This window comes from Emys orbicularis, chromosome 12 (genome assembly GCF_028017835.1).
Source record: "Emys orbicularis isolate rEmyOrb1 chromosome 12, rEmyOrb1.hap1, whole genome shotgun sequence".
Lineage (NCBI taxonomy): Eukaryota > Metazoa > Chordata > Testudines > Emydidae > Emys > Emys orbicularis.
This window is the reverse complement of record NC_088694.1, coordinates 220,926-291,938: the sequence shown is the minus strand read 5'-3', so window position 1 is coordinate 291,938 and position 71,013 is coordinate 220,926. Positions and strand designations below refer to the sequence as shown.

Sequence of the window (71,013 nt, the reverse complement as noted above, 5' to 3'; positions counted from 1 at the left end):
TAATTGAAACCAGGCTGTTTAATACAGGTGCCAATTACCATCCCCTAATGTGGGCAGCTCCGATAAATAAAGCAATCAGCAAGCTCTGCTGGGGGGAGCTGTGCGATGAGCACCCCTGAGGGGAGGACACGGTGACAGCAGCAGAGCTAATCACATCGGTGCTGCAGCAACTGCCCCAGCAGTCTGCAGCTCTGCCAGCCCGAGGGCTCTGACCCTACGGGGCATGGGGCAGTGACAGCACCGCCAGCTCTCTGTACTGACAGTCAGGCGAGTCTGGCCCCACTGCAAGGCGCAGACTGGCCAGCATCTCCCACGTTCCCATCAGTTACATGCACCCCAGCACAGCTCACCCTGCCCCCTCTGCTCCTCCAGCAGCCCCAGGGGCTCTCACTGCCCCTGCCACACCTGCTGTGGGGGTGGGGAGCGACTGACCCCTATCATAGAATCATAGAATATTAGGGTTGGAAGAGACTTCAGGAGGTCATCTAGGCCCTCCCCCTGCTCAAAGCAGGACCAACAGCAACTAAATCATCATGTCAAGCTGGGCCTTAAAAACCTCTAAGGATGGAGATTCCACCACCTCCCTAGGAAACCCATTCCAGTGCTTCACCACCCTCAGGGCCGGCTCTAGCATTTTTGCCGCCCCAAGCAGCAAAAAAAAAAAAAAAAGCTGTGATCGCGATCGGCGGCAGCTCTACCGCCACTTCATTCTACGGCGGCAATTCGGTGGCAGGTCCTTCGCTCCGAGAGGGAGTGACGGCCCCGCCGCCGAATTGCCGCCGAACGGCTGAACGTGCCGCCCCCCTCTTCATTGGCTGCCCCAGGCACCTGCTTGCTACGCTGGTGCCTGGAGCCGGCCCTGACCACCCTCCTAGTGAAATAACGTTTCCTAATATCCAACCTAGACCTCCCCTGCAACTTGAGACCATTGCTCCTTGTTCTGTCATCTGCCACCACTGAGAACAGCCGAGCTCCATCCTCTTTGGAACCCCCCTTCAGGTAGTTGAATGCTGCTATCAAATCCCCCCCCCCCCACTCTTCTCTTCTGCAGACTAAATAACCCCAGTTCCCTCAGCCTCTCCTCATAAGTCATGTGCCCCAGCCCCCTAATCATTTTCGTTGCCCTCCGCTGGACTCTCTCCAATTTGTCCACATCCTTTCTGTAGTGGGGGGTCCAAAACTGGACACAATACTCCAGGTGTGGCCTCACCAGTGCTGAGTAGAGGGGAATAATCACTTCCCTCGATCTGCTGGCAATGCTCCTACTAATGCAGCCCAATATGCCGTTGGCCTTCTTGGCAACAAGGGCACACTGCTGACTCATATCCAGCTTCTCATCCACTGTAATCCCCAGGTCCTTTTCTGCAGAACTGCTGCTTAGCCAGTCAGTCCCCAGCCTGTAGCGGTGCATGGGATTCTTCCTTCCTAAGTGCAATACGCTGCACTTGTCCTTGTTGAACCTCATCAGATTTCTTTTGGCCCAATCCTCCAATTTGTCTAGGTCACTCTGGGCCCTATCCCTACCCTCCAGTGTATCTACCTCTCCCCCCAGCTTAGTGTCATCTGTGAACTTGCTGAGGGTGCAGTTCATCCCATCATCCAGATCATTAATAAAGATGTTGAAAATCGGCCCCAGGACTGACCCCTGGGGCACTCCGCTTGACTGCTAGACATGGAGCCATTGATCACTGCCCATTGAGCCCGATAATCTAGCCAGCTTTCTGTTCACCGTATAGTCCATTCATCCAATCCATACTTCTTTAACTTGCTGGCAAGAATACTGTGGGAGACCGTATCAAAAGCTTTGCTAAAGTCAAGATATATCACGTCCACTGCTTTCCCCATTTCCACAAAGCCAGTTACCTCATCATAGAAGGCAATCAGGTTGGTCAGGCATGACTTGCCCTTGTTGAATCCATGTTGACTGTTCCTGATCACCTTCCTCTCCTCCAAGTGCTTCAAAATGGTTTCCTTGAGGACCTGCTCCATGATTTTGCCGGGGACTGAAGTGAGGCTGACCAGTCTGTAGTTCCCCGGGTTCTCTTTCTTCCCTTTTTTAAAGATGGGCGCTATATTTGCCTTTTTCCAATCGTCCGGGACCTCCCCTGATCGCCACGAATTTTCAAAGATAATGGCCCATGGCTCTGCAATCACATCAGCCAACTCCCTCAGCACCCTCAGATGCACTGCATCCGTCCCCATGGACTTGTGCATGTCCACCTTTTCTACATAGTCTTAACCTGTTCTTTCACCACGGAGGGCTGCTCACCTCCTCCCCATGCTGTACTGCCCAGTGCAGTAGTCTGGGAGCTGACCTTGTTCAAGAAGACTGAGGCAAAAAAAGCATTGAGGACTTCAGCTTTTTCCACATCCTCTGTCACTAGGTTGCTTCCCCCATTCAGTAAGGGTCTCACTCACAGGGGAGGGGGGAGCAGACCAACCCACAGCTCACAGGGGAGGGGGAGCAGACTGACCCACTGGCCACAGGAGGGGAGTGGGGAGCAGACCGACCCACAGCTCACAGGAGAGGCGGGAGCAGACCAACCCACGGCTCACAGGAAGGGAGGGGGAGCAGGGAGCAGACTGACCCACTGCTCACAAGGAGGGGGAGCTGCCTTGAGCTGGTGGACTCGTTCTGATCCTTACCCCCCATTCTCTACCGCAAAACCTCCTCTCAGTTTCTTGGGGGAAAGTTGCCTGGCTCCTGCAGCAGCTCTGATTGGCTGCTCTTCCGCAGGAGGCAGGGCCGTGGAGAAGCAGTCAATCAGAGTGGGTTCCCCATGGCCATGTGTCAATGGGCGGTGCTGGGCCAATGTGAGTGGGCAGAGGTGGTGGCGGCGCTCTTCATAGCACCTGCCCAGTGGCCACTGCCAGGACGAGCCGGGGCTGGACGTTAAAGCCAGGAACATTCCAGTTAGGACACGGCCCAGACTGTTCACGGTGCGGGCGAGCAGCCCTGGACCAAACTTCCCAGGGCCCTGGCCTGGGGGATTCTCCATCTCATCACCAAGGCTGGGGCCATTCTGGGGATGCTCTAGTCACACACGAGTTATTGGGCTGACATGAGGTAATGGTGAAAATTAAGGGCCCGTGTTATATGGGAGGCCAGAGCAGATGATCTAAGGTGAATTTATGAAACCTCAATGCAGCAGGGTCATGCTTGGGGAGCCCGAGTACTGGCTCACTGGCAGCTGCAATGCCCCCACATCTGCACTGTTCCCTGCCTGAAGGCAGGGGGCAACACCGAGAGCATCCCTCCTTCCCCCATCAGGCTGCAGGTGGATAACTGCATCCCGGGCCACGCTCGCTGGAGCTGCCTCTGCAGAGGCAGATGGGGAGCAGTGCTGCAGCTGTTGATCGAATTGTGATGGGAGAAATGAGGCTGCAGAATGTGCTCGGTGACAGCTGGAGGCTGCAGCACTGCAGAGGAGCTGGGAGAGGACTCCAGCCTGTGCAGGGCTGGGACAGAGGCACAGAGAGGGGCTTGTGGGAGAGAGACAGGAACCAGGGGGAAAGGAGCAGAGCTCTGGTAAAGGGGAAGAGGATGGGGGATTGGGGTCAGAGAGTTAAAAAGGAGCAGAGGAGGAAATTAACCCAGTCTGGAGTTTGTTGGCTGCAGATCACGAGGTCTGGGGGGCTGTGCTGGGGCCTAGTGGGCTGACCTCCCTAGAGGAAGTCACCTGTGAGGAGGGTCCTAGGAGGCCACCAGGCATGTTGGGGGACCCTTGAGTGTCCATGGCCACAGGGAGGGTGGGGCCACCATGTCCCAGGCACAGCCCAGGAGTAGTCCCTGCTTGGAGTGCTGACAAATGCAGAGCCATTCATGCCTGTCCCTGCCCATCAGCTTCCCTCCCTCTCCCACGATGGGCTCAAACAAGCCCTGCTCATCACACGTTAGCCACCCTTTGGTGCATGGTTTGGGAAGGCCTCTGCTCGGCTGGCCTCCCCGCGCTCAGCTTCAAGCCATTAGGCTATACCAACGGCAGTGCTGAGGAAAGCCTGAGCTGGCTGGGTGTGAAAGGAGCCTGCAGGATGTGGTGCCCAAGCCAACAAGGTCCAGGGAGCCAGTGTCCCCCAGCCCTGCCTCCGAGCAAAATGGTGCCGGCTCCAAGCCGGTGAGGAGAGCGCCACCTGAAGGCCTTCAGCACCCTCAGCAAAGTAGCAGCAGCAGAGGGATGGGGGACCTACAAAGGAGACCCAGGGGATAGTACTAGGCACCTCACAGTCCAGCCTCCCACATGGGGAGCAGAGAGGAGTGCACACCCCATTACTATGGCAGCACAGTCTCCTGCCTTTGGGGAGGGACCTGCGGTGAGAGGGCTGCAGGACCAGCAGTGTCACTAGCACAAGCCTGAGCCCTAGAGAGCAGGCTCTTAGCACATTAACTGTCTCCCATTAGGTTAGGGCAATTATGGGGCTTGGCCGCTTCCGCCTTCCTGTGATTAATGATTGCATGGTCCATATAGCTCCTTTTCACCCGGCGAGCAGCTGGCAACGGCCTCTGCTCCTGGCAGAGTGACAGCAGGAGCCTGAGGTCTGTGAGGCTGTACAGGAGCAAGAGGGGCTTGGCAGCAACCCCCTATACTCCAGGCTGCTCCCCCAGAGGTGATGAGCTGGTGGCTATTCCTGGCCCTGACTCAGGCTCCTGGTGCTGCAGCTCCCCTCACTGTCCTGTCTAGTTAGATTGCCAGCTTCTGGGGGCAGAGCTATGGGGCTATGCAGCACCTAGCACAGTGGGGCCTCCGGGCCTGTCTGCAACACAAATAAATAACAATTCTCCTCGGAGTCCCAGAGATGCAGCTCAGCTCCCTGTTGCATCCCCACCCAGCCCTTCAGGGTGTGCCTGCCCCCTTGGCTATCTCAGAGCCTGCAAGGAGTCCCTGGATCAGCTCCCTGGGGTCCCCAGGGACATGCTAGTTTAGGCCACACCAGGACTTAGAGCAGGGTTAGGATGTCTGAGCCCATTCTGGGGACTCTACCACAGGGGACGGGGAGGGAAGGAGAAGAAACTACAGCCAGCAGGCACCAGTGGAGACACGGCCTGGTGGGACAGCTAGGTAGTCTCAAACACAGCGCTGGGGACTTTGCTGTTACCAAGTACCACGGCAGGGCCAGGGCTTGGAACAGAGGTGGGAGAAGCTGCATATCCATCCCCACATCCCCCGAACACTGGCCCAGGAGCTGAGGAGACTTTTCACTGCCTGACAAATGAAGCACAGGCCTTCTGCAGCTGGGCACCACGCACTGCTTCCCGCTCCAGAGCCTGGCTCAGCTGCCCATGATCTGATGCTCCCTCCTGCTTTTCCAGGCCTTCGCAGTGGGACTCAGGGGTTCTGTGTCACAGTGGTGGGGAAGCTCGCTGCTTGGGTGGAGCAGAATGGTTCACACTGGAGTCCCTTGCTGCGGTGGTTGCTAGTCAAAGTGGTGTCTGTGCAGAGGGCCCACTGCAGCCTCCCACAAGGGGCTGGCCATGTTGGTATTTCAACAGTAATCTCAGAATTTGTTGTTCAAATACAGGGGCTTCCCAAAGGGCCCAGAAGCTGGAAACATGTAAACACCCCTCCCTGCCCCAGGCCAGTGCACGGCTTGCGGAAGGAGCACAATGCCTTTGAGATTCATTCAGCATCGTTTCCACTGGTTAATTAGTTCTAAAAGCCATCAGTAATAAATCACAGTCAGCACCTTCCTCTGCATTGTTCCCAGAGAGACAGGGCGGGGGAGGCCTGTGTCAGTGCCCACGTGGATCTCTGGTGCTGCATGGGTGTGTGGGGGCACCTGTGTGTGTGTGTGTGTGGGATGGGTACCTATCTGTGTGTGGGAGGGGGAGGTGCTTTTGGTGTGCATGAGTGTGTGTGGGGGGGGAATGGGTACCTAACTCTGTGTGCGGGTGCCTATTGGTGTGTGTGTATGTGTATTATATATATGCACGCAGGCATACAGGTTGCCATGGTGCTGGCCCAGGTGGGAGCAGCTGTGCTACATCCAGGGAGGGGACAGGCCTATGCCCAGGCTGATAGCTGCTCTCCTCCCAACAGCCCCAGTCCCTGAGAGGGCTGAGCGTCAACCCAGGCCCACGCTGCAGGGGAGGTACCTGCTGCCCCAGCTTGCGATGCTGCAGTGACACTAATGTGGGGATTCCAGGCCCCCTTTCAGAACCGCCTACTCCAGCATTAGCATCACTAGGGTTAAATGCCAAACCTCCCACTAGTCTCCAAACAACAGCCCGTCCCGTAGGCTGGACAGGGGTGAGGGTAGAACGGGCATAGCCACGTGCCCAACATCCTGCCAGAGTCATGACGAGAGAGGGCAGCTGGGCCCCCATACTCATCACCCCATATACTAAGGGTCTGGCTCTGCCCTGCCTCGCGCTTGCTGCGCCTCCTGGATGCAGAGCCCTGGGGGAGGAGATAAGAGGCCTCCCTTAGGTCTTCCGGTGCTGGGCTGTCATGGGAGCAGGTGTGGCCCCTGGCATAAACTAGAGCCCAAAGGTACAGCAGCCTCCCAAGGGCAACCAGCACGGAGCACTGCAGAAACACCAAGCCCTCGCTGCAGCCTGCCCGGTGCTTGCAGGTGAGGAAAAGCAGGGACTGCATCAGGGGAGCATCCCCCCCAACAGCTGCTGAGCCTTCCCGAGAGGAAACCTCACCTGGACAAAGTGTCCCATTCAGCTCTGCTAGGTGCAAAGTGGCCACAAAGCAGCCACAAGGCTCCCTGGGACATGCCCCTGGGCACGAGGTCTCCTTACCAGCCACAGAACTTAACCCATGCTGCCAGACCCGTGGCCTCCCACCTGATTCTTGGCACCTGCATCGATGTGGGGTAGATTCTCTCTATGGGCCCAATTCTGCACTCACTTATGTCAACGTGAGTCCAGAGTAGTTCCACTGAGGTGAACAGGACTTGCAGCCCCTTTGCATCAGGGCTGCAAACAGCTGCACCCTGCAGTGGTGCCACAGGCCGTAAGGAGATAAGCAGGGCTAGTGTCCCTTCTCACTGCTACCCCCAAACTGATGCGCTGGGGAAGCCCTTCTGTGCTTTTCCCCCCCATTTCTTCTCCCCTCAGCACCCATCTCCTTTGCCCCTCGGCCACATCCACCCCTGGCATCACACCACAGGTCAGCCCCCTCCTCACATCACTTGGCTGCTGTCATTTTAAGTTTGTGCTTTTTTTAATCTCTCCGTCTTGTTCTCATTTTATTACACTCACAGTTTCCTTCGGTCTTTCTTCCTCTTTGATCTGTTTGTCCCCATTGCCATGTGCTTGTCTCTTTTCCTGCTTCCGACAGTCCCAATGCTTATGGCTTCAGGGGGCTTTTCTTCTTTTCATTAAATTTTAGTGCTTATAAATGTGAGATGGATGGTGTGAGCTAGACATGCAATGCCAGTGTCTTCCATTCAGCCCTGCCTGTGTACCTCCACCCCGAGCCACAGCCCTCCCACCCCAGTCCAGTCCAGTCCTGGGCTGGGCTCCCCACACAATGCTCTGCCAGTGCTCCTGTCTTTCCCTGCGGCACCCTCTGCTATGCCAGGCACAGCTCTCCACCTGCGCTGTGGGTGCACCTCGGTTCCCACCCACAAGCTCCTGCTCGCCTCCTCCTAAGCATTAAATGGCATGGCAGAGGGTGGTAATTTGGAGCTGTGGATGTACAAGGCCCAACAAACTCATTTCACTTTTGGATCTAACCCAGGAATTGATCCTGGGGGCCAGAAGTGACCTGGTTGTGAATTAACTTGCTGACACACTGACTTCCCACCTCTCATTCATCCCGCCACTCCACTGCTGTCAGGCTACTTTGGCGAAGTGCTGCTGACAATAGGCGAGGGGGACCGGTTATGCACAGAGGTCATTGAGCCCAAGCTCATTTACAGAGGTGGCAGCAGGGAGGGACCCGTGGCACTTGCCCTCCCCAGGATTCTTCTGCTCCCCTACGCTGGATTAGAAGGTGCTGAGCAGTGAGGCAGCAGCAACTGTGTGTTGCCAGCAGACCATGCCAGGGTCTGTGTGTGGGATTCCCAGCACCACAGAGGCACAGACAGGGCCACTTGGGTAAAAACACCACGGTCCAATTAACCGCAGCAAGAGGGATTGCAGGAATGAGCATCCACACTGCTTTGAAGAGAGTCTACAGAGGAATGAGACACATGGCTATTCCAGGCCATGTGCTCCTGCAGCTTGTGTGCGCATGCACGTGTGAGCTGCAATATCCATGTTGAGTCTTGCCACTTCTCCGGCAATTATGGCAATTCTTCCTTCTGGGCATTCACTGTGCTGAGAGTCCATAAGGGTGCGGACATTCCAGGTGGCTACATTCATTCTCTCTCGTTTCTGCTGTGGAGCCGAGTGATCCCACTGGATGCGGCCATCCAGACTGTAAGAGTGTGAGACAGCCTATGTTTGGGGGCACTTTTTCTAGCTCCCTCCCCATTTGGGGTGAACAGAGGGGACCCTAAAAAGGCCTGCTCAGTCACAGGCGCTGCTGCCGAAATTCACTTCTGTCTCATCCAAGCACGAGATGGCTGTTCCACGGCTGCCGCCTGCGTGCAGATTTGTGATAAAGACTCCCAGAGATCACTGCTCCTGTCTTCCCCGCCACTCATCTGTTGCCACAGGGTTTTGTGCGGGTGTGAGCTCTTTGGCAGAGGCCAGCGCATGAAATCTTTTAATGTGAGGAAACCAGTGCGCAGGCGGTGACTACACGAGACTTGACAGGAGGAAAACCCTGACCCAGTGGCAAGGAGATCCAAGACAACCAGGGGCCTCCCTCCTGCTGCAGCCCTCATCCGCCTTCCCAGCTGCAGAGTATTGACATTGCAGCTCTTAGTGAGACCCGCCTGGCTGATGAGAGTCAATTAAAAAGAGGGTGGAGGTGGAGGCTTTCGGACAGGAAAGCCACTGAAGAGAGACGCCATCACAGGATTGGCTTTGCCATCAAAAATAAGATCGCCAGTCAGCTTTTGGAGCTTCCCATGGGGATCAACGAGCGTCTCATGACTCTTCGGCTCAAGCTCAGCAACAACTAATAAGCCACGGTCATCAGCGCATATGTCCCAACCCTTGATGATGAGGAAGACAACAAGGAGCAGTTTTATAGCGCTCTCAATGCTGTCCTCACAGCCACACCTAAGGCAGACAAACTCATCCTCCTGGGAGATTTCAATGTGAGAGTCGGATGGGACTCCCAACTCTGGAGTGGCACAATAGGTAAAGAAGGGGTGGGAAATGTAACCCCAATGGTATTCTCCTCCTCAGCAAATGTGTGGAGCATGACCTGCTCATCACAAATACCATCTTTAGGCATAGTAAATTTAAGACCACCTGGAAACATCCTCAGTCCAAACACTGGCACCTCCTTAACTAAGTTATAGTCAGAGCTCGAGATTATGCCGATGTCTGTATAACATGAGCCATGAGAGGTACCAATCACTGTTACATAGACCATCGATTAGTAAGATCAGTCATGTACCTGCAGCTTGCTCCACCACACCGCAAACACCCAAAGACTAAGCAAAAGTGGTGCAATGTCAAAGCACTTCAGGACCAAGCCAGCTGTGAGATGTTCCAGCAACACTTGTCTGAGAAACTCTCTAACTTGTCTGATAACATCAACATTCAAGAGCACTGGGATCAACTTAAAAATACCATTCACAATGCACGTGCTGAAACGATAGGATATTCCACTCATCGGAACCAAGACTGGTTTGACAAAAACAATGAGAAAATCCTAGTATTAATTCAACAGAAAAAACTGCATTCTGTAACTGGCAAAAATGATTCCTCTAACCAATGAAAACATGAGGCTTATCACCTGCTCAATGCCAAAGTCCAAAGGAGGCTACGTGACATCAAAAATAAGTGGTGGCAAGAGAAGGCCTGTGAGATCCAGGGTTTCATAGACCAGGATGACATGAGAAGCTTCTTTCAAGCAACAAAAGCTCCAGAGGCCCAACCCCTCCCCTTTACGTTCCCAGGATGGCTTCACCCTCCTCAAGGACAATGCAGCCATTAAACAACGCTGGAAGAAGCACTTTGAGAGCCTACTAAATCACGAATCCATGGTCTCTGAAGACACCATCGAGTCCATTCCACAACTCTCAGCAATGGAACACCTTGCTGATTCCCCCATCTTCTGAGGAAATCCGGCATGCCATCACCCAGACGAAAAATCACTAGGCACCAGGTCCAGACAGCATCCCAGCTGAGGTTTTTAAAGCTCATGGAACAATGCTCCAGCACAAACTTTGCCAACTCCTCAACAAAATCTGGACCTATGAAGAAATTCCACCTGACGTTAAGAACACCAACATTATTACAGTGTTCAAGAAAGGGGACAAATCTTTGTGCAGGAACTACAGAGGAATTGCCCTTCTCTCCATTGCAGCAAGATCCTTGCCCAGGTCCTACTAAACTGTCTTCTCCCCCTTGCCAAGGAACTCCTCCCCAAATCACAATGTGGCTTCTGGCCATCTTGGACAGCTCACTTTGAGGAGAACAGATGTGCTCATGAGACAGAGAAGCGACAAAGGAGGAAAGAAAGGGCACAACAGACCAGTCAACAACTATGTCTCCTCCAAGATTACACCTGTCACTTCTGTGGGAAAATCTGCAGAGCACGAATTGAGCTCCTCAGCCACTTAAAAACCCACCAATGAACCCCCTTGGCAGACATCCTCCCTGCTTCAAGGGATAGCCGGATGCACAGGTGAGACACAGAGACCACAGTGAGCCAGCACCTGTGCACAACACTGCCCTCTGCTGGGTGGAGTCAGACCTGTCATGTAGTTAACAGCCCTGCCCTCTAATGGCTGCCTGAAGTAAGGATGCTAAGCACAGACAGTGGCCAGCTCTGGATGCTTGGAAAAGTCACTGCACAGGAAGCGTTCACTTGGGCTATGCTACAGCTGAGAACTTCAGGGCCTCCCTTCATTTTCAGAGGTTTGCCCTAGAAAGTCGCTGACTCTTTTCCATTTCCCACCCACCAGGCCCTGCCCCGACACTGAGCAGAAATCCTTCCCCGGCATTCACTGCCTGCTCTCTGATGGAGGCTGCACGGTCAAGACCTCAGTGCTGGGGTCTGGAGCACCCAGCTGTGGGGGGCCACAGAGCAGCCATTCCCCTGCACCCATGGATGGAGTAGACTGTAGGTCAGGAGGCGGACTGACACTCATGCACTGAGCACTTGGTGGGTCTGGACCAGGAAAGGAGAAAGTCTCTGGCATCGGAGACGTCCCGACTGGAAGCAAATACTCAGCCTGAGGCGTATGCACTGGGCTCCATAACTGCAGCAGGACACATGAGTCAGTGTGGGGTGCACCCCTTAGCCACCCCAACCTGGCCCTGGGCATGGCACAAACCACTCCCCCTTGGGGTGGAGATAGCAGTAAGCTGGCTCACACGCTGCTTACCAGGCTAGGCCAGCACCACTGGCTAAACATTCTGCCTGAGTTGCCTCTTCCAGGGCTACGGCTGTGGCTGTGCTGTGGCTGAGGGATCCGGGCATGAGGACACATGTGACATGGAATGTCTGGGGGGCCCTTGTTACAGCTGCAGCGAGGGGACAGATGCAGTGGCAGGCGTGTCAGCTGCTGGCAGGCAGTGCAGTGGACAATGCGCTCTCCCCTAGCAGGGTCACTCTGAGGCAGGTGACAAGGACAGGAGCCAGTGCCCTTCTGCTTCAGCCCCGGGGCATGAATGCCCAGAAACTCACCAGCCCCATAGTCTGAGCTGAGTGTGGCACAGTGACCCCACCAGGCACCATGATTCAGAGTCACTCAGATCAGCTGGGACCTTGCTCAACTGGCACCAAGGGAGAGCATGCTCCCTTGGCCCTGAGCAGCTGAATTGCCCCCTGCCCACAGAGAAACCTCTTGCCCAAGGAAGAGGAACAGCTCCCCATCCTATAGAACAAGGGTCAGGGGAATAGGCCCCAGGTAAGATCTCCCCTCAGAACCCAGTAGGCCCCTCACCTCCTGGAGTAGGGACAGTCACCCCTCAGCACCCGTCAGGTGCCAAGAACCCTGGAGGGAAATCACCTGTCAGCATCCAATGAGAACCCAGCATCCAGGTGAGATCTCTCCTCAGCACCCAGTGGGGGCCCAGCAAATCTCCCCACCCCACCGAGCAGGGGCCCAGTGCCCCATGATGACTGGCACCCCCTGGCCAGGGGACACTGAGTGACTGCACTCCAGTGAGGTTACTTTCCTTTACAGAAAACAACAACAAAAAGAGCTGATTCAGCAATGTTAATTTATGTCCCAGGCCAGAGGTAGCATGAAGCAATTAGTGATATAATGGTGATGTCGCACTAAAAATTATTTATCGTGTCACTGAGCTCACGGCTGGGTTTAAATTAGACACTGGTGGGATTTAAACATCCTTCAGGAGCGCCATCCCTGCCCCCACACTGCCTCGCATCTGGCTCAGCTCAGCATTGGCCTCCCCACAAACCAGGAGCAGCAACCAAAGCCCCTACTCACTGCCAGGGGCAAAGTGTGCCCCCCCATTGCCACTTTCCCTAGAGCACCCCCTGTTGGACGGGCCTGGAACTAGAGTATCCGGGAGCACCCCCCTCACCGAGCCTGGCCTGCTCCCTTCAGCACACCCCCACCATCCCCTGCTGGGAGACACTGGGCTGGACTAGCCAGAAGTACCACCCCTCCCACTCCAGCCAGGGCTCTTGCCCCCTCCCTAGGAGAACCCAGGACTGGAGAAGCTGAGAGCTTTCCCCCACAGACAGCACTTCTGCCCTGATCCCTACAGCACACCCTGCCAAGAGAATCACAGGAGCCTTGCAGATGTGGTGAGCCAGGAGTGAGAGGCAATGGAGGCCCCTTTCCTAGAGGCTGAGCCATGGGGCAGGGCAGGAGAGAAATGCTCACTACAAACAAATTACACAGCGCTTACTATTAAGTGGCATGGGGAGGCACACATCCCAAAGGCCCCACAGAGCCACAAAAGGGGCAGCAGCTCTCAGTGAGGCAGCACCACCCACTGAGGAGCATTGCATGGGGCAGCTTTAATTTCAATCATGCATCCATTTCTAGTCCTTCTCGGCTCCATTTCCCTGCTTTCTCTCTCTTGTGCTCTCAGTTGCCCAGAGCCATTGGCATTCCTGTTAAGGAGCATTAATATCACTTTATAATTAGAAACAGGAGGAGTAAGTAGCCCCCCAGCACCAGGAGAGAGATGAAATCAATAACATGAGAGCAAGGACAGAGGGGGCACGGCCTGGACTCCCCCACCTCCCCCTGTTCCTGACCTGCCTGGTCACCCCATGCAGCCCAGCCCCTGGCTACACTTCTGTGCTGAACACCCACCACTGACTGAGCCCACACTCACAACCCCCACTGCCACCCCAACTCAGCACCAGGGAATGCCTGTTTGAAATATCCAGGAGGGCAGTGGGGCATGATCTGGCTAAGCCCCCACAGTGAAGGGGTGGAGGTGTCAGCCTTTACGTATGTCCCAAATGACACATGCACTAGTGTCTGCATTACGGAGACATGTACCCTCTGGTTCGTTCTTTGAGCAGCTCCCATGGCTGGTGGGAGGCTTCCTGAGTAGGAGACCCTCGCCTTACAGGAGATATTGTGTCAATAATCATTCCACTCAGCACCAACCCTGGCTAATTAACATTAGCACAAGATTTGACAGACATGTGTAATGGTGTCTCTGCCAATGCCCATGGGGCAGGGAGCCCAGCAGAGAGCGGCAGGAGTAGCCGAGAGTCAGGCCTGGGAAAGAGACAGCCAGAGACACTAGTACCCGCAAGCCAGAGCAGGGTAGGCCTGGAGAGACCCAGAGACACCGGTTCTCAGGGGTAGGGCGAGGCAGGGCCTGTGTGGGGCAGACACACACTGTGCTCCCTCGCTCAGAGTTTGGGCTCTCAGAGGATGCTTTGCAAGGAAGGCAAGGATAAACTGACAACCAGCAGGAATGTCTCACTTTTCTCCTGGATTTCCCAGGCAACACCAAGCACTCAACAGCAGTTCAGCATGTGAAAATTCCCTCCCTTTGGTCAGTTTTAACGGGAGGAAGATATCAGAGTTAAGCAGAGAGCTCCTTACAGCCCACTATTTGGTAACCTGGGTCAGACACCTGTAGAAATGACATTTACATCCAGCATTACACCGTGGCTAAATCCAGCGTAGCCATTCTGGAGTTTGCAGCTCCCATTGTGGGAGACTCATTTCTGCAGCTAATTTGTTGGCGTATAGCTTCCCCTGTGCTCACAGCTGTGAAAGCGGATCCCAGCCCTGGTGCTCCTGCATACGGCTGGGAGAGCAGATACCCGCCTAGTGGCCTGACACGTGCTGAAGACAGAGGATAGTTTGGCACATACAATTCTGGAACTTTCAACTACTCTGCAGGGTGAACTCCATTGTACTAGACTTCTCCCTTTCTACAGTGTCTGTGCTCACAAAGGTGACACCCTTTTCTCCCCAGCACTTCTGCAGGGCAGTACATGCAGGCCCTCTCATCTCATAGGGCTCCGCTCTCTCCTGATTCAGGTCTACAGTGGTAGGACCTGTGCTTATCATACAACTTCCAGGGTGCTGCTACTCACTCTGAAGGTGACAGCCCAGAGCCTCAGCAAGTGACTGAGCACAATGTAAAGACAGGTGACCTGGGAACATGATTTTGTTACAGCCCCCAAAACCGCACTAGGGACCTCATGTCACGGTTCCAGAGTTTACTGCACCTCTGAGCCCTTCTTTGGCCTCTCTGAATGCACCTACACAGGTGACAGGCCTCTTGCCATCTTGTGATTCTCCCGCTTTCAGACCAGGACTTAGGGTACAGAACCCTGTGGATCAACCATGCTCACTCCAGCAGGCCAGTTGGGTTCTGTACCTGTGTTTCTTCCCTTTGGGAGTCTGTGGCTACCCGTGAATATAGACCCAAAACAGCCACCTTAAACCAAAGTATTATTGATCTTAACAGTAGGAACAAAGAACATCATAAAAGAAAAAAAAGCTTTAAAACAAAAAAAATAAAAAAAAAAACAGCTACACACACACACACACCTCTCTTACCTAACACTTTCCCAGTCCCTGGTTGCTTAGCAAGGCCTAAAAACTTCAGCCCACCACTCAGGTCCTTGCACACTCAGTACTTGGTCCTGCTAGTGAAGGCAGGGGGCTGGACTCTATGACCTTTCAAGGTCCCTTCCAGTTCTAGGAGATAGGAGATCTCCATTAATTTATTTATTTAATTTAGGTATTTGTGGGTGTCTGGGAATCTATTCCCCACTGTCAGCTTCCTGCCAGCTCTCTGGTTAGAGAGCAGCGTAACCGGGTGCAGACTCACCCCTGCGGCGCCGCCTGCTGGTCTCTCAGAGAATTCGCTCAATTTCCAACCCAGAGCGCCCTCTGCAGGCCGGTGTCCTGCTGCCACTTGGCCCGTGTCCCTCCCAGGACTCAGGTGCCCCATTATCTGGGATGCTGCCCCCTGGAAGTACACCCCTCAGTCTCAGGGTCTCCCCTCCCCAGGGAACCCCCACCCCCTATCCCCACCTCCCCACAGTCGTAGGCTACTGCCCATCACCAACTAGTCCCTGGGGCAGACTGCAGTATAAGCCACTCGTCACAGGCAGGGGGGTTTGGACCTGCTGCCTTTCTCTACAACCCAGTACTTCTATGGGGCCTTGGACAAGGCCCTGCAGCCTGGGGAGTTGCCAGCTGAGAGCTCCCCAGCCCCTCTGGCCTTTCCCCAACCCCACCTTACTCTAGGTATCCTGAGCTTCTCAGCAGCCAGGCCCTATTCTCTCCCAGCCTGGAAAGAGGCTTCTCTTGGGCCTCTGACTCACAGCCTTTTTATAAGGGCCAGCTGGGCCCTCATTAAGCCAGCCACAGCTGTGACTGCTTTCCAATCAGCCCAGCCTTTCTCCTGCGCCAGCCCTTTCCCAGGGCTGTTTTAAGCCCTTCCGGGCAGGGCAGGCATCTTTTTAACTCTTTTTCTTCATTCTCTGTTTGTTCTTAGCATTGACAAAACAATCTTTGTAACTTGGCTGGAGCTAAGGAAGCAGTTTCTTCCTAGGTAATGGCTCAGACGTTGACTCTTAACCTCAGCCAGCCGGTGATTTATCTAGACCCATTGTCAGACTTTCTTGCTTATTTCCCAACTGCCTGGTATTAAACTAAACCGACATATGCATATGGTAAACAGCCGACTAACCCACAATAGTTATACAGTACCTATCCCAATAGCCACATGCAGTATTCATAACTTAATAAAGAGCAGCTCCCCATCCTTCACACTTCACTGTGCAGAGAAAAACAGTACGACCAAGATGAGATTTTACTGCAAGTTTTGTGATAATGTTCTTATCAAAGCTCCAGCGCCTGGAGTCAGGTGATTACAAAGAATCTCGGCAGGTTTTTTTATTTTTTAAAGCAGATCACTGGCCTTCCTCATGGTGAAGACAATCTGGAGTCCATTCTCCACAGGAGCCTGAAGGCTCAGAGCCCCCAAAGGCTCAGTGACCCAAAGGCAAAGAAACAAACCCAACATTTATTCTTTTTAAAAAATATGTATTTTTTTAAACCAATCCAAGGATCTTTTTCAGCCTGACTCATGATTTCTGAATGCAACAGAAATCCCGTAAACAACTCACAGTCCTTGCCCCAAGAACTCACCATCCCAGGTCACATACAGTATAGCAAAGGGGAAACAAAATAGCAGGGTGGGCAAAGGTATAGTGTACAGAATTGGGGTTGTATCCCTTTAATAGTTTGTGAGCCCTCAAGGTGCTCACTGTGTTGTTTTCTGAAGCCCCCAACCCACACCAGCATAGCCACGTGCATGTAAGAAGGCCTGGCAATTTGTTCATAGTTAGTACTGGGCCCGTGTGGTTCCCTCTCCTTATGAGCCCCAAGATGATGTGGCTCTGGTAGCACAGGCGAGGTGAGGCTCTGAGATGATGTGGCTCCAGTGGCATTCCCACAGGCTCGGCTCTGAGACGACATGGCTGGGGCTCAACTCTCAGATGATGTGGTTCTGTAGCACGTCAGGGGCTCGGCTCTGAGATGACGTGGTTCCGTAGCATGTTGGGGGCTCGGCTCTGAGATGACACGGCTGGGGGCTCGGCTCTGAGATGACGTGGCTCCGTAGCATGGCTGGGGGCTCGGCTCTGAGATGATGTGGTTCTGTAGCATGGCTGGGGGCTCGGCTCGGGGCTCGGCTCTGAGACGACATGGCTGGGGGCTCAGCTCTGAGATGACATGGTTCCATAGCACGTCGGGGGCTCAGCTCAGAGACGACATGGCTGGGACTCAACTCTCAGATGACGTGGTTCCGTAGCATGGCTTGGGGCTCGGCTCAGATGACATGGCTCGGGGCTCGGCTCTGAGATGATGTGGTTCTGTAGCATGGCTGGGGGCTCGGCTCTGAGATGACGTGGTTCTGTAGCATGGCTGGGGGCTCGGCTCGGGGCTCAGCTCTGAGATGACATGGCTGGGACTCAGCTCTCAGATGACGTGGTTCCGTAGCATGGCTTGGGGCTCGGCTCAGATGACATGGCTGGGGGCTCGGCTCTGAGATGACGTGGTTCCGTAGCATGGCTCTGGGCTCGGCTCTGAGATGATGTGGTTCCGTAGCATGGCTTGGGGCTCGGCTCAGATGACATGGCTCTGGGCTCGGCTCTGAGATGATGTGGTTCTGTAGCATGGCTGGGGGCTCGGCTCTGAGATGACGTGGTTCTGTAGCATGGCTGGGGGCTCAGCTCTGAGATGACATGGCTGGGACTCAGCTCTCAGATGACGTGGTTCCGTAGCATGGCTTGGGGCTCGGCTCAGATGACATGGCTGGGGGCTCGGCTCTGAGATGACGTGGTTCCGTAGCATGGCTCTGGGCTCGGCTCTGAGATGATGTGGTTCCGTAGCATGGCTGGGGGCTGGGCTCTGAGATGACGTGGTTCTGTAGCATGGCTGGGGGCTGGGCTCTGAGATGTGCCTCCATGACCCACTAAAGGCTTGGCCGGGGAAGCCAAGCACTTATGAACAGTCTGATTATTATTTAACTTTTTAGGCTTCACCCAAGTCAAACAGAACTCTCATTACAGTGCTGGGACTGACACATGCTTTATGGGCCCAGGCAGAGTCTCTCCCCTCTGGGTCTTGGGGGAAATGAGAAACAGGCCTGAGTCCAAATCAGAGTTTTTTGGTTTGTCATGTTACTTTGCTTAGGAAGAGGGACACTGCAGACCAGGATCCAGTCACGATGCCAGCAGCGAGCAGGGCCCACTGGGAACAGCCATGCAGTTGTTACAATCTGGGAGGAACGTCCTTCACGTGCTACAGCTCTCATGTGCAATGGGCTGACTGGAGAGCACTCCCCTCTGACTCCTGGGGAGGAAGACCACAAGGAGGCTGCTTGCCCTACTCTGCCCCTGAGCAGAGAACTCAGTATCTAGGGCTCCAGGCCAGCACCTTTCACCTACATTACACTCACTTCAGTTTGGTTTGTTGTAAACATTAGTTTAACCCCCAAAAATGACACCAACTGCGACTCTGTGGGGCACCACCAGAGCCAGTGGTTGCTGCTGTCTAAAAATCGACAAGTATTCCTACAAGCCCTTCCTTAGAGATGGGGCAGAGGCACTAGTCTTTTCTCCTGACCTGCATCCCCTCTGCCAGGTGCGGACTGTGGTGCGGGGGGCTGCCAGTACCAGGCAGCATCCCCAGCTACATGTTACCCGGCCTATTTATTTTATATTCTGGATGAAGTTCACTGTCCATAGCGCAATGAGCTACAGTGCTAGCCCAGCCCTGCACAGAGGCTGCCTGTCCACGTTGTGATCCAATCCTGTGCCCCTCAAAGTTCCTGACAGGGAACAGCAAGGGGCAGCGAGGCAAAATGGGACAATGTCTCATTTCTAGAGAGCAAGACAACATGAATTTTCTGCTATGCAGGGGCCCTTGCAGATGCAGGAGCCCCTCAGAAACACCCACCGGCTCAGAACACAGAAGACCTCCCCACCAAGCAACAGGAAAAGCGCTCAAAAAGGCTCCAGAAAGGGGAAGGCACCCAGGTGCTGGTTGTGCTAGCATGCAGGGTCAGACCCATCCTTTCCACAGGCATTCATTATTCACTAAATGCCACGGATGCAGCGGCAGCTCCGGAAGGTGCCCTGCAATGAACTCCTACTGCCTTTTATCGCAGGGTCCCTGCCTGGATTTATGAGGCCCCAGTGAGGCTCATTTCCCTGCCAAGGAACAGGGAGTAATTAACTATTAATAAAAGCATTACTGAGCTCCCCACAGGGGCATGTTTAATTCATGGGGCAGGAAAGGAGAGGACACAGCTCATCCGTAGCTCCTAACTGGTGAGCCTCACAGAAAACTGGACCAGAGTGTCCTCCCATAGCCTCCGACCTTCCTGGCCTGGCCCAAAGCTGCACTGGACATATAGAGGTGAATGCTGCTTCATCTTAATGACAATCCCCCGCCTCAGGCTCTGGCTTCCTAAAGCAGATATTGGGGCAGAGAAAGTGAAGCAGCAGGTGTCTCCATGCTTCTCTTCCCAGAATAGGATCTGGGACTGTCAGACAGTGCCTGCTGGAGAACGGATGGTAGAACCACAGCTATCACCACTCTGCCCTGCCCAGGCAAGGGAACCACAGCCCAGACACTCAGAGCTGAGGCTTCCTCTCTGCCCTCCTGAAATGAGATGGTGTTGAACCCTCCTGGCAGCAGCTGCCAGATCTTGGAGAAGCAGATTTCTGAGCTCTTCCCTCCAGCAGGGCAGGGCAGGGCAGCCCTCTCATGGAAAAGCTGCCAGGCCCTGGGAGGTGCAGGTCAGTTACTCTAAAGTTCACTCATGACTCTGGCACTTCCATCAGGAAATTGAATTCAGTGATGAGGTAGCCGGACTCCCACTGGCAGTGTCAGAACATTGCTCTGAGAATCAGGGTAAGAGCAGCTCACAGAACAGAGAGCCCCACTCCCAGACCCTGAAGAGGGTCATGGGGGTCGCAAAGCTGTTGTAGGGGGGTTGCAAGATTACCATTCTCTCTTCTGTGTTGCTTTCAGAGCTAGGCTCTGAAGGCAGCCACAGAGCTTCCTGCAGCTGGGGGAGGTACCCAGAGATGGGTCTGATCTCTCCCAAACTCCCCCCCCCCCCAAGAGCAGCCGTGCAGGGGAAGAGGAAGTCCTGTCCCTCCCTAGCCCAGCGGACTAGCAGCTGGAGCCCGGTGAATGGTAGGTGCTCCTGGCCAGGGTGCCCCAAGCCCTGCCCCTCTCTCCCGCCTCCAATAGCTAGATTTCATAGGAAGGTCTGATTTCATGGTCTGTGATGTGTTCTTCAGGGACGTAGGGCCCTACTTATGACATATACACCCACCCACACGCCTTCTCTTGCCTGGGTGGCAACGTGGCTTTGGAATATGGGGTCGTAGTGCCACCTGCTGTCCATTTCTGGGAACACTACACTAATCCTCAAAACTCATAACCGAACCTGTGCTACTAGGAAAGAGCAGCTGGGCCCTTAACCTGGCAGGAGTTATTGCCTGAAACCAAGGGCAGATACAGAGTGCAAGCTCCTGCAGGAACCCATGACACTAAAACCTTCACCTCCTCCTTGGTACATGGGCTCCTAGGAGACAGTCCTCTTCTACCTCCTTCTGGTGGAAGTCAGCAGGGAGCAGAGAGCACAACTTAGACTCATTGACTTTAAGGTCAGAAGGGACCATTATGATCATCTAGTCTGACCTCCTGCACAGTGCAGGCCACAGAATCTCACCCACCCACTCCTGTAACAAACCTCTAACCTATGCCTGAGTTATTGAAGTCCTCAAATCGTGGTTTAAAGACCTCAAGGTGCAGAGAATCCTCCAGCAAGTGACCCGTGCCCCACGCTGCAGAGGAAGGCGAAAAACCTCCAGGGCCTCTGCCAATCTGCCCTGGAGGAAAATTCCTTCCCGACCCCAAATATGGCGATCAGTTAAACCCTGAGCATGTGGGCAAGACTCACCCACCAGCACCCAGGAAAGAATTCTCTGTAGTAACTCAGATCCCACCCCATCTAACATCCCATCACAAACCATTGGGCATATTTACCTGCTAATAATCAAACATCAATTAATTGCCAAAATTAGGCCATCCCATCATACCATCCCCTCCATAAACTTATCAAGCTGAGTCTTCAGGCATGCTGAGGAGGAGGCAGTGCAAAGGTGAGACCTTGCAGTTCTCTTTATTACTTCCTGGAGAGGACAAGGGGGCTGCAGACCAGTGCCATTCAGCACTCTACATGGACACCTACCTCTTGCAGCCAAAAGCACCTTGTGTGCCAGGCCAGGGAGACTCTCAGGGCAAGTGGCAGTATGAACATCTCACAGGACAGTGCCGGGATAGAGGTAATGGCTTGGATGGAGGGAGGGAGTGTTACCTCTGCTTTTCTGTAACAGGTGCACACACATTCAGCTGCATGCAGAGGCGGAAGCTGTTCAGTCATTTATTTCCATGAAAAATCAGAACTCTTTTCAATAAAGAAATTTGCTGCCTAGACGCCCTGGCCCTTAATGCTTTGCAGAGCCCCACGTGGCCAGCAGTGCACCTTTTTCCCTGATTATCCTGCCTGGATTGGTCCCCAATAGCAAGTAGGGAGTATCCTCGGTCCCAGCACACAATGTGAAGAGAACAGGTTACTGGGTACAATGGCTGCCCCATGGGAGCAAGTCCCAGATTTTCTATATCACCATCAACTTCAGAGAATGTAAGGGCTCTGAATGGCAAAGCTGTGGGGAAAGAGCCCCAAAGGGGCCCTTCTGCCTTCTCTCTTTGGAGCCAACACCAGAACAAGTTGGAGGAAGAGTCCCTAGTGAGCCTTGACCCTCATGTCCATGACCTGCAGCCTGTGGGCTCCCCTCGTTCTACAATCTTAGTTTCCCCGCCCCATCCCCCACACTACAGCTGGGGGGTTTCTCTTCCAATCCCTTTTAAGGGGAAGCGTATAGCACTGCCTGTTCCACCCAAACAGGCTCCATGGATCTGGTCTGTGGGTGCTGAGCAGCGGGCCCCTCACCAGCTCCATCTCCTCTCATGTGCCCAACCTCGAGGAGCTGGGAGTCCAAGATTCTTGGACCTGTTTGCTGCTCAGTTGTGTCTGATGATCAGATGCAGCAGGGGCATTGTGCTCAGGGCCAAATTAGTGCTGTAGCTCGGTTACAACTTCCTCTTCCTCCTCCTCAGCCTCACTGCGCCGCAGCAGCAGCTCCAGGTCAGGGCTGGAGCTGGTCCCTTTGTGTAGCTTTGACTCCTTTTCACCTAGACACAGACAGCCTGTTTAGTGACTAAACCGGTGGTGTTTCCCCACTGAAATGCACACAGCAGAGGCCTTAGTCCCTCCCCTCTCTACAGAGGTCTCAGGCCCAGCCTGGGCTCATCATGGAGGCAGTAGTGCAGGCAGGGAAAGGGCCGTAGGCTGGAAAGGGCCCCTGCAGAGACCAGGGGCTTCACCAACATTACCTTTTGAACTGAAGGCTTTGAGAGTGACATGCAGTGAGATTCCCGATAGGCAGACAGCAAAGCCCACCCAGTTCAGGAGGTTCAGGTGGTCTCCCAGCAAGTGAGTGGCCAGCAACAAGGTGCAGATTTCCTTGAAACAGAGAGAACATGACAGATGGCAGGGCAGGATATGGGTGAAGCCAAGGAGTGAGGAGGAGTGGCTGAACTGTGCATGAGACGCTCAAACAGCCCTGCCTGTGCTCCCTCCTCAGAGTGCCAACACTGACCACGTGGAAGGGTTTTAAAAAATAGATCCCAGAAAGATGAGAAAGGACACCAGCGTTCTGGGGGCTGCACCTGCCCCCACCTGCAAGGCCAGGACACACAGGAATACAGTGACTATCAGATCAGAGCATGGGCCATTGTGTCCAGTCTCCAATTGCAGTGTCACCAGCACTGGCTTTCTCAGAGGAAGGGGCAGGAAACCGTACAGAAGGGAGCCTGGGACTGCCTGTGCCAGGGGAGTCACCCAAACCCCATTAATGAAGGCTAGCCCCATGCCCTAAAGCAGGAGAGTTTTTCCCCTCCAATGTAACTGTGAGTCTTTTGCTCTTCACACACATCCTGAACCCCACCAAGCTCTGGACCTCACTGATACCTTCTGGCAGGAAAGCCTTTGGCCTCTGCCCTTCACTGATGGAGGCTGCTGTAGGATCCCTATGGGGGATGGGCAGGGAGCATTGCAGGAGTCCAGTTCAGTTAAAGCAGCTAGAACTGCAGGGATAGGGAGGCAGGGGGTGGCAGGTGAGGTGTCAGAGACCTGTTTCCTAGGACCTCTGAACAGGTTACACTGCTCTGGAGCTGTCTGAGCTGGTCCAGTCGGGGCAAACCTGCACTAACACAGGAATCATTGCTCCATACCTTAAAAATGCCAGCAATGGAGAGAGTGAGGCTGGAGGTTCTGGAAACCAAGAGGAACTCGGAGAAGCCCAGGCCGAAAGCAAGAAACCCCCCTAAGGAGAGCTTCCCCACCACACTGAGCAACAGCCCTGCCTCATGGAAACGGAACAACTTCTCCGACGTAGATAGGGGCAACCCTGAAATCAAGAGAAGGGGAGCAGGGAAGGAGAGACTGACACAGGCAATAATGGAGCACTTTCCCTACTGACCAGTAGGGGCGTGAGTGCTATCCTCTGAACCTCTCTGCCCCATACCAGGAGAGGTGCTGTCGCTTGTACCCCCCACACCAGGAGGTGTGCTGACCCAGTACTCAACACTTCGCCAGCACAGGGGTTGCCTTAGCCCCTTGGGTTCCTGGGCCCGCAGGTCCCTACCATGACACACATTGCAACCACATGCAGCATCTTTGGGGACCCTCTTGTATATTATGCTTACAACTGGAAAATCTCCAAAGGCCATTATATTGAGATGGGCCAGACAGTATGAGCTGCAGAGTATTCATAATCCTTTGTATCAATCCCGGTGATCTATACAATAACTCCTCACTTAAAGTCATCCCCAGTTAACGTTGTTTCGATGTTAAGTTGCTGATCAATTAGGGAACATGCTCGTTTAAAGTTGTGAAATGCTCCCTTCTAACGTTGGCAGCCACCTGTTTTGTCTACTGCTTGCAGGAAGAGCAGCCCATTGCAGCTAGCTGGTGGGTGGTTGGAACCAGGGTGGACCAGCAGACCCCCCCCACCCCCATCAGCTTCCCCTATCAGCTCCCCACTCCCCTAAGTTCCCTGTGCAGCAGCTGACTGCAGTTCAGCTGTGTCCCTCCCCCTGCCATGTGCTGCTCCTGCCCTCTGCCTTGCAGCTGCTCCCAGAGAGGGGAGAAGAGGAGGGCTAATGTCAGGGTGTCTCCCCCTCCCCCCGCTCCTGCACCCCGCTTACCCCATCTTCCATAGAGCAGGGGGGACACACGAGGAGGGAGCATCTAGGCAGTAGCTGCGGTCTCAGCAAGCTGATTTAATTAACAAGGCAGTGTACTTAAGCCTGGGGCAGCTACTTAAAGGGGAAATGTGCATTTTTTCTTTCACACACAGGGTGTGTGTCTCTGTCTTCCCTCCCTCCTTTCCTGCTGCCTCCTAGAGTGTTGTGAGAGTTAACCCTTGAGGGCTCAGTCAATTGCAAGTTCATTTAGCAGTAAGGCATTCCCTGGAAAATATCCCACCCTCTGACCAAGCTTCACAATCATCATCACTGTGTACCAGTATTAAATTGTTTGTGTAAAACTTATATTGTGTGTGTGTGTGTGTATATATATATATATATATATATATATATATATATATATATATATATATATATATATATATATATATATATAGTCTTTTGTCTGGTGAAAAAAAATTCCCTGGAACCTAACCCCTCATTTACATTAATTCTTATGGGGAAACTGGATTTGCTTAGCATCGTTTCACTTAAAGTCGCATTTTTCAGGAACATAACTACAACGTTAAGTGAAGAGTAACTGTATTTGTGTGTTCCTGGCTTACCGTGGATGGGTTTCCTGAAGAAGCTGGAACCACTAAGGGGTGACTAATGCAAATCCCCCACAGTGTTTGGAAGCTTCCCCCTGAGGAAAGGACCATTGAGCTGTGATGATTTGTTACAGGAGGCCAGAGATTGAAGGCCCAAACCATACAAAGAAAGCGCTGAACTGTCCCCTAGGAGGTTCTGGTTCTTGATATGAAACCTGACATGAACTGGCAACCAGGAAAGCAAACCCAGCCGAGAGGTGTGAAAGACTGACACCTTTGACAGGCGTATGCTGGAGCTGGGGGGTGATCTCCGGTAAGCTTTTAGAATGCATGTAGGTTTAGGTTTATTGTTTTTTTGTTTTTTCTGTAATACTTTTGCCCTAAGAATAAAATGTATTTTGTTTTGTGAAGACTGGCTGGTAACTGGCGTAGTGAGATGCAGAGGAACTGCAAGCCCAAACCCTCGGTCTGTTGGGAGAGCAGCATGGGTCTCCACCTGAGAAGCCCTAAACCTAAAGTGGGTGCCCTCAAGGAAGGCCAGGAAGGGGATCAGTAATGCAGCTAAACCTGAAACTGTAACACCTACCTACTTTGCAAATTCAGGAAGTTGTTCCCTTGTCTATACAGTTCATCTCCATTGCAGCAAACTGCCTAGTGATCCCCAGCAGCCCCCAAAAAGAGTCCCTCCTGTCACCAGCCAACTCACCCTCAAACACAGCAAAGAGAGGGAAGAGCCCCAGGAACATAAGAGGCTGCAGGTGGAACATGGTGTCAATGGGATTCTGAAGCCCTGTATGAAGAGAGTTGGGGCAGACCTGTCAGCAAAATTTGGGTGAAGAGGCAGGCCATAAAGAAGCCTTTACTAGTTCTGTTCCTAGGGCAAACACCCTATCCCATGTGCCAATGACAGCTTCTGCCTCCCGCCCCACGTCCCCATTTCCTCCCCTGCCTCAGGGGCCACCACCTCCCCATTCCCTCCCCTTGCTCTAGGGATGCTACTGCCCCTCCACGCCCTGCCTCCCAACGTACCCAGCTCGGCCTTCTGCATGAGCATCTGGGTGAGAGTCCAGCGAATGCCCCCAAGGAAGGAGGCACCCAGCACCAGCGCAAACCCCTCCATGTTGAACTGTGTGGACTCGTACGTGAACATGAAGAGCCCCCCGGCAATGAGCAGAACCACCAGCACCAGCGCCATCCTCTGAGTGAGAACAAACACAGCATCACCATGGAGGCTTCCAAGGCTGCATAAGGACAAGTTGCTGTTCTCTTCCAGACCCATTAATCAGGCAGCTGCTTCCCCTCATGGTCCCTTCCTCCCTTTCCCATCTCAGGATCCAGGCCCTCACCTACACCCATCCCCACACCTTGGGCCCTGACCAGCTGCCTCCCCAAGGGGCTCACAACACTAGAGCCCTTACCAGCTCCTCCAGTTTGAAGATCAGGGAGAAGAGCAGGATGAAGAGGATAGCAGAGGATTTTGTCATTGTGTAGCTGTAAAGGTCAAAACACAATCAATCATTCTCCAGCATCATGTGGCACTTACCAACACAACACCTTGGGAAGCCAGACCACCCAGCCCCAAACCAATATCCATTTCCATAGGTCTGGAACCTGAAGACCGCCCCTATAAGGCCTGGTGCTCAGGCCTGGACCCGCTGCCTGGCTCTGCCAGAGCACTCACCAAACCCACTACTCAGGTCTCCCAGGGTAGATATGGGGATGCTACTTACAGGGAGACTGTGATGTACAAGAAGCTCCAATTGCTCAACCCAATGTCCAAGGCAGTCGACAATGCTAAAGAAACAAGAACCCCCCGGCATTAATGTCCTTTTACCAAATCAGAATGTGCTGCCAAGCATGCCCTGCTGCCCCAGACAACTCTGTGCCTGGACAGAGTCTCCTAGGTCAACCTGATGAAAATATTCATGGGTCCTTGTATTTTTCTCTCAAGCCTATTCTTCGATTAGTGCCCATCACTTTAACATCTGAGTGCTTCCCATGAGTAAGAGTTCTAACAATGATCTCTCCATTCCCTGTGTTTAGGAACATTGGGGGTCTGCAATTTTTAAAACCTTTTCAGAATTTAGCAGGGTGAGAGTGAGGGGCTACAACATGGAAGCTGGAGTGAAGGGAGGATTCTGCATTTAGCTCTGAATGCACCAACGTAGTGCTCAGTCAGATTTCATTTGGCAGGATAGTCTCTCATCTAGGTATGACTCCTGTGAAGGTCCTGTGTGCCCATCCACGAACCTCCCTCTGAGGCCAACAGTTTTATTGCTTCTGTGGAACACAGGAAAGAGGGAGGATATGGTCACATAAGGAGGGAGACGGTCTCTCAAGGAACCAGAGCAAGTTTCCTGCAGGTTCTGTAAGTCATGGCAGTGTTTGTAGACCAGACTCTGTTCAGAGGAGAGCCAGTGCAGAAGAGATCAAAGCTGTGTTGCCAGAAACCTGTGCAGCTGAGTAGGAAAGGTGCTGTGTTCTGAACTAGCTGGACATTTATCAGGGCATATACCTTTACTTCTGTATATGGAAAATTGCAGCAGCTGAGCCTGAGTATTACGAATTTGTGCATCACGATGGCACCAAAAATAATTTAAAAAAAAAATCCCACCCAAAAAAACCTTGACTAAAACTTGTTGAAATAACTAGGTAAATACTTCACTCATCTCAAATTAAAGGACTAAGAGTGACCAAGAAAAATAATTTCCACAAATAGTTTATGACTAGGGTTTGTATATTAACATGCAAGTCCTTCAGTACAAACATAGGTATAACTTGGACTATGTACGCTAATTGTCTCTGTTACAGATGGCAAGAGTGAAGCGAAAATGAAAGATAAGGCTAATTAAGTGAATTTCCACATCTCTGTATCATGGTTAATGATACACAAACTGTCAGCATTGCAGAATACTGCTGTAAATTGTCTTAACTGGTCACTTCAAGTCTTTTTAATGTTGTTAGGCCCAAAAATATGGAGTATAGAACATTGTTTGGCCAGCTTAGCCAAAGTTAGGCTAACAGTAGTTGCTGGGCCATTCCTGTCTCTGTGAAACCTGAGGGCATGCTTGCTTAAGCTGCAAAGAACAAGATAAAAGGTGGGGGCCGCATTCTTGTACCAGAAGAGCTAGGAACAGTTTGTTGGACAGATGGAGACTTGCAGTCTTCACTCCCTGTTTTTTTTTTAATCTGTACTCAACTCCCTCTTTTCTCCCAGTCTCTGGTGCATGACGACAAAACTGATAAGAAGCTACTGAGGCATCATGAACTGTTTGTACTGCCAAAAGGATAGATATGCATGAATATTAGAAGCTTTTAACTAGTAAAAGAGGGGGGATTGGGTTGTTTTAACTATGACGCAACGGAACTGTCTATATAATCTCACTAGTTATTGTAATCGTGGCTGGTTCTCTTTGGAGACGGGCCGCTCTCTATTGTTGTGTGCACTCTTCAATAAAAGCTTGTGTTTGGACCTTGCTGGTGTTGCCTGTCTCTTTGCGGTCAGACAACGAACCGTGCCGTCCGGGTTCGAGTCCCCGACAATGTTAATGCTGTAGATACATGTTTAAAGGATATATTCAGGGTCCTGTCCATTCTGCAGCCACAGAATCTATTCCTTCCTACTGAATCATGCTCCAGCATTTCAATTTTCATGAAATAATTCAATATAGCCCTCACAGCTATGAGGAAAGTCTTGAAAACATGGCCTGACTGTAAACTGACTGCAGATAGCCAGAAACAATTATTCTAATAGGTGTGAACTGGCACGTTAATCACAACAGATATTATCTCCAAAACCTAAATGTGATGAATTAAACATCAGCTGCATGAACTATTTAACTCCTGGTCATTATAGCAGAAGCCATTCAGTGAAGGTGCTTATCCCACATCCCAAGCTGCTTCTCACATTTTACCAGGTGCCAACAGCCCTAAATGTCTCCTACCAACCTGCCACACCCAACAGGATTCCCTGGCAGTTTTTGTGACTCAGCTTTTCAATACAAAAGTCTGTAATGTCAAAAACCGAAAGCATATTTATCGTCAAGATTAACATAAAGGATACCATATGGTTTGTACTAGTCATCATCTACACAGTTAAAGCATAAAAACCTACATTTTAAAATTTAATTTAAATGAAGCCATTCCAGAATGGATAGCCACACTCTTCTGCCACAGAACCCAGGTACCATGCCAAAAGCTGAGGGTCACTTGTAAAATACCATTTGTTATTTTAGTTACTTCACCAATTTTATCTGTAAGTTAACAATGATTTTTGTGTTGGAAAGAAAAGTAGAAGGCTCTCTTCTCTCCCTAATCTGTGGGCAATGCCCTCCATTCCATGGCTGTACATACCTGTTGGAGCCACCCTTCTGAGATAGTCATCCCAGGTCAGCACCACACGGGACCTCTTGGTGCAGCAATGCATCAGGGCCCTGGTCAGAGCAGAGAGCAGGAAAATAACCAGGAGGTGCAGCAGGGTCATGAAAAGAGGGAAATGGAAACTCTGCAGGGAGCCAGACACAGACACACAGATCCTGTCACAAGATACACAAGGCACTGACAGCTACCCTATCACCTCCCACCAAGTCACCCAGCACCTTTTGCCACCCACTCTGCATTTGCCCTCACATGCCATCCCTTGCTCCTCATACACCTGACCCATCACCAGCAAGCTTCTAGTACCCCCACCCTAATCAACTGTGCCCCAGCAGCGCCCCCACCTTGGCGGCTGGGCACCCTTCCCATCTCCCTGGACAGTGCGGTGGGGCAAGGGGAGGGCGCTGCCCAGCCCTGAGTTACCTTCATCAGCCACTTGTTGTAGAAGGTGATGCCGATAGAGAAGCAGTAATAGAGCAGCACCAGCCCCAGCGTCAGCGCTGCCTTCCCCAGCAAGGGGATGCCTGGCGGCCGCCTGCCCATGGCACAGCTCGGGGCTCGGGCACAGGCCTCTTGGGGCTGCCACGCACCCGAGCGGGACCGCTGCAGGGCTGCCGCCAAGAACAAAGATAGCCCGTGGCCCAGCACACCTCAGAGACAGCGGTGAGGGGCGCCACCCTGGACAGCCCAAACGGGGACAGAGACGGGGGGTCCAGGCTTCATCCTGGGGAGCAAAGGCCAGTCAGCGCGGGGCAGCTGTGACTCCATCCCCACCCCTACGGCCCCTCCTCCCCTTCACCCACGCGGCCCGCCCCGGCGCGGGGCAGCTGAGCCGGCGCCGCTCAGTCCCTTCCCCTTCCGCCTCCTGACGTGTCCCCGCGCGGAGCATCACGGAACCAGCCTCGGCGTCCGCAGGGCCATTGGTGTGAGGGGGGGGGGACCCCACCAGGCGGTGCCATAGAGGCCCCCGGCCCCTCCCCCTCCGCGGGCGGTGCTCTGCACACACCCACTTCGCTCTCCGCCCGTGGTGCCCTACAGCTCCCTTCTCCTCCCCCCCCCCCGTCCCCCTCCGCGGGCTGTACGGTATAGTCCCCCATCCCTCTCAGAGGGCTGTACCGTACAGCCTGCCTCCCTCTCTCCCTCAGCAAGCGGCATACAGCCCCCCCCTTCCCCTTAGCTGGCGGTACCATACACATGCCCCCAGCAGGCAGTATTGTACAGCCTCCCTCTCAGCGGGTGGTACCATACAGTCTGCCTCCTTTTCCCTCTCAGCGAGCAGTACCGTACAACCCCCCCTTTCCCCTCAGGGATCGGGACCATACACAGACCCCCCCCCCCCAGCAGCGGCACTGTACAGCCCCCACTCCCCTCATCCAGCAGCACTGGTGTACAACCCACCTCCCCAGCGGGCAGTAGGTACAACTCCACCCTTCCCCCTTAGCATGTGGTACCATACAGTCCCCCTCTCATTTCCTTTCATTGGGTGGTACCCTACAGCCCCTCTCACCTTCCGCCTCCCCAGCAGGTGGTACCATAGAGTCCCTCTTTCCTTTCCCCTCTGCAGGCGGTAGGTACTGTACAGCCCCCCCGACCCCCAGCGAGCGGGACTGTACAGCCCTGCTTTTCCGCTAAGCAGGCTGTACAATATAACCCTCCCCTCATTGGGCAATACAGTATAGCCCACGTTTCCTTACCCCTCCCCAGTGGGCAGTACCCTACAGCTTGCCTTCCTTTCTCCCTGTCCAGCGAGCGGTAGGTATAGCCTCCCACTTTCCCACCAGCAAGTGGTACTGTACAGCCCCCGCCCCCTTCGGTCACTGGGAGGCAGCATACAGGCCTCCCTCTCAGTGAGCCGTACTGTACAGGCCCCCTCCCGGTTCCCCTTAGCAGGCATTACCGTACAGCTCCCCTCTCCTTGCCACTCAGCGAGTGGTACCGTAAAGCCCCGCTTTTCTGCTCAGCAGATGGTACAATATAACCCTCCCCCTCATCGGGCAGTACCGTACAGCCTACCACCCCTTCCCTCTCCCCAGCGGGCAGTAGGTACAGCTCCTTCCTTCCCCCTTAGTAGGTGGTACTGTACAGTCCCCCTTTCATTTCCCCTCAGCGAGCGCTACTGTACACCCCGCCCCCCCCCACCTCCCTTCCCCCTCAACGGGCAATACCATACCATCCCCCTCCCCTTTACCCTTAGCAAGCAGTACTATATACTCCTCCTCCCATTTCCCCTCAGCGAACAGTACTGTACAATCCCCCTCCCCTTTTCCCTCAGTGAGCGGTACCGTATAGCCCGCCCCCCACTTGGGCAGTTCCATATAGCCCACCTGTGACACTATGCCCCATAATCTTCATACAAGTATTGTAATATGAATATGGCATAACTAAGATGTGTTTTATGCCAGATGGGTCTTGTTAGGTATCATTGGAAAGGTTATGATTTACTGAATATGATTATCTAATTTGTATGCATGTATCATTTCTGTATCTGAAGTTAGGAATATTGACTACATAATTACAAAAGTGTTTGCACCGGACACAATGGGCAATGTGTTCGTTGCTGGGTCCAGACTGGGTTGGACTGCCCACCAGACAGAATGCAATCAGTCTAGATTGGCCATTAGGGAGAACAATAGCACTTTGAAGATGCTCATCTCCCACCTTCCTGGGAAGCTTCTTGGGATGCTTCAAATGGCCTTTCACTCATGGCTGCTTTGACACTGCAGGGTCATGCGATCATGTCACCTGGTCCTGGACTCCATCTTGGACTGTTGGTATTTTTCCATTAATGGGGGGGTGGGGATCAAACTGGGAAACAAAGGATTCCCACCATATGTAAATCCTATTTCAGGCAGGGCAGTGAGTTAATCAACATTAATCAGTGCTTTGAGTAGGGGGTTGGACTAGATGACCACCTGAGGTCTCTTCCAACCCTAATCTTCTATGATTTCTAGTGTTCATTCTTCACTGAATCTCTGCCCAGGATGACTGCCAAAAGCATCTAAGAAACAAGGCCAAAGGTGGGAAGGACTGAGCCCAGACTGGAAAAGGTGTCTGGCCTGTGAAAGAACTACCTAGAGTTTTAAGCTGCAAGCAAGAGCAGCTTGTCTTCAAGAACCTCTGCAATCTGCCATAAAGCAACATTTAGGGTGAGAAATTACCATTTGTAACCAGCTTCTTTAGTGTATTAAGCTTAATTTGTGTGTTTGTTTTATTTGCTCAGTAATGTTTTGATCTGTTTGCTAACGCTTATAATCACTTAAAATCTATCTTGTGTAGTTGTTAAACTTGTTTTTGTTTTCTCTAAAACCAGTTTGGGGAATTCATAACTGGGGGGTAAAAAGCTGTGCATATCTTCCTCGACCTTGAGGGAGGAGGTGAATTTTAATTAGCTTACGCTGTACAGTTCCCTGTGCACCGCAAGACCATACAATTTTGGGTTTACACTCCAGAGGAGGTGTGCACTTAAGTGCTGGGCAGTTCCCTAGCTGAGTCTTCCCATGCAGAGCTGATCTCAGTGTCTGTCTTTCTGTAGCTGGGTGTGTCACTACCTGTGTATGTGCTGGAGGGGGCTTGATGGCCTGGCTCAGCAGGGCAGTGTAAGGGAGCCCAGACTGGTGGAACAGGCAGGCTCAGTGGTACCCCAGTATATCAGGTGGCACCCCAGAGTGTGGGGGGGCAACCCATCACACCCCCTCCCTTTTCCCCTCAGTGAGCGGTACTTTATAACCCCCCCTCCCTTTTCCCCTACTGTACAGCTCGCCTATCCCCCCCTCGAGCAGTTCCATATAGCCCCCCTCTCCTTTCCCCTCAGCAAGCAGTACCATATAGCCCCCCCCCTTCTCCTCAGCAAGCGGTACTGTACCACTCCCCCCCCCCCCCGGGTGGGCTGTAGATAAAAGTTTGACTTTAACAGGAAAAACTAGCAATATTGTCCTTCCTGTCCAGCAGAGCACACCAGGAGAACCCGTCTCTAGCCCCTGTGCTGACACTGCAGCTATTGCAGAGCAGTTAGTGCAAAAGCGGGATGTTTTACAAGGTTGAGGGGAATGGGCAATGCGTTGACTGCTGGGTTGGACAGACGGAGCTGATGGCTCCTTTTCAGGTCTGTCTTCCATGGAACTTTGTGTTTCTGGCTAGTAAAGTTCTTAATTAGAAAAAATGGTTACCTACCTTTCTGCGACTGCTCTTCGAGCGGTGTTGCACAGGCCCATTCCCCTGTAGGTATGTGCGGGCCTTGTGCACATCCAGGGCAGTCTGAACGTCCTCTGTCACCACACGCCACTACCTGCTGGTATAAGAGGGCAGAGCTGCCCCTGGTACACCCCCCCCCCCCCAGTTCCTTTGTACTGAATAGACTCTGCTAGAGAGGGAAAGGAGAGCAGGTTGTGGAATGGACATGTGCAACATCTCGAAGAACAACAGTTACAGAAAAACAGGTAACTTTTTTTTCCTTCTTTGACTGCTTCCACATGTCCATGCCCCCGTAGGTGACTCACAAACATGGAGGTGGGCTCAGCATCTACTTGATCAGTGATTGTCAGACAACCTGTCTGAAATTGGCATCATCCCTGGACTGATAGGAAATGGCATAATGAGAAGCAAAAGTGTGGACTCATGACAAAGTTGCTGCTTTACAAATGTCTACAATCAGGACTTGTACAACAAAGCTACTGAAGTTGCCTGTGCTCTTGTACTGTGCTTCTCAACCTTTCCAGACTACTGTACCCCTTTCAGGAGTCTGATTTATCTTGCATACCCCAAGTTTCATCTCAATTAAAACCTACTCGCTTACAAAATCAGACATAAAAATACAAAAATGTCACAGTACAGTATTACTGAAAGAGGCTTACTTTCTCATTTTTACCATTCAATTATAAAATAAATCGACTGGAATATAAATATTGTACTTACATTTCAGTATGATACTTAAGCCTGTTTTTCACTTGTGAGCCTTGTCTGAAGCCTGAGCCTCAGCCATGGGCTGAAGCATCTATCTTAGCTTTACAGGAGTGCGCTTTTCATTGAAGCTGCAGCACTTGGCACCGAGTCAGACTGGGTCAGGCTAGCCTCCCTATCCTTCGTCTTAGGAATTAGGCTAACTATATGTATACACTATGTTCACAAAGATTGAGAGAAGAACTGTTCCAGTATAGAACAGAGTTCCAATGACTGTCATGGTCAGTAAGAAGGAACTGAGCATGAGTAGGGGCTGCTCTGCCCTTTATACCTGCTTGTACTGGTGCACAGCAGCAGGGGGAAACTGAGGCTACTCAACGGGTACCACTGAGTGAAAAAGTTTGATGGTCATGCGCTGGGCGCACAGACACCAAGTGCAGAATGCACAAAAGAAAACTAATCGAAACAAGAATAACCATGTGGAATTTTATTTTCTTCAGGTATTTGTTCAACTGTCTCAAATCTAAAATAAGCCTGAGACCCCCCTTTTGCTTTGGGGATAAGGAAGTAGAAGAATAGAAGCCTTTCCCCTGAGGCCCAATGGGACTACCTCTGTGGCCACTGCCTGAAATAGCGACTAGACCTCCTGCTCAACACTGATCTCATGAGCATGGTCCCTGAAGAGGGAAGGGGGGTGGGAAGGAAGGCTAAAAATAAACTGGAGGGCATATCTCAGCAACACCATGCTTAAAACCCACTGATCTGATATTACTTGGGCCCAAGCACTTAGGAAGTGGGATAAGCAATTTGTAAAGAAAAGGTGGGAAACAAAAGGAGGGTCAACGTTTTTTCTTCAGTACTGGCAAATGGGGCCGAGGAGCAGTAGACATCTGCAGTGCGCTTTGTACTGAAGCTGATGCATTTGGGGCGCTCTCTGCGTGAGACAAGTCCAATGAGGGGAAGGGAGAAGTTCTGCCTCCATGAGTAAACATTTGAGCCTTGCTGCTCAATCTTTCTTTGATCAGGGCTTAAATGGCTTGCAGATGTGACATTTGTCACCTTTGTAGGCTTCTCCAAAACATTTCACACTGGCTGGGTGTGGGTCACTGACTGGCATAGACTTAAAACCTGGGGAGTATGGCATCGGTCCAGTACTGATTCTGATACCAAAGGATGAAAAATTGGTCCCAAAAGACCTAAGACTAAAATCTATCACTAAAACTAGCTAAAACAAATGTAAACTTAACTAATTCCTAACAATAACAGGAAGTAGGTATACAAAGGAATGAGGGAAGCACTTATGACAACAAATCTGACACCACTCCGACAGCCATCACTGGCGGTAAGAAGGAACTGATGTTGGACAGGGTGGCTCCACCCTGTTATAGAAGCACGCAGTGGCATGTAGTGACAGGGCACTCAAGCTGCCCAATGGTTTCTGCTGAGGGAAAAAGTTCAACTGTGCACGAGGCACACTCAAGCCTACAGTGGAATGGCCATGTGCAAGCCCACGAAGAACAATATGATGGCATAAGTGCCAACTTTCTCCGGCCCCGGTGGGTGCCCGCGTCCCCCCTCCCCGGCCCCGACTCCACCCCCATCCCATCCCCAAAGTCCCCGCCCTAACTCTGCCCCCTCCCTGCCCCTATTGGATCCCTTCCCCAAATCCCCACCCCAGCCCTTCCTCTTCCCCCAGCGCGCCGCGTTCCCCCTCCTCCCTCCCTGCCCCGCGAATCAGCTGTTTTGCGGCACAAGCACTGGGGGGGGGGGGGGGGGCAGGACTTAGCCGCACGCTCGTGGAGGAGGCAGAGGTAAGCTGGAGCAGGGGGGCAGGGCGGGGCCACGGGGAGCTGCCGGTGGGTGCTGAGCAACCACCAATTTTTTTCTGTGGGTGCCTATGCATGATGGATGTAATTGGGGAAAGTAGCTGGCTTGAAAGTTTGTTTCACCTGCTAAGTGGCTGCTACATTCACGGTCTTCCCAGCCTCCAGGAGTGTGAGGGAAGGAGAACAACGCTACTTGGAGCACATTAGTTCACATATGATTCTCACTGCTCCATGACTCCCTGGAAGAGCACTCACTCCTGCTGGAAATTCCTCCTTAACTCTCCCTGTGCAGAGGCTTGGAGTATGTGATCTGGTGAAGAAGCAAAGAATGTCTGATGCCCTTGAAATATAGAAGCAGCATCAGTGTCTTGATGCTGGATCTTGGTATCGCATGGATGGATGGACAGATGGACAAGGAGATACTCAATGCTTGTGGGAGGAAATAGCTACAGAGGACAAAGCATAAAAGCTAGATGCTGTGACCCAGCTTAAACCCATCTCAGGCAATGACCCTTCCTCTGTAGCCTTGGACAAATCACTCAATGTCTGTGGTTGAGTTTTCCCACCTCATAAAAAAAAGGGTTGTAGGATTAACATTAATGCTTATGAAGCGCTTCAAAGGGTTAAATACTATAGATATGGTAAGGATTATTATTTATATTATGGTAATTCATATAAAATCATACAATAATGAGTTACTGGGGGATGCTGACCCCCAACTGTTCATTGGCTTCTGCTCTCATCCCTCAGGCACCAGTGTCACTCCTGTAGCGACCAAGGGACTCCCTCTTTGCACCATTTTCTGCTGCAGCAGCTGTCAGTCACTCAATGGTTTTATTGTGTTTTCTGGTAGGAGGTGGGATTGAACGGAGACTCAACAGTTCTGGGATACAAGGGTGGATGCCAACCCTGTGGCCAGGGCAGAAGCTCCTCCTCTTGCTAGGCATATTCCTCACCCAGTGCCATGCAGTGTTGCTGTTGAGAGAATGGGGTGCCTCCCCCATATGGCACCCCAGCATCATGACTCTCACCCCATAACGAGGTGGGTAAACAAGAAGCTGCAGGCCTACTGGAATGGCTGGGGCATAGAGAGATTAGTGATCAATGGTTGCCATGTTCAGAACTGGTCCTGTACAAACAAAGGACATGATGTCAATCTCAGAACAATCTCCAGGGTTCTGAGTCTCTTTTCAGCAGTAGCTGTCCCTTCCTCCCCTGTCCCTGTCCAGTTCTGCCTGTGTCAACCGTAGTGATAGACAAAGTCGTAGCTGCTGGGCTCCTTGGGGATGGGTGGTGGGGCCTCAGGGATCTGGATATTCTCCAGGTCCAGGAGTCTCAGCTTCATTTCCATGCTCAGCAGCGTGTCCAGGTCACTCTTGGTTAGCTCACTGGACATGTCCTTCCCCAGGAGGGCATTGAGTCCATCGATCCAGATACAGTACTGTGGAGAACAAGTAGACAAGTAGACATTCCCTAGGCATAAACCATGGGGAATGCCCCTGTGGAGCCCCCCATCCCAAAATACACCAGCACAAACCACGGGTAGGAACATCCCTCTGGACGCCCCCTGAAATTGGTGACACTAGCAGGAAATAAAATGAGAAATTCAGAAAATGCAGTACATTAATCTGGGGGAAAGTAATTCAACCAGAGACTCCTAATGGGAGGGAGAAGCTAGGGAAGCAAGAATGACTGAGACCCCCAACACGAGAGCGAGCAGACAATTGGACATGAGTTTGCAATGTGACATGGCAGCAGAAAAGACAATGCAATTTTAGGCATCATGTCTCAGAGCATGTGAGGAACAGCCTGTTGATGGCCAATGCCAAGGACCATAGACGCCGACTCCGTGGGTGCTCCAGAGCAGGGGTCGAGCACCCCCCGGCGACTTAGAAAGACGGCGCCTCTACCAAGGACTAAGGGAAGTCATTCAGGGTGGTACAAGGGGCTAGAACTTGCCCTAACAGGATGATATTACAAACAAGGGAGATTTAGGTTGAGCATTAGGCAACATTTTTTAACAGTGAGACTGGTGCATCTTGTCCAAAGCTTGGGGGGAACTGGTTTTTCCCTGTCTCCTCTTTGCAATTTGACAGCCCCATTTCTTACCTCATACTTATTAGGTGCAATGAAGTTCAGTGTCTCATCAGGATCATACAATATCGAGAAGGCCAATTCCAACACTTCCTGAAGGAAGAGGTTTTTAATCATCAGCTAGATAAATCATCATAACAGTCCTTTCTGCTACACCAACAATGTTGGGGGTCCCAGCTGCAGCCCAGGACACCTCCACAATGCAATCCTGTTCCCCGGGCACCTCCTCACTGTGCAACTAGCACCAGGGCACCTTGCCAGTCACAGAACAAGTTGGGTGGGCAGTGGTTCTAGGAGTGAAACAGCAAAGAGACCAGGGACTGGAAAGGAGATGTAGGGGTCCCAGATTTAGGCTGGGACTGTGTGTAAACGGTTCCCATAGACAGCTGTCATTTAGAGCTCGTTTCTGCTGCTTCCATCCCTCCAAGAACTGCTCATCAGCCAAGGGACTGTACTAAAGAAAGGAAGGGAGCAGTTACCTTGTTCTGCTTCAGTGCACTTTTCTCCTTCATGTGTGGACAGTCCTTTCCTGTGACGATGGCCTTGATGTCTGCTACAGGGACTAGGAGTGAAACAGGAAAGTCACAACCGGAGGAACCCTGACTATGAAGAGATGGGGCTTTACCTTGACGTTACATGGCCCCATGTCCATCTGTCTGTTCACAGGCTTTTCTACAGACTCCATTACCAGACTGTCTGAGCCGCATAAACACAAATGAACTTATCCCCATAGCCCCTGATGTGGGAAGTACCAAGTGACACATCAAAGGTCACACAGGGGCTTGGGGAAGGGCCAGGGACTGAATTCAGATCTCCTGAGTACCAGTCAGTGCTGTAGCCACTGGTTCGAATGGTCGGTAGGTGGCAGAGCACAGGGCATTGCACATAGTGCCAGCGTCAGAGCAATAACCTGGACCTACTCTTTTCCTGCAGCGACTCGAAGGTCACTTCGCCCTGGGCATTGTCTTCCAGGTCTCCGTAGTGTAGAACCTTGTGGTTCAAGGCCAGACGACAGTACCAGAATCTCTCTGGAAAACACAACATACAGCATGGCGTAAGTCGAGTCAGACAAGGCCCCCATGATAGCCCTGTATAGCCCCACTCTCTCATTCTCTACAGTGCCATCTGCTGGCTGTGACAAGGATTGCGGTCTCCTGTATGTATGCACCTCTGTGCCATCCCAGCCTGTTGGCCGGTGTAGCAACCCTGTTTATCCACCCCCTTCCTTGCCAACTGGGAAACCCACTTAGTCCTATTTGCTTCAGTGCTCCTACACTGGGAGGCTGTAGCAGGCCCCACCTTGTCTCCTGCGATTCCCAATTTTCCGGAAGCTGCTTCCCTCGCAAAGCCGGTTCAGACGCTGCTGTTTTATCAGCTCCAGGATCTCAGGCTGGATTTTCTCTCTCAGCTCCCTGGAGATCAAAGACAATTGAGTAAACAAGAGTCTGGGGTTAGCAGCCTGCAATTCAATGCAAGGGAGGCCACTATGTGGGGAAGAGAGCTGCCCCTGTCAGGCACTTACACAATGGGTGGTGACTGAAAGTCATCTTGGCTCATTCTCTCAGACTGGCGCAGCCGCAGGATCTCAGAGTAGCTTAGGCTGCGCAGCTTGCTCTTGAACTGGTCCAAGGAGTTGGGTTTGGAGGGCAGAGCCCGGGTGATCTGCTCACGTACAACCTGCATCACCTAGAGGGATGGGATGGGAGATAACAGGCAGCTTACATTCCTGCTGCCCAAGGGGAGCTGGGATTCAGGGCTGAATTCAGCCAAGGGCTGCAAGGGACGGATACAGCGAGAGTGTGGTCAGGAGGCACATCCAATTGAGGGCTTTGAGGGCCCAGGGCAGGGAAAGCAGAGGTCACAGGGCTGCCTCCTTCACCAGGATCCTAAACATATTCCTACATGCACTTGTACACACCTCCCCACTGCTCCATACTTTGCTGAGTAAGGAGTCTGTCTGTGCGCTCTCCCTCTCCGATACAAAGCCCTTCCCAGGGCAGGTTCCCATCCCCCTGACCTTGTTGAAATCCTCTGCCGTTGCTCTCATCTCCTTCCAGGTCTTGTTTAGCAGCTGGATGCAGATGGCAAAGAGCTCCTCAAATGCTCGGTCATGGGTGAAGAACATGGGGTGGTAGTCGTTCCGGCCCTCATTGGCTTCAGGGACAGAGAAGGAAATTATGTGAGTGTCTGAGCAGCCAGGGCAGGAGGTCCTGGAGCTCATGGGAAGAACTAAGCTTGTTGCAATCAGAACAGCCTGACAGTGTGTGTAATACACGCTTCTGACCATAGCCAAGTAGTTCATTTTATCATCCATTAATCATTGTGATATTTGGTGTCATGGTCAATTCATATGCTATTTCATATATAATAAATGTATGCCAAATAGATTTAAATTGTTGGATTATAGAAGTATAAGATTGACAAATATTTTGGAGTGATGAGTTTGTATTAGGTATATCAGTAAAGCATGACTGGAATGCAAGACCTGAGGCCTGTAAGATTTTAGCTTAGCCATACTAGGCCATAGACTTAAGAATGCTTGACATGAGTGGGTGATCTAGGAATAACCCTACGCCAGTAAAGTCACAAGATTACTGTAAAAGATGTGCCAATAGGTGATATTACAGAAAACTAGATTGCAATAAACTACCATGTATTGTCCAAGACCACAAGACACCTGATTGTAACATGGACTGTCCTGTCCTGACTGCAGGTTACATGTTGTACATAGATGCTAATGAGAATAAGAGGAACTAAGAAACAACCTATGAAAAATGGGACACCCCAGTATTCATGGGGTGTGGAAGTACAGATAAGGAAAAGAGGGTTGAAACCCTCATGCATATGTGATCAAACAACAATATAGAAGAGGTTAATTGGTTGGGTAAAAGTGGGAAGACCCCAAGGGACAACCCCACGGGGAAACCCCAGCAGGAACCATCCCTCTATCAATGGTCATCTGCTGAGAGATCCATCAGACGCTAGAATATCTTTGAGGATATGAATATGACTACTGTCTTAGTCATTGCATGGGTTTTTGTAGGATTTATATATGCATGGGTAATTTTAACTTTACTTAGTGCTTTAATAAAACTTGTAGTACAGATAAGACTTTGTACTCGTGATTGTGTCTTTGGTCACTATCCTTGGTCTTCATGTGTTCCTGGAGTCTCCAAATTTGAGAAAAGCACCAGAGGTCATTTTCACTCTGCTGAGCTTGAAACTAGCAAAAGGAGCTGAACCCATGGTAGTTTAATGCAAAATTACTAAATTCAATTTAAATAAATAAAATAAAAAAAAGGCTACATGAACCTGTCTATGGTTTACCTCCCCTATCCCCATGCTAGTATATGTTGGGGATGGGGAAATTACTTCAGAGTCCAGATCTGAGAATCAGTCCGTGTCTTTAACCGGTGAGCAAAAATCACTGTGCAATACTTTGCTACTTCTGCTGCTTTATTCAGGCACCTTATTCATCGATTCTAAGGTCAGAAGGATCACTGTGATCATCTAGTCCAGTGGTTCCCAAACTTGTTGAGGAGAGGTTGAGGGAACTGGGATTATTTAGTCTGCAGAAGAGAAGAATGAGGGGGGATTTGATAGCTGCTTTCAACTACCTGAAAGGGGGTTCCAAAGAGGATGGATCTAGACTGTTCTCAGTGGTAGAAGATGACAGAACAAGGAGTAAATGTCTCAAGTTGCAATGGGGGAGGTTTAGGTTGGATATTGGGAAAAACTTTTTCACTAGGAGGGTGGTGAAGCACTGGAATGGGTTACCTAGGGAGGTGGTGGAATCTCCATCCTTAGAGGTTTTTAAGGTCAGGCTTGACAAAGCCCTGGCTGGGATGATTTAGTTGGGAATTGGTCCTGCTTTGAGCAGGGGGTTGGACTAGATGACCTCCTGAGGTCCCTTCCAACCCTGTGATTCTATCCTCTTCATTATTTATCACTCCCCCAATTTTTGTGTAATCAGAAAAGAGTGATTTTATGTTTTCTTCCAGATAATTGATAAAAATGTTAAATAGCGTAAAGCCAAAAACCAGTCCCTGTGGGAACTCATTAGAAACACACCTGCTTGATGATGATTCCCTGTTTACAGTTACATTTTGAGACCCACCCGTTAATCATTTTTTAATCTATTTAATGTGTGCCACATTAATTTTAGATCTTTCTATATTTTGTTAATCAAAATGTCTCATGGCACCCAAGTATATTATATCAACGGTATTAGCTTTATCAACCAAACCTGTGATCTCATAAAAAAAAAAATCAAGTTAGTTTGAAAGGATCTATTTTCTATAAACCCATGTTGATTGGCATTAAATTATATTACCCTCCTTTAATTCTTATTAATCGAGTCCTGTATCAGCAGTTTCATTATTTTGCTCAGGATCAATGTGAGACTGACAGGCCTATAACTTCCAAGGTCATCCCGTTTACCCTTTTTAAATATTGGCACAATATTAGCTTTCTTCTAGTCTTCTGGCACTTCCGCAGTGTTCCAAGACTTATTGATAATCAACATTAACTTTCCAGCAAGCTCCTCAGCCAGCTCTTTAAAAACTCATAGATGCAAGGTATCTGGTTCTGCTGATTAAAAAATGTTTAACAGTCTCCTGAGATATTAGTGGATTGGAAAGAGTGTTATCATATGATATGACTATATCACCTGTTTTTTCCTCAAATGCAGAACAGAAATATTTATTTAACACTTCTCCCTTTTCTGCATTATTATTGATAACACTAACACTCCCATCTAGTAAAGGACCAATACCAGTTTTAGGATTCTTTTTATTCCTAATATACTTTAACTCCTCCTTATTGTCCTTAACTCTGCTGGCCACAGATTTCTCCTTCTGTCCCTTTGCTTCTCTTATCAATTTTCTACTATTCCTAATTTTTGATTTATAGTCATTACTATTGACTTCCCCTTTCTTCCATATGTTATTTCCCCTACTGTGATTTGCACTGTACCATAAAGAATGATTAAAAGATTAGTTTCTTACCCTACAGTAACCATGATTCGTCAGTGTGGATCCCACTTGTAGGTTTGCATGCACCTCATGTGGCAAGCTTGGAATCTTTTCTGAGTGGCAGTGTCTGTCACAGCAATGCATGTGCCCCATGCCTCCTTGCATTCCTGTGCTAGAGCATAAAGCAGCCACGACCCTCTTTCAGTCCCCTCGCAATTCGTAGCCCATAACTGCTGAGGAGTGTGAAAAGCCTGGATGGAGGGTGAGTCATGGGATCCACACTGACTACAACATCTTGAAGAACCACAGTTATTGTAGGTAAGTAACTGTTCTCTCTTCTTTGAGTACGTGTCAGTGTAGATGCCACTATAAGTGACTGGCAAGCATTGTCCCCTCAGGATGGTGGGAATGAGGAGTATCAGCTGCATCAGTCAAATAGAGATTGGAGGACTGCTCTCCCAAATGGACATCAGATCTAGCAGCTAAGTACAGTCCATAGTGTCTGACAAATATGAATGGATTGTTTAACATAGCTGCCTTGCAGATTTTGGATAACTGGCATCTTTTGAAAGCAGGCGGATGTTGCTTGGGCTCTGGTGGAGAGAGTCTTAACAGTCAGTGGGAGAGGTATAGTGGCCAGCTAGTAACACAATGAGATACACTGAGTTACCCATTTTGATAATCTTTGTGATGAAATAGTCTGCCCCTTGGAGCAGCTGGCCACAGCCACAAATAGATGTGGGCACAGTCTAAAAAGTGTGGCCCTGTCACTATAATATTGGAGATCTCTGGATATATCCAGAGTGTGCAGCAGCTTCACCTCTTGGGTGGAATGTGGCTTTGGAAAGACCAGAGATAAAGTGATAGATTGGATTTGGAACTTAGAAACCACGTTGGGAATGAATTTTGCAGGAAGTCTTAGTATGATCCTGTCTTTATGGAACCAGGCATACAGGGGTTCTGCATGAGTGCCTGAAGCTTTCTCACCTAGACTTGGGTGATGGCCACCAAAAAAAGACTGTTTTAAGAGTGAGATGGTGGATAGCACACTCCAAGAGGGGCTCAAAGGGGAGCTCCATTAGCCTTAGAAGGATGATGCTGAGGTCCTATGTGGGAATAAGTTCCCTGACCGGTGGCTAAGTAGCCATTAGACCCTTGAAAAACTTGGATACTGGTGGATAAGAGAAGCTCAAGAGCAACTGTATTGGTGGATTTTGCCACCAGGTGGACCTTGACTGAACTAAAGGACAATCCAGAATGTTTTAACTGCAGCAAATAGTTGAGAATCTTCTGGTCTAGGCTATCAGGCAGCCCATACAGAGAACCTTTTCCATTTGGTGGTCAGTTTTCCTGCTCTGTACCAGGATTTCTTGAACTTGTAAGGAGCAATCCTTTACCATGGTGCTTAACCAGCCAGCATTCAAGCAGTCAAGTGCAGGGACTTTGGTTCCGGATGGAGAATCTGACCCTGTGAGAAAAGGTCTAATTGGCCCAGCAGCCTGACTGGTGATTGCACAGACACCTGCAACAGGTCTGTCAGCCAGAACTGCCTCAGTCAATAGGAGCTCTGAATATGGCCCTGGTACTGTGACTTTGCCAGTAACCTTGGGGATTAGCGGAATTGGTGGGAAGGCAATACGAGGTCTTGATTCCATTGCAGAAGAAAAACATCCAGCAATGATCAAAGGCTCATGCCCTCTCTGGAACAGAAGTTTGGACACTTGGTGTTGTCTTTGGTGGGACACGTCAGAGGTGTCGCCCACTGATGGAAAGTCGACCTAGTGATAGAATCCTGCATCAACCCTTGTGACTGATGACTGCCTGCTCAGGACATTCATCAGATTGTTGACAACTCCCAGGAGGTGCAGAACTCCCAGGGTTATGCTATGGAGATGATACCATTTCCACGGTTTGTTCGTTCCTTTGAAGAGAGGCAAAGAGCTGGCACCCCTTCTTTGTGCATGTAATGAAATGCCAATATATTGTGTCTCAGTGTCTGCACTATGGAATGTCGTAAGACTGGGAGAAATGCCATATACATCAGTTCAATTGCTCTGAGTTCTACGACATTTATATGCAGCCCCGTGTCCTCTGGGGACTAGACTCCTGGTATCTGTAGATGGCCTAGGTGAGCTTCCCCAGCCTGTACCCGATGTGTCGACTAATGCCATAGTTGGCAACAGGGTCACTTTGACCTGCATCCCTTTCTGGGCTTTGTTGGGATGCAGCCACCAGTCCAGCACTAAGAAGACATGAGATAGTAGTAGGACTTTCCTGCTCATCAGGTACTTAGCCTAGGAGTAAACTTACCTGAGCCAGAATTGTAGAGGCCTCAGATGAATTCTGGCAAGCAGCATCAGTTATGTTCACAGGGACATATAGCCTAATAATGCAAGACAAATCTGTACCATCATAGCTGGTTGTGATTTCACTCTGTTCAGTGATAACTAGAAAAAGAGGAATCTGTCTTCTGGCAGGTTAGCCCTTGCTGTCATGGAATCTATCCTGGCCCGTATAAACTATAATCTGTGATGGGATAAAAGACAATTTCTTGTAATTCACCAGGAGGCCCAGCTGCAGAAACAGGGAAAGGGCACAACTAAGGCTGGTCAGAGCTTCCTGATAGGATCTGCCTCTGATCAGCCAGTCATCTAGTCAAAGTTGCCCTCTTAGGTGTGCCACCATTGTGGCAACACATTTTGTAGACTCTTGGTGCTGTGAAGAACCTGAAAGGCAATACTTTGTACTTGCAGTGATTGGGCTCTGCTGTAAATCTCAGGTACTTCTGTGGCCCAGGTGGATTGCTGTGTGGAAGTACATGTCCTAAAAGTCAAGAGCCACAAACCAGTCCAGAGCCTGTCCTATGGATCCTAGATGAAGCAATAAGGCCACTTTTTTGTAACAGGCTCTTGTGAGGGGTCCATGAAGATGGACAGGGAAGGAGAGTGGGTAGGAGGCAAGGAAAAGAATTACATGGGGCATGCCCAGCACTCATTTGCTGGTATAATTCCTGACCACACCAGATGGAAGTGGGTGAGGTGGTTTCTCAAGGTCAGCTCTGGTATGGTCTTGATGTGGTTCTCAACACCCCCATCAAACCTGCTGCATGACAGAGGAAAATGACAGGCGCTCCTGGAGTTACAGGCCTGCTTTCTGGATGCGTATCTGGTTGGTACCTGGCAACAGGATGGTGTTCTTTGCCTTTGCAGGGTCTGATGTTGGAAGAGCTTTGATATGGTGCAGGGATGTAGATCCCTAGGGACCTCAGCACTGTCCTTGAAGCTTTGGGGGAATGGGAGTGCCTCAGCTATCTGGTTGCTGAACAGGTGCCTGTAACCAGGAATCCTGGTGCATTGTGATTGCCATAGTCATGAATCTAGCAACCATACCAGACTTGTCCATTGCTACTTTTAGCGCTGTTTTTTGCTATCATCTGGACCTCTGATGGTTTCTCTGAGCTCTTCTCTGTATTCCTGTGGGAGACAAAATAGGAAGGGGGTGGAACAGTCACACTTTCCCCCCCATAAAAAACTCTTTTCATGAACAAGATCTTATAGTTGATGATACACACCTGGAGGGAGGCAGATGAATGTGCCATCTGACTAAAAAGGTCTAATTTCCTGGGGTCCTTATCTTTAGGAGTTCCTTGGTGAATCTGGTCTTTTCTCCTGAACAACAGATACTACTAGCAACCCTGGTGCTGGATGCATGTAAAAATGTTCAAAGCTCTTGAACAGTATTTGGCAGTGCTTTTCTTCTTAGTTCCAAGCAGGGGAAAGCGAGACTGGGGCATGCCACAGTCCCTTTGCTGGGTCCAGTATGCCCTCATTAAATCAGGAGGGCAATCCTTGATGGCACTGAGGAGCTCAAAAAGTCAAACAGCTTGTGCGTGTTCTCTTGGATCACTTATCTCAATAGCTGATGTTTCAGCTATCCTGGAGAGCACGTCTTGGAAGGCTCTAAAGTCAACAATGTCTGGTGTCTGGGCTGAAGCAAGCACCTCATTAGGAGAAAATGAAGACCCCTTTGGTGGGGAGGACAGTTGGAGCATCTCTCAAGCTGCCTTGACTTGCTCATGAAGGGCTTCCCCTAGTTCTGGTGAGTGGAGGGCTTGGCCATTGACCCAGTGGTGATTGAGATGTCATCCTTTTCCCCTACACATGCAACGGGGGTCTGCTCCTGGACTGTGGATGGCTCCAGGAGGGCCAGTATGGTCAAGGTGCAGATTATAAGGGTACTGGCCAGATTGGCAGTGGACTGGTCAACTACAGTCATGCATCAGTGCCTGGTAAGGAATGTTGCTGGAACTCCCTCTAAGATCCTTTTCTGAGAGTAAGAGACAGAGGCGTAAGTGGTTTGACCTAGCGGTTATGGCTGGGCTGGTGTCCACACAGTCAAGGGTGGCCACGAGGGAGTAGTCAGTGAGCAGGGATAGGAGTAATCGCTAGAGATGGGATCAACAGACAAAAAGTAAGGGTCAGAGTCAGGCTGAGTTAGGAGACTGGAGATCAGAAAGCTAGGGGAGGTCTGGAGTTGCAGCAGGCCAGAGGTCTGTGTGGTTGCCTAAACAACTTCCTGGGGCACCCTCTAGGGTTAAATAGTGAGCATGGGCCAATCAAAAGGCTGCAGGGTATTGCTGCTCTCGACCCAGTGGGCAATTCTAATCTCCACAATGCTCCTTGGATGGGGCTCTGGATGGTTCCCTGGTGATGATGTAGGAACTGCAGCCCTGAGCTCTACAGACCTGGGTTCTAGTCCCACAGATCCTTACACTGATCTGATGGAAGAGGGTTCCCTACTTGAAGTAGGAGAGAAGGAATGGGTTGGATATGGTGAAGAGAAGTACATTTCTGTGAACAGCAGTACCATTGGGGGTATGTCTGGTGCTGGGGCCTCCAGTGCTGGTGTCTGTCCCAAGTGCAGAGGTGATGGCAGTACCTCTAAGGTGCATCTTGGTACCAGAAAGGGTTGTTGACTGGCACAGATGTTGGTACCGGTGTGAGTCTCAGTGTCAAAATCTGTAAAAAGTACAGCTGTCTCCTGTGCTGTCTTCATAGTCTGTACCTTGCTCCTAGCCCTCAATGTCATGGAGGGGTTAGATTTGTCTTTGGAGGAGTGTTTCAAATCCTCTTTTCAGGATAAAACTGCTGGATGCGCCAAGCTGCACTTGGAATCCGTGCCAGTCTGTTGGTACAGGGTCTCTTTGTCCTGGAGTTGGTGCTAAAGCGTTGAGCAGTAAGGCCATCTATGCCAGTGCTGTGACTGGTCTTGGAGATCTTGGGGCTGATACCAATGGTCTTGGCACACTTTTTGATGACTTCTTCCCCCCCGATGGAAACCAGGGGTATGTGGTTAGTGGAGCAGTTTCTGGGGATAGCCTCCACGACTCCAGCTTGGTGGAGCTCTCATCTCTAGGATTGGATGCAGCATTCATGGATCACTCAAAGAGATGTTACTTGAGCCTCGTGTCTCTTCACGTTCGTATATTGGATGAGAAGGAACAGCAGAACGAGCACATGTTGCAGATGTGCCCTTCCCCAAGGCAGAAATGGAATCTGTTGTGCTCTTCAGTTAAGGACATGAGACCGTCGCACAATGGACAGGGTTTTAACCTATAGCATGTGTGAAGTGCCTCACTGTGCTGTGCAGGTTGTGTGCACGGGAGCTTTTAGGCAGATTTCCCCCTATCCTTTCCCCTTTTTTTAATGTCCAAGTCCAAGTTAATAATGAGAAAGTGAAGAGGAATTCCTTCACAGAATAAAGTAATCTGAAGTGAGTTTGAAGCTCAAGAAAGAGTAATGAGTCAGACACTCATTTGGTTTAGTCTCTCTGCCATGGGTGGCAAGAGGGAACCAAGGGAGGGCTGTGGTCTCTTTTCCTTTTATGCCCTTGCACAGGGCACACACGGGGCCCAGCAGACATTGCTATTCAGAAAAAGATTGAGCTTGCATGCATGAGGTACATGCACACCTATAGTGGTATCCATACTGACACATACCTAAAGAAGAACTAAGCACTGTCATCCTTGTAGCCCCAGAAGAGAGCTTCCCTCCTGACTCTCACACATCACTCAGGAGGCCACAATAGCATCCATGGCCTTGCCTACATAAGGACATTTCTTACCTGCTCTTCAGCACTGGTGCTACCAGCTGGGTGAGCTGTAGTGCAGGCAATTTTACCACTGTGTCCTCTGACCCTGTACAACCCTACTCCAGCCCAAGGAGCCTAACTCACCAAAGACAGCACAGACCCTGGTCTCAGCACTCATGGATCACAAGAAAGCAGACTCCAGGCTCTCTGCCCTTGGGCACAGAATGTATAGCCAGTGGGTGATTTCAGGGGAGCACCTTCCCAGTACACAGCACATCTGGAGAAAGGTTCCAGGGGTTGGGATGGAGGCACTTACGGAGCTCCCCAACCTGCAGGATTTCACACAGCATCTTGGTGAGCTCAATGGCGCTGCGCCCAAACGGGCACTCATGCTTGTCCTCCCGACTGCTGTTTTCCAGGACAATCTAGAGAGAGAGAGAGAGCACACATGACACAGCACAAACCAGGGTGATGATGTTTGCAGGAGGTACCCTTCTCTCCATACCCTTATGTAGGTGTCCTGATGGAATTTGGCCAAGTAGAGCATGTTGTCCAAAGCCAGCATCCCTGGGGGAGTCTGGGTAAAGTCCATGGCTGGATTGATGTGATTCTGTGGGTAGAGTGTAGGAAAAACCCAAACACATTAATCCTAGGGAATCCTGAAAGAAGCCCCCCTGAATCTGCCCGTGCAGGGGGTCCCTAACCCTCCCAGAACCCTCCACCTGAGATGAGCAATCCACCCAGGGAACACCTATCCAAATTGTCTCTGGAAATGTTATTTGTTGCTCCTGTGGAGATAAACGTAACTTGCACACAACAATCTGTTCCCTCCGAGAAGATCCTTGCGCATCATGCCAAGAGACCTGAGCCTAATCACTGGCTTTAACTGAGCAGTGAATTCACAAGGATACGAACAGGGAGCCCTGTCTCTGCAGAGTTCCTCTCTTAGGAGATGTCTTAGGCTCCGATGCAGAAATGGGGTGTGATCTGTGCACTTTGTGGCCTCCTTTTGTTCTCCCCTCCCCGATAGGGAACTCTTAAGCTGCCTCTAGCAAACTGTGGCATCAGCAATCCCTCCGGATGCTTACAGTGAATCCCAGCATCTTGTAGTCCTTGGTGTACATGGCTTTGCGTTTCTCTGTCCCGCCCCCAGGTACGGTGTTGCCATCAGACTCTGCATCAAAAGCGATTCTTCTCAGCTCAAATATGATGTCTCTTTGTGCCTGAGGGACAGAAGGCAAGGAGATTGCAGCGCATCAGCAATCACACAGGCAATATTTCTACACAACACCATGCAGTCCTGTCTCTCTCCAGAGTTCATGTTATGGGCATGGACCAAGTGCCAGGAATCGAACTGGCACTTTTTACAATGACACTCATTGGGAACTCCAGCTTTTAACACTCCCTGCAGCTGAGGTGGAGCTAAGGAAGCCAGTCATGAATCAATTCCCCTCTTTCAGCACCTCCTGTCCCTCATAATCGTACCCAGACTGCTGACCCTGGGGCTTCCTCTACAGTGCACTCACTGCAGCCCTAACAATGACCTGATCATTGGGATCCATCTTGGTCATCATCCGCTCTTCCAGGAGGTTAAAGGTCAGGACCTGCAGCACGTACAGCTGATGCGCCATTTCTGTTTTGATTGGGCGGTTTCCTCTGATCACATGCTGCAATATCAAGGGTGGGGGCAAGAGTGAACAGTAAGAAAAAACTACTGAGTGCTGCTTGCTGTAGGCACAAGTCAGGCTGCCCATACCCCTGTGTTCGTGAAGATCCAATACCTGACAGGACCTGCTCTAATGCCAGGAGGAAACAGGCTGCAAACTCTCTTCTCTCTCTTGGACAAGTGGTTGCAATTCCACTCTGCACAGACTCATACTCCTGGAGGTGCCCTTAGGCAGCAAGATTTAAACTCAACATAAGCGAGGTTTCCAATTAGTAATGACTAAGAAGCTCCCTGTCATTTGTCACATACTCACATTCAGGATTATAGACCTCAGGTGCTTCTGGGCAAACGCATTAGCCATTTCCTGTTGGGGATTCAGAGATAAAAGAAACATGAGAGAAAAACAAAAACAGAACCCACCTCTTGCAGAAAGGAGAGAAAAGGCGAGCGACAGATCAGTGATAGCCCATACCATGTAGGACAGATAACTCATTACAGACAATCACCATGGGACAATTCCTCCACCTCACCCATGTCTCTTTAGAGCGCTGGTCACCCTGAGATCTAAGGGCCCAATTCATTATCGCTCTATGGCCCCTTTGCACTGGCATACCACCAGTGCAAGAGGATGTGTGGAGGTCTGGGGGCAGGAGAAAGCTTGGCCCTGGATGTCCCCTGCTGGCCATGCCTGTTGGAACTATGGCAGCATGGAGTGTTACTTGGGCTGCCCTAGCCTATGCTGCTGGCCAAGACTGTCCCAGCTGCCCGTGAACTGGGGACGTGTACTCTGACCAGTGCAGGAATGTATTTGTCTGCAGAAGTCTTACTGCAATCAGGTAAACAGCCCAGCCACCATGTTCCGAGCTGACACAAGATTTCCCCTGTTTCAACAGCTTATCACTTTCTCAGAACTCTTCCCCTGGAGCTCACATTTCCTTTGTCTCAGCCCCAAAGGTGATTTTTTAAGGGGCAGTTTGAGGACAAAACACTGAGCTGATTTTGAGTTACACAAATAGAAAGGAAATAAGTTTCATGCTTGAAGTTTTCAGTTGCTATTTTTGCTCAGTGGCTTCGTTTCCTAGTGACTCCCTCGGCCTGTGCCTCAGCCTGAGGAGCAAAGGCTCTCTAACTGCGCTCTTTCAAATTTAACCAAGAAATAAAGAAACGAGAAGTGTTCAAACATCACACATGCTAAGGAGGTGCCTCATCCCGACAGACAGACATGTGAGTCTGCTGCAAACCTATGTGTCTGGGACCAACATGGCCAGCTGACCAGACATCATGCACATATCACCTAACCTGCCATCTCTCCACAGGTCTAGATGACATGCTGGTTAAAACACCAGCAACCTGTTTACAGTAGCAGGTGGAGCGGTGCCAGAGCTAATATAATGGTGAGAGCTTTTCAGAAATTTGCTATTGGGGCAAGGTCTTTGGATGGGCCCATGATAATAGGAGGCGTACCTATCTGGCCACTTGCCATCTGGAATGGATTCAGCGGAACAGTCCATTTCAGAACCCCTGCACATTGTGAGCACTGGTGAACATAGGCTGGGCAAGCCCAGAATTGGATCTGAATATGAAATCATACTTAAATAATTACACCAGTGCAACCTACCCCTCCTGATCTCCCTTGCATTGTCCCAACTCCCGAAGCCAATCCTGCTAGTTCCAGGCCACACAGGAAGTATGGCAAAATGTAAATTTCAGCCTGCTCCTAGGTCTTTGTTTTCACTCTTTTGGTTCTATATTGCTGGAGACAGGAACCACTAGGAAGAGCAGAGTGACACTCTGGCTGATAGCCAAACCACCTAGAGCTGTGAGCTCAGCAGGGCTCACACGCTAACTATAGTCAAAATGAGTCAGTACTTGGATGGGAGACATCTTAACATCCAGCTGCTGCAGGAAGTGGTTCAAAAGAGGATACACTGTCCCTTGAATTAGCACTGTTTCTTATTATTTATAATTTCTATTTACGTTCTTCTTCACGCAGCGCACAGTCAACTTGTGGAACTCCTTACCTGAGGAGGTTGTGAAGGCTAGGACTATAACAATGTTTAAAAGGGGACTGGATAAATTCATGGTGGCTAAGTCCATAAATGGCTATTAGCCAGGATGGGTAAGAATGGTGTCCCTAGCCTCTGTTCGTCAGAGGATGGAGATGGATGGCAGGAGAGAGATCACTTGATCATTGCCTGTTAGGTTCACTCCCTCTGGGGCACCTGGCATTGGCCACTGTCGGTAGACAGATACTGGGCTAGATGGACCTTTGGTCTGACCCAGTACGGCCTTTCTTATGTTCTTATGTTCTATTATAATGTCCTTAGAGATTTGTGCCATACAAACACAAAATAAAGGGAGTCCCTGCCCCAAAGAGCTTACAGGCTGTATATCTGATGAGACAACAGATGGATAAAGCAGATAAATGGTTGGAAAGAAAGGAGACAGTGAAAATCCTGATTAGCATAGTAAGTAGAAGTGTGAGCACACACACACACACACACTGCCTAACCACTGTCAGGTGATTGATATTGTCCCTAATGCCCCAGCACGGTCCTGGGGACACTGTGCTGCAGGGAATGGTGAGGGTGACTCTGCAGGGGGGCTTTCCTCTCCAAGTCAGTATTGTCCTTAATGCCCCAGGATGGTACTAGGGGCTCTGTGGGGTTGGAGGTGCTCTTTTGGATTGTTATTACTGTAGTGCTGAGAGCCCTAGTTGTGGACCAGGACCCCAATGTGTTAGGCGCTGTACAAAGGATGCAAGGAAAATTTAAGTGGTCATTAAAGATCCCTTGGAAATGTTATGAGTTGGGTATTAGCCTTGGTATCTTGGCCAAACTCCTAGTCACATAATTACGTTCTTCCTCCCTGAATTATCTGTGAACTTTCCATTTGAGATGGTAAGCCCACCCATTGTCTGTCTTAAAATATTACATCATGTTTGCTAAGTACTGTTAAAAGCGTCAACAGAGCCACCTCAGAGGTGGCTGCATTTTTAGCAAGAATAAAGTGCTCTCTGCTGCTACAAAAGTCTGCAAAACGCTTTGAGAACCTACCAAATGGAAGTCTCTAAATCATACTCTAAACTGCATGGGCAGTGGGACACAAGCAACAATCCTGAGGCAGACAGCTGGAGGCTGAAGTGTATTCTTAGGGCACAATTGCTCAAGGGGTGGCCCCAGATCAGGCATGACATACACTACAACCTGAGAGCATCAGCATTGAGTACTGTGAATGTTCCCCTTCACCTCTGCTATCATAAGGTCTTGTCTACATAGCAAGTTTTCTAGGGCTTGGCTACAATTGTGAGTTACAGTGCAATAAAGCAGCCCCGGGCGCCCTAGCTCACTCCCCATCCTGGCAAGGCACGTAGAGCACTCTGACTCCGCGGCTACAGTGCTGCTACAGTGCTGCTGGTACTCCACCTCAGCGAGAGGAATAACATTTGCTGCGCCTTGGCTACAACGCACGGGTGTCAGTGTGAACGAGGTGTTGCATTACTGCGCTCTGATCGGCCTCCGGAAACGTCCCATAATCCCCTTAAGTCAAGTGGCCACTCTTGTCACTGTTTTGAACTCCTGTAGGAATGTGGAAATGCCCTTTCAGAGCTCTATTTCTGACAGCTAGCATGCAAGCCGTTACTGTGGAATGCTGTGTGAGAGGGAGAGAGGCGGGGGGGAGTGGGAGGTCTGCGGCTGTCCGAACTTACAAGACAGCATGCTGACATGCTCTCAGCCCCCTAAAAACCCACTCTCTCCCCCAACATACACACAACACACTCCCTGTCACACTCCTCCCTCCCCCCCCATTTGAAAAGCACGTTGCAGTCACTTGCATGCTGGGATAGCTGCCCATAATGTACCGCTCCCAATGCCGCTGCAAGTGCCTCAAATGTGGCCACGCCAGTGCACAAGCAGCTGTCAGTATGGACAGACTGCAGCGCTTTCCCTACTGCGCTCTCCGAAGGCGGGTTTAACTCACAGCACTCTACATCTGCAAGGGTAGCCATGCCCCTACCCTATTTTAAAACCAATCAGAGCTGTAGCACAGACTCAGTTTTAGGCAGTTTAAGGTGGCTTGGCCTGTTTTTACTGAACTGGTTCTGGTTTTAAAATTGGTTTAGCTGAACTGGTTTTAAAAGTTTCCCCAGCGCAAACAACCCCTTTATGGACCATCGTTATAAATATCCTCTATGCCAGCTAAAGTCAAGCAGACCCTCCCTATGGTTCCTCCAGCACCATCCTCCGGACCACCCCTCACCTCCAATCCCCATCTCTGGCACTAGGACAAATAGCTGGAGGCTAACTACCTAGGATGCCTACAGCTCAGCAGGCATCTGACCCTCCCCCAGGGCTGGAGTTACTTACAGTGACAGGCAGGTCTAGCGGGTTAAGGAGCTTGTCCTGCTGGCAGAAAGCAAAAGGCACAAAGAGAAGCAGACAGAGGAGTTAGCTCAGAGCCCAGAGCAAAGGGCACAAACAGGGCACTGGAGGAGGAAGGGTTAACAGAGCAAAGCTTCACGACACAGACGCTTGCACACCCCACACCTAGCTAAGATCTTGGGGCGCTTCAAGCAGAGCAGAGATCTTACTTCTCTTATGCATGTCATGTGGACACGCCCATGGGACTCAGAGATTGTGTATGTGCATGCTGGACAGTCCCATGGGGCTCCTAACTTCCCCACCCCGTGCTGCACTCCCATGTGGCATTTCCACAGGACTCAGTTTCTCCAAAGGGTGTCCATGCTCTACACACAATCGCTCTATGCTTCTCCCCCAGCAACACTCCATTTTCCTGTTGGACATCCCCCACACCAGCAGCCTTCTGCTCCAGTCAATCTCTCTATTGGAATCGCCGCATTCCCCCAAGGCTGAACCACTGCAAGAGAGTCCCACAGCAATAGAAAGAGCTTGGCTGAGTCTGGGCCCCATTCTGCCTAGACAGAGGGACTTCTCAGATGCTGCAGGTGCCAAACAAGCAGTCAGCCATTAATCAGGCCCGGGGCTTTGGCTATAGAAAGGAGGTCACAGACCTGTCTCTTGTCCTCAGGCGCCTTCAGGAAGAGGGCATTGATCAGGGCAATGGCATACGTCTGAATCTCCTGGTTTGAGCTGCAGGGACAGAGACACATGGAGAACTGGAGATGAAAGAAGCAGCTAGTGTTTGCAGAACAGGGAGGGGATTATTACAGGCTGTCACTTCACCCCATCTATTCCAGGATATCTGGAGGCAGGATCTGCACTGGTGCAGCTCCTCAGACAGGACCCAACTATTTTTACCATCATGTCATCTAGCTTTGCTCAGAACTCCACTGAACTGACAGGTAGAAACTGCTCTAGTTGGGGGAAAATACACTATGACAAATGCTTCCAAACATGGTCTACACTATTTCTTCTGGCTCACATGACAGGGACACTGTATCAAGAGTTTACAAACCATTCTCAAGCCCAACAACCTTTGGCCTCAGTCTCTGAAGAAACTCAAACTGCAGCAACTGCCAGAAGCAGCATCCACATTCTGAACAATGCAGCTCTTGGGACTCAGGGGCCAGAGCCTCAACCTCTGGGCTACGGGAGGTGGGGGTTGTAAAATTACAGGCCCTGACTCATGAGCCTAGACTTTTCATGAGGAGGACAAGGAGGCTCCATGGGAAAGGCTGACCAAGGGGAGAGGTTGTAATGGGTCGTTCGAGGAGAGGAGGAACTGGAGGGGGCATGGTAGCCAGCCCCATGTGTGGCACAGAGTTGAACACACAAAAATAAAGAGTGAAGACATGAAGCAAACAAGACAGGAGCAGCAGCTGGCTCCCTAGTGGGAAGTGAATAAAAATCATGATTAAAAAGTTTTAGATTTTTAAAAATTTAATTAAAAAATTTAAAATGAGATTTTATTTACATGTTATTAGCTCTTTACTTTCTCCTCATTTTATAGTCTTACATGATTAATAATGAGGTTTTGTACTTGTTTATATAATTAGTATCCTAACAGTTTGTGGCATTTCAGGTTTACTTAGAGGTTTTTTCTCTTAATAAGCTTCAGCCCTGAAATGAAGCATCTCTGATCTTTGCTAGTATATTTTGTTGAGAGAACATCAAAAACTCAAACATGAACTCAATAAGCAAATAGTCAGTGTTATATCTGCAACTAGAGCTCAGCAAAATATTTCGAGCAAACAGTTTATTTCCTGAAAAATGCAGTGATGATGCCCTCCTTATAAAACTTTTAACAGCCAGTGACTGGGCACTTACCTGGGATGTGGGCAACTGTGATAGAATACACCCCTGTGTTCACACCCTACACACTATTGTAATAATGTTTGTACATGGTATGCCTTTTGAGGTATTTAAAAACTCATAATTTGCTTATCAATATCATGGCAAAAATGCACATAGTAGTGCAATATGTGAAATTATAAACAAAAGCTGAGAGCTTGACTAAAAGTATGTTTCCCATAGAAGTCGGGAAATAGCCAACCAGTTCCTCAGAGACAAAGGGCAAACTGATGCCTCAGCCAGGTGTAAACAAGGCTGATGGACCATTACCTGCTAAGTGGCCATGCTTTGACAGGAAAGGAGGCAGGGGCAAAAAAAAAAAAAAATCTACATCTTAGCAAAGAAACAGCATGAGTTTCCTTCCACACAGACTGCCTGTTGTCTTGCTCCCAGCTGGAAATGCTTCTCAAAGGGGGGCAGAGCTATAAAAGAAGGGGAAGACACCCCAAGATATCCCCCACACCCATGCCCATCGATTCACTGTCTATGATGGGACAAAGGAAGCAGCCATTAGATTGCGGGAGGGGTCTTGACCTAAGAAGTTTGGTCAGAAAAACTGCTGAGAGCATGTGGTGAGAAAACTTAGCCTAACTTAACAAACAATGTTAAATTTAAAGCCATGTCTTCATAGCACTTTTGTCGGTCAGGGATGTGAAAAAAAAATAAAAAACCCCACAACCCTGACCGACATAAGTTACAACAGAAGTGCTGGTGTGCACAGCACTACATCGGCAGGAGAGCGTCTCCCACCACCATAGCACTTGTGGAAGGTGGTTTAATTGCGCCGACAGGAGAGCTCTCTCCCAGCCGCATAGAGAGGCTCCATGGGAGACCTTACAGTGGCAGCGGTACAGCTGTGCCATAAGGTCTGTAGTGTAGACATAGTCTTAAGCACCAGTAAGTGTTTTATCCTTATTTTTCTTGTAACCGTTTCTCGCTTTTATGCCTCATTACTTGTACTCACTTAAAATCTCTCTCTTTGCAGTTAATAAATTTGTCTTAAAGGATTAACAAACTTAATATTTCTGGACTGTCTGCGAGGGCGCTGGACAGTGCACAACATACAGAACATTGCCAGCAGATCGAGGGACATGATCATTCCCCTCTATTCGGCACTGGTGAGGCCTCATCTGGAGTACTGTGTCCAGTTTTGGGCCCCACTCTACAAGAAGGATGTGGAAAAATTGGAAAGAGTCCGGCAGAGAGCAACAAAAATGGTTAGGGGGCTGGAGCACATGACTTATGAGGAGAGGCTGAGGGAACTGGGATTATTTAGTCCGCAGAAAAGAAGAATGAGGGGGGATTTGATAGTTGCTTTCAACTACCTGAAAGGGTGTTCCAAAGAGGATGGATCTAGAGACTGTTGTCAGTGGGAGCAGATGACAGAACAAGGAGTAGTGGTTTCAAGTTGCAGTGGGGGAGGTTTAGGTTGGATATTGGGAAAAACTTTTTCACTAGGAGGGTGGTGAAGCACTGGAATGGGTTACCTAGGGAGGTGGTGGAATCTCCTTCCTTAGAGGTTTTTAAGGTCAGGCTTGACAAAGCCCTGGGTGGGATGATTTATTTGGGGATTGGTCCTGCTTTGAGCAGGGGGTTGGACTAGATGACCTCCTGAGGTCCCTTCCAACCCTGATATTCTATGATTCCATGATTTCTGGGGCAAAGTACTGGACCAGGAGTATGTCAGAGTCACCCTACAGTATAACCAAGGCTGGTGAAAGCCAGGTTGTGATGGGCATGCTGCAGTTACAGAGACACATCTGGGAGTGGCCTGCATGCTGGTGGCTGGTTGTGAGCAGTCTAGGTTGGAGACTATAACAGCAAGACATTGTAAGGCATCCCAGGTTACAGGGAAGGGAGTCACACAGCCCCTCACTGGTCTGACTTATACCCAGGCATGTCAGGGACCGAGGTTCAATTCCCCATTGTGCGTGATGTGGAGAAGAGATTTGAACTTGGATCTCCCACATGACAGGAGAATACCCTAGCCACTGGACTGGGGGATAGTCTGAGGTGTGTGGGAGGGTCTCCCTCTCTCCTATTTAAGCTATTCTACTGTGTATAAATAGTTATTGGAGTATGGACTTGAACTTGGTCTCCTGCATCCTAGATTAATGCCCAGACCACCCGGTTATGCAGTCATCTGCAGTTTCCCGACGGCCAGGGCACTCATGGTCAGGGCATATTTGAGTTTGTGATGTTCTCACAACAAAATATACCAACAAAGATCAGAGATGCTTCATTTCAGAGCTGAAGCTTCTTAAGAGAAAAAAACCTCTAGATAAACCTGAAATGCCACAAACTGTTAGGAAACTAATTATACAAACAAGTAAAAAACCTCATCATTAATAATGTAAGACTATAAAATTCATTCCCTGGTCCAAAAACTATTTTGTTATTGCTACACAATGGAATAGCTTCAACAGGAAAGGCTGAGAGAGACCCAGACTAGAATATCCCAGAGCCCAGTGGCTAGGGTGCTCTCCTGCAATGTTCAAATCTCAAGTAGAGGAGGGAACTGAACCTGGGACTCCCACATCCAAGCTACGTGCCCCAACCACTGCGTCAAGAGTTAGAAAGGAATGCACCATCACCTCCACATCCCCTTAAAAATGCCCCCCAAAAAATGTTTTCGGTCAAAAGACCTTTTTAGTTCAACCTGAAATTGATTTTTCAATTTGCCAAATTTTTTTTCACAATTTTTGGTTTGACTGGACCCAAAACTAGTATTTTTACATTTTTCAGAACTGCAAAATAAGTTATTCACCCAGCTCTATTGGCAACTGGCACCACCTTCCAATTTGTCAAATATCCACAAATCAAAGCTCAAGTGCTTCGACTAGGCAATGCTTCTCCCTCAGGGTTTGCAGTGGCTGGACATCTTCTGGATGAGGTGATTCAAGAGGAGATGAAATGTCTCTAGATGTAATGTGCACAATGCATCTATTGTGTATGCTATAGTCACTACTGAGGGAGACGCTGCTTACTTGTGTGACAAGCACAATAGCTCCAGTCATCCACATGTCTCTGAATATTTGACTGATCACTAATAATCCAGTCAGAGGTGAAAGAAAATATGATGCCATGTGATTAGCTTTGTGACAATTAATGTAGTCAGTATGGTTAAGTTAAGCAGAGCTTTGCAAGAAAAATCACAGTAACACGCATTCTAGAATTATTCTCAAAAGTTTTGGAAAGAAAGATGCCAAAACATATTAGCAGCTGTGGTCCCAATATTGCACGCAATGCACATGGGAAGACCCCAGCACATGCATGGACCCTCACTGACTCCCATGGTGCTCAGCTCACGTGGATCCAGCTGCAGGAGTGGGCTTGATGGGATTAAACAATTTTGCAAGAACCACCTTGCAGCTGCCAATCACAAACAAGGAAGGTAGCCGTGCATTTGTCAGACCTTAAGTTGATTGTCCTCAAGCAATTCTGAAAGCACAGAGGGCATCCTCAGGGAATGCAAATACATCGCTACCTCAATATAACGCGACCCGATATAACACGAATTCGGATATAACGCGGTAAAGCAGTGCTCGGGGGGGGGGGGGGAGGGGCTGCGCACTCCGGTGGATCAAAGCAAGTTCGATATAACGCAGTTTCACCTATAACGCGGTAAGATTTTTTGGCTCCCGAGGACAGCGTTATATCGAGGAAGAGGTGTATTAGGACTCCTTGGTAACTGGCCTGTGATTTTTGATCATGGATTGTAATTAAAGTTGAATGTGTTGCATTATGAAATATTCATGTTAATATCAATGTTTGTGAGTTTGTATACACGTTTACAAATTTTAACTTTGTTAATGTACTGAAATACTAAACAACTTTTCATTGGTAACTCTGAAGTAATTTTGCTTTACAGTGCAAAAGATTTTGTGCCATTTGGATTTATAAAAGAAAAGTTTTGACTAACAATACAATTTTAGGCCCCAATCCTGCCAACTCTTCTGCACATGCATATTAATAACATGATTAATCCCACTGAAATCAGTGAGACTATTCACATGAGGGAAATTACTCAAGTCCTCAAGTATTTCCAGGATTAGTGCCATAATTTTCCAATTTCTTGTTCTTTGCCTTTAGCAGATTTGTAAAGTTCAGATAAGACACCCTACCAGTCATGCCATTTAAAACAGCACTGTTATGAATTTTAATATAAAATGATAATCTAAAAACGTTTTACAAATCTCAGTTTAGTTTTAGATCTCTCCACTCTGGGTTGTTGGATACTCACACCTGGAGGTGAGAGATGAGCTGCCCCACAGTTATCTCCTCCGCTATCTTCTGGTACAGAGTCTGGCTGTTCAGCACCATGCTCTCTAGGATGGCTAGGGATCGCTGAAGAATAGAGACGTCCACCATGGGCTGACTCACGTATCCTGCAATCTAAATCCAGAGAAACCAGCACCTCAGCAGATGCCCACCACAGAGGCTATGTGACAAACCAGATACCAAAGTGCTTTGACGCAGGCCGGCAGAGGAGGCAGGCCTCAGAACACCAGAAGGAAGTGGAGCAACTGCATCATACTCTTAAAATCAGCACCACCTCACCTTGCATCCAGCTGCCTGCAAGAGTCACACTGCTCCTGGAAGCTGCATCAGAGCAGGAGAAACCCACTCAGTGTGGAGCATGTGACGTGCACCACAATCCCAGAAGGTCCAGCTGCTGCAACTGTGAGAAGGACACTACCCCAACTCTGAGAGGCTGTGGCCTGGGCATCTCCTGCTTTTATGGAGTAAGATGGTCTATAACCTTCCTTAGCATAAAACTGTCTCACTCATGCCTCACGTTGCACCTGCCATACAGAGAAGAGATTCTGACATCCCTACAATCCTTATTTGCAGCATGCTGCAGGATTTTATATCAAGAACCAATAACTACATTGTAGAAGCTGGAGATCTAGGCATCTAGAGACGCATAGGAGCAGTTTGGGAAGCTGGTTGTTTCTGCTAGGATAGGGAACAGTGACACAATTAACGTTGACTTTTAAAATGGGCCGGACTACACCTATGGTTCACATTCTGGTAAGTCAAGTGGAAAAGTATAATTAGGCAGCCTTCAGATTCTATTTTGGCCCAACTACCAAATGCCCCAAAAACTAACTGCAAATTTTTTTTAAGTACCTCAGAAGCAGGAAGCCTGCAAAACAATCAGTGGGGCCACTGGATGATCCAGGTGCTAAAGGAGCACTCAAGAAAGACAAGGCCATTGTGGAGAAGCTAAATGAATTCTTTGAATCGATCTTCACTGCAGAGAATTTGAGGGAGATTCCCCACACCTGAGACATGCTTTTTAGGTGACAAATCTGAGGAACTGTCCCAGATTGAGGTGTCAATACAGGAGATTTTGGAACAAATTGATAAATTAAACAATAATAAATCACCAGGATAAGATGGTATTCACCAAGAGCACCGATGGAACTTAAATATGAAATTATTTACTCCTGGGGGAATTCTGCACCACTGTGCAATGCAGAATTTAACAGAAATTGTTTTTTTGTGCATAATTTCCTTTCCCCCACAGAAATGGGCTGCAGTGCTGCTGGCCACCACTAGGGGCTGCTGGAGCCGGCAAAGCCCAGCTCACACAGGGGAGAAGAGAGATAGCTAGAGGGTTCCTGCCTGACAGCTGCAGTTCTCCACATGAGGGAAGGAGACAGCAGGAAACTCCACACAAGCCTGGGACCCAGCAGCAGGCTGTTTCTCCCTCTGGATCCCCGGCTGGTAGGGGGGCTGTGTTGGGGGGGGGGCATGGCTGGGCTCGGGGGGGGGGGGGAGGGGGGAGTAGGGTCTGGGCTGGAGGGCCCCCACAGCTGGGTTCTAAGGGGGGAAGGGGTTCGGGTTTATTGGCTGGGGGAGGCATGGCTGGACTCAGGGGGATTAGTTGTGGGTGTCTGGCCACCCCAGCTGGGCTCGGGGGGGGGGGAAAGAAGGCAGAGAAATAGGAACTAGGTTTCTTTAACTCTCTACTCCTGTGGGAATTTTTGTGTCTCTGTATTGTTACAGACATACTTGCTGACAGGTATTTTGAAATAAATTACCAAAATAATTGAAACTGGCATGATTATCTAGTGTTATTTTGACAAATAAAATTTGCAGAATTTTAAAATATTGTTTGCAGAATTTTTATTTTTTTGACACAGCATTTTTAATGTTTTTGGCGCAGTATTTTCCCAGGACTAGAAATTGCAGAACTACTAACTGTGGTATGTAATCTTTCCTTTAAATCAGCTTTTGTACTAGATGATTGGAGGATAGCTAATGTGATCCCAATTTTTTTTAAAAGCTCCATATTCAATCCTGGCAATTAGAGGCCGGTAACTTCAGTACTAGGCAAACTGGTTGAAACTATAGTAAAGAACAGAATTATCAGACATACAGATGAACATGATTTGTTGGGGAGAAGTCAATATGGCTTTTGTAAGGGGAAATCATGCCTCACCAATCTATTAGAATTCTTTGAGGGAGTCAAACAAACATTGACAAGGATGATCCAGTAGATATAGTGTACTTAGACTTTCAGAAGCCTTTGACAAGGTCCCTCACCAAAGGCTCTTAAGCAAAGTAAGCAGTCATGGGATAAGAGGGAAGGTCCTCTCATAGATCAGTAACTGGTTAAAAGACAGGACACAAAGGGTAGGAATAAATTGTCAGTTTTCAGAATGGACAGAGTTACATAGCAGGGTCCCCCACGAATCTGTACTGGGACTTGTGCTGTTCAACATGTTCCTAAATGAGCTGGAAAAATGGAGTAAAAAGTGAAGTGGCAAACTTTGCAGATGACAAAATTACTCAATACAGGTAAGTCTAAAGTAGACTGTGAAGAGTTATAAAGGGATCTCACAAAACTGGGTGACCAGGCAACAAAATGGAAGATGAAATTAAATGTTTATAAATGCAAAGTAATGTACATTGGAAATCCCAACTATACATATAAAACAATGGGGTCAAATTAGCTGTTACCACTCAAGCATGAGATCTTCAAGGCATTGTGGATAGTTCTCTGAAAATATCTGCTCAATGTGCAGAGGCAGTCAAAAAAGCTAACAGGATGGAGGATAGATAAGAAGACAGAAAATATAATAATGCCACTATATAAATCCACGGTAGGCCCACACCTTGAATACTGAGTGCCGTTCTGGTTGCCCCATCTCAAAAAAGATATATTAGAATTGGAAAAGGTACAGAGAAGGGCAGCAAAAATGATTAGGGGTATGGAACAGCTTCAATATGAGCAGAGATTAAAAAGACTGCAACTGTTCAGCTTGGAAAAGAGATGACTGAGGGAGGATATGATAGAGGTCTATAAAATCATGAATGGTGTGGAGAAAGTGATTAGGGAAGTGTTATTTACTCCTTCACATAGCACAAAAAACAGGGGTCAAAGAAATTAATAGATAGGTTTAAAACCAACAAAAGGGGTACCTCTTCACACAATGGACAGTCAACCTGTGGAACTCGTTGTCAGGGGAAGTTGTGAAGACCAAAATATAACTCGATTCAAAAAGGAATTAGATACATTCAAGGAGGATAGGTCCACTAATGGCTATTAGCCAAGATTTTCAGGGATGCAACCCCATGCTCTGGATGTCCCTAAGCCTTGGACTGCCAGACGCTGGTACTGGACACAGGGGATGGATCACTCGATAAATTGCCCTGTTCTGTTCATTCCTGTTAAAGCATCTGGCATTGGCCACTGTTGGAAGACAGGATACTGGGCTAGATAGACCATTGGTCTGACCCAGTATAGCCGTTTTTCTGTTCTTGTGTCTTATGGAGTTATTGTTTCAAACTGTCCCCAGACTTAGAAAGACAGCACTGCAGTACCTACACTAGAGTCATGTTTTCTCTGCAATAACAAGGGCTAGAAACTCAGTTTTATTTTTAACTGAAAGCTGAGATTCTGGAGCACAAATCTGTGGATGATTCCATGACCACAGAATACACAGGCTATAATCTGATCCCTGGCTCCTGTGCCTGCCCACCACTCTGATCCCAGCCCTGCCTCCAAAAGTGATCTAGTGTAGCAGGGCTTAGAGCTCAGACAGAAGCAGAATCCAAGCATCTATAATACTGGTGGTTGCTGCTGTGTCCTGTCTGCCCAGGTGAGCAGGAGCTAGGAGCTGCAATCACCAAACATGAATCTACAGGAACCACCATGAACAGAGACCCATTTCCTGAACGGAGTAGAACCCAACCAGAATTCAGGTCAGCAGGGTGTTTGTAACACTCCCTGCTAGCAACAATGACACTGCGGGGGGTGGGCTGTGCTAGAGCTGCAGGTGGGGTCTGAATAGTCAGCAGGAAAGCTTTCCACCTCCTCTGCTAACTCCAGACACAAACTGCCACAGAGACAAGCCTCCAGCAGAAAACCCACTGGGGAAATGTTTGGAGTTAAGCTGTTCCTTTCCCACTCCTTCCACGCCATACCTGCACCATGTGTGTGCATCACGTGCCCTACTTCACCACTCTATGCCAGGCCTTCCTCCACATCATGTCTCCTTCCCTGCCCCATGCCACACTACACCCAATTCCCCCACAGTATCATGTTCTGTTCTCCCCACAGGCCACGCCATATCTCCGCCCCGCTCATGGCACACCTGCCCCATTCTCCCCCTCCTTCTATGTCATGTGTGTGCCACACCACATTCCCTTTTTCACTCCTCCCACTACCATATGCAACTCTCCTCCCCCCATGCCACACCTCTACTGCTTCACACAACACCCCCTCCCCCTTCTCCTCGAGCCACACCTGTTTGATGAAGGTTATTGAGACCATGTCCCAGGAGACGATGCCATGGTCCATGAGCTCCAGGAAGGCAGTCAGGGTGAACGCCAGCATCTCGCTGTAACTGAGAGGACGAAGGGGAGTGTGATTACAGGAGACACAGAAACCAGCCTGGGCAGAAGACACAAGCCACTCAGCAAACGCTGTGGCTTCACAAGATTCACCCCGCCCCCAGTCTTCCAGCCAAAGCATCTGCTCAACACAGCCCCTCAACTGGCCAGAGGGTTCATTACTAAGGCCTGGTCCACACTAACCCCCCACTTCGAACTAAGGTACGCAAATTCAGCTACGTTAATAACGTAGCTGAATTCGAAGTACCTTAGTTCGAACTTACCGCGGGTCCAGACACTGCAGGCAGGCTCCCCCGTCGATGCCGCGTACTCCTCTCGCTGAGCTGGAGTACCGGCGTCGACGGCAAGCACTTCCGGAATCGATCCCAGAAGATCGATCGCTTACATCCGGACCAGGAAGTAAGTATAGACGTACCCTAAGAGGCAAGATATTCCACTGCCCTGCCTCTGCAATGCTCCGAGCCCCAGCTCTCACAGCTAGGTCTCCTGTATGTCAAGGTACAGAGTTATCCCTAGGACATGGGACTGGCTTCTGCAGTGCTCCCAGACCTGGCTCAAGTGATCGGGTCTCTCATGTGAAGTGCTATGCATGATAAGCATTATTAGTATTAAGTGACATACACCATCCATGTCCCTGTAAATAACCCTCTGCATTGACTGGGTCCCACATTTCTACTTAAAGAGGCACCCTGGCAAAGCTGCTCCAGCAAGACCCAACAGGACAAATACCCGTGTAAGGCTTCCCATCTCTCCAATACAACCTGACAAGCTGTTCTACCTTGGACAGGATCCCTAGACCCCAAGATCAGCTGCGCAGAGGCCTGTATCCTAAGTCATTTAAAGCAGGTGGAAGGCAACAAAAGTTTAGATCGATCGGTTATAAAAACTGTATATAAAAAAGCAGAAGTTGGAGATCAAACACATTCAGTTTGTATCAGTTTAACACAAAGAGCTGGGATTCAGAGTCTCCAAGACTCTTGGGGAGGTCACAGGCTGACAACGAGCTATGGGATTCTGGAAATGGTCATATGTGGAATCACTGGATGTGTATTTTGATAACTGTGGATGGGACGGGGTTGCTACCCCCCTGTGTGCACTGCTTTGCTGGGGGTTACTTGGCAACTAGCTACACTTGTGACCTGGACAGCTGGCAGAAAGGGAGTGAGCGGCACCATTAAGTGCTGCTGCGGCCACACACCCCTCTGCTCCACCTGTTGAGGCCCAGAAATCAACCATCACACCCCTGGGCTTTCATTGTCCTGATGGTGAAAGATGTCCTGACCAGATCAGAGCCAGGGTTTGGGAATGGGAACCAAAAAATATCACCCTCTCTATTGGGTTGAGCTGAATCCTGATCAACAGCTAGACTTGGACCTGAGGTTCCTGCTATCACCTCCTCCTAGTGTGTCATTTTACCTCTCCCACCATATTTCCCCTCTTTCCCATATATCTCTTCCTGCCTTCTGCCTAATAAGAGTCTGGCATAGTCAGCCACAACAATTCCACCTTTTGCAATTCAGCTGTACCCTGAGAAGCAGCTATAAACTATGCCAATACACTCTGGAAAAAGTCTGCCAGGTTTTTGAGTGGCTAATGGGGGCATGTGCCCGCTGTACCTGTAATTTCTGAGCAGCCAGACTGCAAGAAAAACACACAAACTTCAAGACAGAAAACTCTGTCCTATTTTTTGCTATTCCTGTCTTTTCCATTTTGCGCCAGATTGTCTCATTTGGTCTTAAAAGGAATGGGATCCAATTTCAACAACTCAAGACCATATACTGCTGACTTTTCCCCAGCAAGAACATTTAACACTATCTTTTAAAACCATCTAAAGATGCATGAGCAAGACTTCTAAAAGACTCGATAACTAAAGTGGAAGGGAATGAGGGTGACTGTTAAAATTAAGTTTTCCCCTGATATTTTAAGTTTCAACAGTTGTAATGATTTCTCCTCTTTTCTGTGTGTTTAATAAATGTTTTTCACGGTGATTGTTATATTGGCAGTTGCCAGAGATAAAACCCTGAGTTTAACATTGTAACAGTCAACAAATGTTTTAGAAAAATTCTAATCCCTGCTGGAACCAAGACAGTTGTTGCTGCACCCCCAGCCTCCTCACCCCCACCAGTCCCTGCTCCAAAAGTCCGGAGTACAGGAATACTTACTGGGACAGAAGCTTGGTGCCACTTTCCACCAGCCGCGTCAGCACTGTGATGCCCTCCATGTTGATGAACTCTGTGGCAAAGGTCACATCTGCAGACAGTTTAGCCAGTTCCTTCATGGCATCCAGTCGGGCCTCCATACTGTGTGACTGGGTCCTCTCCATCAGCTGTCGTGCTGCCCTGGACTGGGAGACAGGCGAGATCTTGCCAGTTACTCATGGATCTGCTGACACTTCCTGAGCCTCTGCCAGGGATGCAGCAATGGGCAGAAGGAACACAGCAAGGCCAAAGGGTTACTGGAACTGGCAGAACAGAAACCAGTTGTCTAGGCAGATTGAGTTGGGATCAGGAATGCTGCTCTCAGCTGTAACTACAGCCAACTGGCAGGTGGGTCAAATGTTCGTTTCTAATGCTGGATAAATCACCCAATCCCACTCCAGCAGGTACAGGCATTGAAAGTGGGAACCATAAGAAATATGAGGCCCCAAAAGACCTTTTAGTTCCAAAGAAAAATCTCTCTAAAGCTTTTTAATGCATCCACCACTTTTTCCTTTTTCCATCTGTCCTCACACTGAAAGGAGATAGAACTCTTCTCCACTTCTCATACAAAACTGGTATGCTACTTTGCTGTGTGGTTAAAAAACAGCTGCCATCTCCCATCCCATAGGTGGCTGCATTTCAAAGGAGGACAAGCGATCCCTGTGTAAGCTGCTTTTTAAAATGTATTTATTTTTACTGTTATGTGACTGTGGTAGTCTCCAGCATCCATTCAGGATTGGGCCCTATTGTGCTGGGCGCTGTGCACTCAGGAACATACAGGCCTTGCTCCAAGGAACTTAAACTCTAATTTAAAACAAGATGCAACAAGAGAAGTGGGGATGCAGGAGGAGCTAATGGGGTGAAATTGTGAGGTTACATCACCTCACCAGGGATGCAACCCAATGGGTCAAGTCACTCAAACTATTTATTTTTCTCTTGTAAGTAAATCAGTAAAGCTGGCTCTTCCTGCTTGGGGCTAAACTGCTGCTCATAGTGAGCATCATCTTTCAGTTTAGTCCACCAAGCAGCAGGAGTAGGCCCAGCACTGGGAGGAGAAGCAGGGCGCTGAGTGGCTGGAACGAGCCTATGGCAGGGAGACAGCTGAAGGAAGGCATATACCGGGGAGACAGCCAGCTGCAGGATGGTCCCATTTTTAATGTCACAACGAGTCTGCAAAGAGAAAAGAGAAATATCTGAGCAGCATGAGGTGGTGATGGGGAAATGCAGTTGGCCATGGCCCTGTGCATCTATGTGTGCGCATAGACACACACACAAACACACACGGAGGGAAAGGAGTTATGTTGGACCATATGGTCCCTGTGTCCAAAAGCAAGTTGTGGGGAGGAAGGGGAAGTTGGGCCATGGGACAACTGTGCCCAATCAGGCATAGGGGAAAGGGGAAGAAGGGTTGGGACTGCACTGGTTAATATAAGTTTCCATGTTTAGTGGCCATAGAGGAGAATGGTGGGGCAAAACCCCACCCAGTAATGGGGACAGCTTCAGCTCAATGCTGGCCAATGTAGAGACTCCTTCAAACCCCTTCCCTGGGGACTATCACACCATCCCCCTGTACTGACCTGTTCTGTGATGTACAGCTGGGGCCCATCTGCATATCGTAGGGTATAGTATTCAGGGTTTGGCAGCGACCACCTGGCAGGGGGGAGGATGACACATAAGGCCCTGTCTCTTCCTTCTACCAGGCCACCACCTATGTCCAGGGCTAGGACTCAGACTAGGGGTGGCTTGTTCCAAGTGGAAAGAAATGGAGATTTGGAGAGAAGCCCCAATGAGAAGATTGTGGTTCCTGAAGAGGAGGGAGAAGGTGGGATCTCAGCCTGAATAAGACCAGGAGCTGAGGGAAACTCTGTGAAGGCCTGGACTGCAGAAACCTTAGAGGAGGCCAGGCCAAGCCAAGCCTCAGGAGCCCTGAGTACCAGGGCACAAACATACACAGCAGGGGATCCCGTCACCCAGGAGTTCACGCTCCCACCTAGAGCCCTGGCCTGCCCCATGTCCAGGTGGGAAGCCTGGAGGGAGGCAGTCCACACTGTGCCAACAGCACATCTGGTAGGGTATGCGAAAGGCCAGGCCCACCAGGGTGACTGGTCTGCTGCAGCAGGGCCTCCAGAAAGCCAGACTCACCCATCACAGACCTCCTTGATAACAGACGCCAGGGGCCTTTTCTAGAACAGAAAGAGAGAGTGCTCAGCAGTGACCCTTTCTCCCAGCCACAAGGGGAAGCTTTATGATTCCGTTTCCCCACGTTCAGCACCATGCTCCAAGTCCCTCTCCTGCACTCAGCACCCAACTCTCACCTGGTCTATTTCAAGCAGCTGGGCATTGGCTCCAGGCCATTCAACAGCCACTTTAACAATGTCCGCGGGCGGTGGCATGGCTCCAGACTACTCCAGTTCCTTCTGAGATGGGGGAGTCAGCATCCACCCCCAAACCTGCTGAAAGGGGAGATGGTGAGCAGCTCTTTTCGATCCATTTGGGTTCCTATATTGCTCCCATCCCCACAGCACCTGAGCACCTGCAGGAGGACCATCTCGTGCGAAGCAGGGTTGGGCCTTTGGATAGGAAACATCCAGGCAGTCTGTGGAGCGCACCCACCAATGTTGCCCTACATGGCAGTTGTTCTACCCCATCTCCTACGAAACCTCAGACTGCCCCTCTGGCTGACAGTCAGAGTGAAAGGTCCCACATGGTCCATCCTACCAGGGGCTTTCATGAAATGAACACACAGCAGTTACATAAGTTACACCAACCTAAGTGCCAGTGTAGACAGCGCTATGTCAACGGGAGAGCTTCTCCCGCTGACATA

The 71,013-nt window shown here is 49.9% G+C and overlaps 2 protein-coding genes across 3 annotated transcripts; both read right to left on the bottom strand.

The window, feature by feature from the left end:
* Positions 1-21,438: 21,438 nt before the first annotated feature.
* Positions 21,439-30,195, bottom strand: SLC35C2 (solute carrier family 35 member C2). Its single transcript, XM_065414435.1, is given in 10 exon segments — positions 21,439-22,263; positions 22,465-22,594; positions 23,365-23,540; positions 25,636-25,719; positions 25,959-26,127; positions 26,348-26,420; positions 26,660-26,723; positions 29,283-29,433; positions 29,730-29,906; positions 29,908-30,195. Coding segments are annotated over 10 exon segments (1,431 nt in total). The 3' UTR covers positions 21,439-22,144.
* Positions 30,196-36,675: 6,480 nt separating this feature from the next.
* On the bottom strand, positions 36,676-70,624 carry ELMO2 (engulfment and cell motility 2). 2 transcript variants are annotated; one of them, XM_065414293.1, is made up of 21 exons: positions 70,505-70,624; positions 70,332-70,372; positions 69,767-69,839; positions 69,309-69,359; positions 68,154-68,335; positions 65,885-65,984; positions 61,367-61,518; positions 55,884-55,962; positions 55,219-55,254; positions 51,165-51,215; positions 50,730-50,852; positions 50,274-50,408; positions 49,691-49,795; positions 49,502-49,610; positions 40,140-40,276; positions 39,645-39,808; positions 39,422-39,534; positions 39,043-39,150; positions 38,602-38,684; positions 38,138-38,215; positions 36,676-37,469 (listed from the first exon to the last, which is right to left on the bottom strand). In XM_065414293.1, the coding sequence occupies exons 1-21, from the start codon at positions 70,580-70,582 to the stop codon at positions 37,269-37,271; spliced, it is 2,199 nt and encodes a 732-aa protein (XP_065270365.1). In that variant the 5' UTR covers positions 70,583-70,624; the 3' UTR covers positions 36,676-37,268. The 2 variants fall into 2 exon arrangements, with proteins under 2 accessions (XP_065270365.1, XP_065270366.1); XM_065414294.1 differs by lacking the exon at positions 55,219-55,254.
* Positions 70,625-71,013: the final 389 nt, after the last annotated feature.

Bases quoted from the DNA above. Each gene is read 5' to 3' on its own strand.
- ELMO2 (XM_065414293.1), bottom strand. From the start codon at position 70,582: ATGCCACCGCCCGCGGACATTGTTAAAGTGGCTGTTGAATGGCCTGGA. The intron at 69,840-70,331 runs GTGAGTCTGGCT...CCCCCCTGCCAG, and splicing joins ATCAAGGAGGTCTGTGATGG to GTGGTCGCTGCCAAACCCTG. The intron at 38,685-39,042 runs GTAGGTCCAGGT...TTTCACTCCTAG, and splicing joins CGAGTCGCTGCAGGAAAAGA to TCCCTGTAGCAGACATCAAG.